We start from the raw sequence: 61,020 nt of genomic DNA on the forward strand, positions 1-61,020 counted from the left end.
CCAGGATGGTTCAGGACTGGTGACACGTCAGTTTAACCGGCGATACCGGATCCCAAGCGGAGTGGACATCATGGCACTGGAATCAGCCATGTCACCAGAAGGCATGCTAGTAATTTCAGCACCTCTGACACAAGCAGACACTTCCAGACTGTTAAATCACACCGGACCATGATGTGCGCACACACACACACACATGCAGAGTTTCCTCCACACTCTTGTTTAGATTTTTCTTTGCTCTTCTTTACTGTTTTAGTTCTTAACATGTAAAAGCAAGGAGCTTAAAGCTTCCATCTTTTGGGTTTCTAACATAAGGCAATTATAAAGACCAAAACAGACTCGCTTCCTCTCACCCCCCCTTGTGGCGGTGTACTATTCAACTCAAATGCCAATTCCAAACATACTTGATTTCAAGCCAACAAGAAGATGGTATCACAATTTCTTCACACTTGCTGTCAGTTTAGCACACAGCCTTTAAGAGCAACAAATTTGTCCTCACGTTAACAGGGTTCCCTCATCCGAACCCACAGTTATACTGAATTTAGTATGGGAACCATTCAGTAATGACTTATTTTTGTGTTTGCTTGTTCACAAAATTGCAGGCTATGTTGAGATTGTACATATTTTTAAGAAATGAACTATGTAAGTATTATTTAGTTGATCTACTATTTGTGTGATGTACAGTATGAATATCAATAAATATATTGTAACACCCTTGTTTATTTGCAAAGGTCTTTATTTAGAAATGCATTCATACATAACAGAATAAATAGTATCAAAATAAACATGATAATGTGAAACATTGCATCACTAAACAGGTGCTTCAGAGCTGCTGGAGCATCTTATCAACCTCACTGCAAAATAAAAAATGAAAAATTGATCAAGCAAAATGTCTAACTTGCATAGAGTAATTCACTAGTGCAGATTTGTATGAAATATATATGTTGTTAACAGATAAACTGTAGATATTCTCACCAAAGTTGCTCCTTCACCCATTTCCTCTGCTGTCTGAGGACTTGCAACAAAGGATCGTCTTCAAATTCCTGCCCATCTGAGTCTGTATGTAATATTGTGACATTGGGATAAGGGGGAAAAAACTTCTTGCCTCACTTTCTTTCACAGAAACAAATTACATTTTAAATTATATTCAAACAGTAAAGTTATTATGAAAATAATATTTCAGAATATTACTGTTTTTACTGTATTTTTTGGCCAAATAAATGCAGCCTTGGTGAGCAAAACCCAAACTTTTTAACAGTGGTGTATTTTTTAAATGTTGCCTTATAATAATAATAACAATAATAAACAAGTTTAGAATAAAACAAACAATTAAAAAAATTCTATATAGATAGATATATACGATACGATATATACAATTTGTATAGGTTCCATCTACATTAATGGTAAACATGCATTCTGTTGTTCTAAGCACACTCTGAAGGGTCAGTTCTGCTATTTATAACAGGTTCAGGCTAAAACGCTCAACCTTTATGTGACCTGTTAAACACACGTTGTCATAAAGTTTTACAGCTAGTTTAAAAGGCCTTCTTACCTTCCGCATCCTGCATGAGTTGACCTATGACCTCCAAGGGCTGCTGCATACCAGAAGAGGCAACAGGGGATTGTGGGGGTGGAGGCGGGGTATATACCGGGCAATCTGAAGAACTTGGAGTCTTGCACTGGCTTGGAGAGTCTGTACCGGCAAAAAGCACCTCAGAGACAACCTGTCAATGTCAAGGACAGTGTTTACTTTCTTTTTTTCTGATCCACAAAATGTTTTTGAAAAGTCTCTTACGCTCATCAAGGCTGCAGTACAATTTTTAATGTTTTTAAATGAAACTTCAGAAATCATTCTAATATTCTCATTCGCTGCTCAAAAACATTTATTATTATTATTGTTGAAAACAGCAGAGTAGAATTTTTTCATGTTTCTTTGGTGATTAGAAAGTTCAGAGGATTTATCTGAAATTGATCTGAAATAGAAATCTTTTGTAACATTATGAATATCTTTATCATCACTTTTGTGTAATTCAAAGCATCCTTGCTAAATAAAAGTATTACTTTCTATAATTTCTTTCCACAAAAAAAAAAAACGTATACTGCTTCCAAGTTTTGAATAATATAGTGTATAATGTTACAAAATAAATCATTCTAATATTCTCAGCATTTATTTCAGATAAATGCTGATCTTTCTATGCATCAAAGAATCCTGAATAAAATGTACTCAACTGTTTTAAATACTGATAATAATAAAAATAAAATAATGTTTCTTGAAGATAAATCAGCATATTAGAATGATTTCTGAAAACACTGCAGACTGGAGTAAAGGAATAAATAACATTTTAAAATACATTCAAATAGTTATTTTTAAACAGTTATTTTAAATAGTAACATATTTCAAAATTTGTACTGTTTTTGCTGTACTTTGGATCAAATAAATGCAGGCTTGGTGAGCAGAAGAGACTTCTTAAAAACATAAAATCTTATTGTTCAAAAACCTTTGACTGGTAATATAATAAAATATAATATAGGTGCAAATGAATAATTAAATTCATTTAATAACTTAAGTGTTCAACAGTTTCAGAAACTTGTAATGCATCATAAAACAAACTCACAAACCTGTCCCAGAGCATTATGTATAGGTGAAGGAGGTGGTGCTCGATTTCCAGACCGTCCTCCTCGTGTCGACCTTTGACCCTCTTCCTGCCACCTGCTTTTTCCACTCGGCTCCTCCGGTTTGCAACTGACCCCTTCATGACCCCTAGCATGTCTGACCCTCATTGCACTGTTGCCTCGGTCGCCACCATGTCTACACGGACATGGAAAAAGAATGTGCAAATGTTTCATATTAAACATTAATATTACAATTACCTGTCATTATCTGTCATGTTTTGCTTAGTTCGGTCACAGACTAATTTGGACAATTATATTAAAAAAAAAAATACCGTTCAGATTTTTTCTTTCGACATGAAGGTGCAAACTTCTCACGTCTCTCATTTTCAGACTTTCCTTTGACTGCTGTGTCTTTGTTCTCGTGAGGAACCGGCCACCGCTCCTCTGTGCTATCAGAAGTCTGTGGAGATGGAGAAGATGACTTCTGCCTTCTGTGGTGATCTGCTGTGGTCTCTGGGATGTTGACTTGTGTTCTGATTGGCTTGTGATGTTGTGGTTGCTTTGTGACAGCTTTCCTTGAGGACAGTCTTTGCTGGGGAAGGGGTTTGGGTTGGATATCATGGTCTGGCTGCTCCCGGGTGACTTCAGGCTGGAGTCTGGAGATGCTGGGGCTTGACATAGGGAGAGCAGACTCAGGGACTGGAGGATCAAGGTTAGCGAGGGTGACCGGTGTGAATGAGAGGTGTGCTCTCTGATGAGGCATGCTGTTTAAATTGCCACAGTGTGCCTTCTAAAAGGAAACAAAGTGGAAGAATGTATTAGAAATATTCACAAAAAATAAATATTTACAAATGTTCCATAAAGTAAATGTGAAAATCTAAAACTGGTGGGTCAAAAACTGGTGGGTCACAGGTTCTAATAGTTTTTTATGAGAAAAAACTATGTTAAATGCAAAATACACAATGCTACTTACATTGTAACCATGCATTTATGACAGCAAAACAAACAATTTGCAGGTTTTATTTCTGATGTCATTCCAGTGAATTCAATGAAATATTATTATGGAACAAATGTATCTGATGGATGTAATTGAAAATATATTTTTTCAATATGAATTACATGATATTATATCATACATAATATTTTCAAGATATTAATTATTAGAAAATACCACCTGCAGAATTTTGTATTATAGTTCAAAGGTTGGGGCCAATACGTTTTTATTAAAAAAAATAAATACTTTTAATAAGAAAGGAAACATACAATTTATCAAAAGTAACAGTAAAGCCATTAACAATATTAAAAAAGATATAATATATATTAAATAAATGCTGTTCTTTTTAACTTTTAACCACTTTCACTAATAATCACTAATAATGTACCACAGTTTACACAAAAATATTAAACATAACTGTTTTCAACCCTGATAATAATATGAAATGTTTCTTGAGCAACAAATCAGCATATGAGATTTCTGAAGAATCATGGTGACACTGAAGACTGAAGTAATGAAGCTAAAAATTCAGCTTTGCATCACATGAATAAATTATATATTAAAAATATTATAATAGAAAATAGTTCATTTAGATTACAATAATATTTCATAATATTGCTGTTTTTACAGAATTTTTGATCAAATAAATGCAGCCTTGCTGAACATAAATGATTTCAAAAACATGAACAAATCTCAGCGAGCCCAAACCTTTAAATATTATATTAAATGACATTATATTATATATTCTGAAACATGTAACTTTTAGGCACATATTAATCAAAAAGAAATAACCCTGATGTCCACTGCAGTGTTGGTTCACCTGGTTTGGTCCAACACTGTGAGATAGAGGTATATGGAGAACAGAATTGTGGGAAGGGGCCTCCTGACTCCATTGTCTGGCCTGTTCCATCTTCCTCCTTAGTCGCCACTGAAACAATATGTCATCTTCACGACGGACACCTGATCTCTCAGAACCAACTGCAGGAGGAAAAGACGTTCCCTTGCACAAACTGGGCTCTATAATCACATAAAAAGACAGAAACAAACAAACAAAATGCTCTAATGCGCTTTTATTGCACTGATACAAATACTTAGCAGGCCTAAATTATATTTATGTCCTTTTTTGTTTTTCGTTAACTGAGAGTGTTTACGCACCCATTTCTGCTTTTAACTGCACTTGTGGTCAGAGGTGTGGATACATTTTAATCTGATAAGGATGTGTTTTTGAAATCGGAAACACAAAGATGTTCAGGAAATGATAACATAGTGTTTGTGTGGCTCACTAAATATATGTATTTATTTGTGTGTTACACCTGTTACTTACTGTTGGTTGAGCCTGTTAAGGTGGGCACGAATGGTCTTCGGACCGGCTCATCAGTGCTTACGGAGGAGGAGAAATCAGAGCAGCCCAGACCCTCAGAGCTGATAGGCACGGAGCCACTGCTGAGTGAATGCTCACTGTAAAACATAAAAAATGATTTCAAATCTAATGATTTCAAATCCCATGGTGAAATATGCAGTCATAATGCAAAAACAAACATAATTCATTAACACCTAGGAACCCGTATTAAACAATCAGGAATTTAAGCCTGCTATAAAGCGATTTAAATTCATTCTAAAATTAATTTTAAGTTAGGACTTTTTTAGTTAAAAGAGTCATTTAATTAAGCAACAAATATATATTTTTTTATTATTTATTTTTGATTAATATGTACCCAAAAGTCAACTGTTTGAACATTTTGAGATACTAGATATAATATAATATAATATAATATATTTATTAAACTTATTTAATAAAGTAACATGTTTTTATATATTTAATTATGTACCCAAAAGTCAACTGTCTGAGAACATTTTGAGATACTAGATAATATAATATAATATAATGTAATATAATAATATATTTTAAAACATTTAATAAAGCAACATATTTTTTACATTTATTTTTGATTATGTACCCAAAAGTCAATTGTTTGAGAACATTTTGAGATACTAGATAATATAAAATAAAATAAAATAAAATAAAATAAAATAAAATAATATAATATAATATAATATAATATAATATAAAATAATATAATATAATAATATATTTTTAAAACACGTTTAATAATGCAACATATTTTTAGTTAAAAGAGTCATTTAATTAAACAACAAATATATATATATTTTTTTTATTATTTATTTTTGATTAATATGTACCCAAAAGTCAACTGTTTGACCATTTTGAGATACTAGATACAATATAATATAATATAATATAATAATATATTTTAAAACACATTTAATAAAGCAACATATTTTTTACATTTATTCTTGATTATGTACCCAAAAGTCAATAGTTTGAGAACATTTTGAGATACTACATAATATAAAATAAAATAATATAATATAATATAATATAATATAATATAATAATTAACGTATTATTTTTTAAATAATAAAATAATATAATGTAATATAATATAATATATTAACGTATTATTTTTTACATTTACTTCTGATTATTATGTACCCAAAAGTCAATTGTTTGAGAACATTTTGATACCAGATAATATAATACAATACAATAGAATTTATTAAACTTATTTAATAAAGTAACGCTTTTATTTATTTGATTATGTACCCAAAAGTCAATTGTTTGAGAACATTTTGAGATATTAGATATAATATAATATAATACTATTTAAATGTTTGCCGTCAGTAAGATTTATCTTATGCTCACGAAGGCATAATTCTTCAGAAATCGTTCTAATATGCTGATCTGCTGATAGATAAATATTTCTTATTAATATCAGTGTGGAAAACAGTTGCCCTGCTCAATATTTTTGTAGAAACTGTAATAGATTTTTTTTTCAGGATTCTTTGATGAATAAAAAGTTCAAAAGAACAGCATTTATTTGAAAAATAAAGCTTTTGTAACACTATAAATGTCTTTTCTGTCACCAATTTAATGTGTCCTTGCTGAATAAAAGTAATAAATCTTGTTTGATTGTGAAACTACCGTATAGACTTTCAGACTTGAACATTCAGTCCTGACATTCAGTCAGCATGCTGACTATGTTGGTGGTCAATTATTATTGTGAAATGACTTTTCCCCCCTTGAGTGAGTGTGTGTTTACAGTATGTCTCACCTCCTCTGCAGTAAACGGCTGGCCCGCTCCTGTAGCTGCAGTATCTCTGGTTCTTCTTGATCACAGTGGAACGATTCAGTTAATGTCTGAAAGGAAATTTCCATCCATGAGATTAGGAACAACAATAATACTGACACTAGCAAAAAGGCCACTATATATGCAGTGTTGACATGCATTGACATTTAAGGACAGTCTGAGATATTTTCCACCAGGCACGTAAAATCATCCTGAGGAGAGGACCACGAGTGACATTCTGCAATTCAAAACAGGGCATCTGGCCCAAGGGTTGCATAACAGCTCTCTGTTATGGGGAATTTATAAATACATAACATTTGATGCTCAACAGAGACTGCTTTAAATCAGGTGGTGTGATTATGTTGGAGTGAGTTCTTCTTCCTTTAATGCTGAGGCATTCTAGAACCTTTTCCATCAACGTGGAAGACAGAAAGTCAAGCAAAACATTACAATGTTGCCCCTCCTGATCTGTGCAACATGGTAATGTGATAAATTAGAGGTCAAATAAAGTTTATTTCATTGCGTTTATTATTAGGTATTTAGTGAATTTATCAATTTATTACGTAATACATGAATTATAAATTTTACACACACACCAGTTCAAATGTTTGGGGTTGATGTATAAAACATTTTTGTGTCTCCTAAAGAAGTCTCTTATGCTCACCAATGCTGCATTTACTTAATCAAAAATACAGTAAATACAGTAATATTATGAAATAATGTTACAGTTTAAAATAACTGTTTTGTATTTGTATTTTAATGTCATTTATTCTTGTGATTCAAAGCAGAATTTTTAGCAGCTATTACTTCAGTCTTCAGTGTCACGTGATCCTTCAGAGGTTATTCAAAAATGTTGATTTGGTAATAAAGAACACTTAAAACAAACAAACAAAAAATTACCATTATCAATTAAGTACATTATCAGTCAAAAGTTTTTGAACAGTAAGATTTTAATGTTTTTTGAATAAGTCTCTTCTGCTCACCAGGCCTGCAGTTGTTTGATACAACGTACAGCAAAAACAGTAAAATTTTGAAATATTTTTACCATTTAAAATATTTAAAATTAATATATTTTAAAAAGTAATTTATTCCTGTGATTTCAAAGCTGAATTTTTAGTGTCATTACTCATTCTAATATTCTGATTTGCTGCACAAAAAAACATTTATTATTATTATTATTATTATAATTATGTTGAAAACAGCTTAGTAAACGTTTGTCAGGTTTCTTTGATAAATATAAAGTTCAGAAGAACTGCATTTATCTAAAATAGAATTTTTTGTAACATTATAAATGTCTTTATTATCACTTTTGATTAATTTAAAGCATCCTTGCTAAATAAAAATATAATTTTTTATAATGGCTCCAAGTCTGAATGGTATAGTGTATAATATTACAATATATATATATATATATATTTTTTTTTTTTAATTTATTTTTCTTTCTATTAATCAAAAAATCCTGAAAAAATGTATACAACGGTTTTAAATATTAATAAAATAAATAAAATAAATAATAATAATAAATGTTTCTTGCACAGCACATTAGAATAATCATGTGACACTGAAGACTGGAGTAATGATGCTGAAAATTTAGCTTTGATCACAGGAATAAATGAAATTTTAAAATATATTCAAATAGAAAGCAGTTATTTTATATAGTAAAAATATTTCAAGTTACTGCTTTTGCTGTATTTTGGATCAAATAAATGCAGGCTTGTTGAGCAGAAAATTAATCTTGAACCAAAAATTAAACAACTTACTGTTCAAAAAAAATTGACTGGTAGTGTATGTACAGTAAATACTCCTACTATAAATAAAAAACCTAATGGAGGAAGATGTTCCAGCTACCACCACCAGATGGCGACAGTCATCCACTACTACATTACAACAACTAGTAACATGTGAAAATATACTACATCTCCGTTTTTTTTCCTGAACACAATTCAGCTGCATCTGCAACATATATATGACCTACAGCAATATACCAAACTGTACATTATTTGTTATCCTCTTTAACATATGATCAAAATGCCTTCAGCTCTTTTAGGCAAATCAGCTGTTCACTTTCATGCAAAACTCACCAGCATACTAAGATCAAGCATGTGTCTAGCTGGAGACAGCGTGGTGTCACCATGCCGTGGCTTTGAGATGGGGCTCTCGGTGCTGGCGGGGCCATCGTTCATGAGGTCAAGTGGTTCTATAAACAGGATATTATGAAACAGGATTTAAGAACTGAAATACATTACATTACCAATCCAGCAAAAACATATTATTACTGACAGATGTATTCTGTAAAGCACACCTCTGATATATTTCTGTGATGGTTGTGTTGGTGTTGAACTGGATGGAGGAGATGTGGACATCCACCAAAACGGCTGGTCATCTTCGCAGTCAGCTGCCTGAAGGCGTCTTTCTTCTTGACTCTGTGGCTTTCCGAAACGGAAGTTTTCGATGTACCTTAAAGGATTTAATTGCAATTGTCATATTTAATTAACAAGCAGCAACATACCCTTTCAAGTTAAGCATAAAGGTCACATTAAACACCCAGACCTGCTCATTTGAGAATAATATGTCACCACATGTGGCAAAAAACAACTACTGTGGGTATTTCAAATTAAGAGTTTATTGCGTAACAAATGATGTGTGAAACTGCTGTACTTTTGACAACAAGTTACACTTCCGCTGATTGGTTGCTCAGGAAACATTTATTATTTTTAACAACATTGAGTGTTGTTCAAAAGAACAGCATTAATCTGAAACAGGAATATTTCTGACATTTTTTAACTGTCAATTTTTAATGCAGTTTTGATAAATAAAAGTAATAATTTTCTTAAAATAATCTTACTAACCACAAAATGTATATTTTAATATTTTGCAGCGTTTACGTTTAATATAGTCAGTGGTTTATATGTGACCCTGGACCGCAAAACCAGTCATAAGGGTCAATTTCTAGAATCTGAGGGTGCAAAAAATGTAAATATTGAGAAAACCACCTTTTAAAATTGTCTAAATTAAGTTCAATCAAATTATTAATCAAAAATTAAGGTTTGATATATTTACAGTGGTAAATTACAAAATATTTTCATGGAACATGATCTTTACTTAATATCCTAATGATTTTTGGCATAAAAGAAAAATATATACCATATATTTTGGGCTATTGCTACAAATATACCAGTGCTACCTAAGACTGGTTTTGTGGTCCAGGATCACATATAAAAGATGAAATAGAATTTTGTTTTCCAATTTTAAAATATTTCTTTGCTTCAAATTAAAAGGTTTAATTATCATCAAAAGTGATATTGCCATTACAGTGCAATAATTTCCCTTACTTTGAAAGAACTGAGGGTTCCTTTGTCTCAATTGTCGCTGGTGCAACCATGTTTCTCACGGCTTGCATCTGAGCTTCAGAGCAGGCAGAAGTGTTAGTGTTGTCTGTAGAGCAACTCAGGTCAGTAGAAGGCCAAGACTCGGAGTAGCTCAGTTGGCGTTCAGTAGTGGGAGGGCAGAGCAGGACACTATGTAATCTCTCATGGCAGACCCCGTCCTCTGTCTTCAAAGGTGGCTCCTGAGTAGGAGGATCTGAAGGTCTGGGTGCCTCAGTAAACCGGACAGGACTCAAGGCCTGCAATGTGCAATCCAGAAGACATCATCTTGACAACATCACCGTGAGTTTTATTTTTTTGCAAGCTTTAGCTTTGTTTTTCTAATCTCAGCACTTGCAGTTGCAAGTTATCACTGCATTGACACACCAATCATTACTGAATAGTGCACAGTGCATACTGCAGAAAATAAAATGCACTATTATTATTATTACTATCATTAATATTTAAAAGAGTTAAGTGAATTTTTTCAGGATTCTTTGAAGAATAGAAAGATCCAAAGACCAGCATTTATCTGAAATAAAAAGCTTTTGTAACATTAAACACTATACCATTTAAAAGCTTGGAGTCAGTATATATTTTTAATACTTTTATTTAGCATGCATGCTTGAAATTGATCAAAAGTGATTATAAAGACATTTATAATATTACAAAAGATTTCTATTTCAGATAAATGCTGTTCTTCTGAACATTCTATTCATCCAAGAAACCTGAAAAAAATTCTACTCAGCTGATTTCAACATAATAATACTAATGTTTTTGAGCAGCCAATCAGAATATTAGAAGGACTTCTGAAGGATCAGGACTGGAGTAATGATGCTAAAAATTCAGCTTTGAAATCACAGGAAATGACATTTTAAAATATATTCAAATAGAAAACATTTGTATTATATGGTAACAAATATTTAGAATTTTACTTTATTTTGCAGCGTTTTGGATAAAAATACGCAGGCTTGGTGAGCAAAAGACACTTCTTTAAAAAACATACTAGTCTAAAACTTTTGACTGGTAGTGTAAAACATTAAATCTAATGCAAAGTCAGTTTTCTCACCAGTCTTTTTTGTTGCTTTGGGATTTTTCTGGATCTAGATGGACTGTAATGTCTCCTGGACAAAGGGGGATCCGGAGGAAATGGATTTTGTCTTGTGAAAACAGCTGCACCGCTATGAAAAGTGACAAAAGTTTTTTTACATCAGCCTGATGTAATCAAGTTTAATCAGACAAGATTTGACATCCAACCCACCTTGATCTCATAGCGTTCCTGCAAATCTGTACTTCTTAATAAAAACACAGGACGCAAGTGAAGTTTCGTCATACTGTAGCACCCATAAATGTCTAAATAAAGACAATAGTTTAACTATGTGATCCGAATGACAGGGTTTCTATGTTGCATGAGCGTTTCTTAACCGTCGCGTCATTACGTTACTATGGGATTAAACGGTCTTTTAGCTCACTATTTAACAAGCTATACGCTATTTAAACTCTGAAAAACAAACTACATCTGAATATAACCACCAGCTCATTGCAAATTCGTCGTATAGTTTGATGTTTCTCAAAAAACGAGCTCCGCTTACTTTTCGAATTGTGTGGCTGTGTTGCATCCTGGGATATGTAGTCAGACAACGGTTGTTTACATTGTTGTCGTAGACAGTTGACCAGCCAATAGAGTTTCGCATTTTGTGATCGACAGCAATTTGAACCAATAAGAGCGCAGCGCTCTCATCTGCTGCAGCCAATGACGAGCCAGTAATCTCATTGCGCGCGGAAGAGGAATGTCGGATTGTGACAGAAGCAGCTCGTCGTCAGTTTCTCAGCTAAGGATTATAAGGTAAATAGCGTGTTGTTTTGTCTTTATAAATTGTTTTTATGCTCCCAAATTATGTTATTTAAAATATTATGTTATTGTTAAGGGATTTATGAATTCGGCGAAGAGTTTAAATACCGGTAATCAGGATTTAAATTGAGTTCTAGCTAGCTAACGTCAGCTGTTTATATCATTGTAGCTGGTTAGCAAAATAATGCTGTCATTGTTTTTACTTGTTTATACTTCCTGTGCTTTCTCTTTTGCAAACGTTTGTGTACTGGTTTACAGAATATATATATATATATATATATATATATATATGTGTGTATATGTATATGTGTGTGTGTGTGTGTGTGTGTGTGTGTGTGTGTGTGTGTGTGTGTGTACTTGTTTTTGCTACACTGTGGGGACCAAATGGATCCCCACAAGGATAGTAAAACCTGAAATTTTTGACATTGTGGGGACCGCAAAAAATCATTAAAAATAGTAAATGATGTTTATCTGAAAGTGTAACGATGCAAACATGTTTTCTGTGAGGGCTGGGTTTAGGGTTGGGGTTGGGGTTGGTTAGGGCAGAGGTGCTCAACCCTGGTCCTGGAGAAAGACTTTCCTGCAGAGTGCAGCTCTAACCCTGACCAAAGACACCTGAACCAGCTAATTAGGATCTCAAGGAGCACTTGATAATTACAGACAGGTGTGTTTGATTGGGTTGAAACTAAACTCTGCAGGAAAGTCGATCTCTAGGAACAGGGTTGGGTACCTTTGGGTTAGGGGATAGACAATATTGTTTAGTCAGTATAAAAACTATAGAAGTCTATGGAAAGTCCCCACAATTCACAAAAACAAACGTGTGTGTGTGTGTGTGTGTGTGTGTGTGTGTGTGTGTGTGTGTGTATGTATGTATGTATGTATGTGTGTGTGTGTATGTATATGTATGTGCATGTGCGTGTGTGTGTGACCCTGGACCACAAAACCAGTCATAAGAGTCTATTTTTGTTGTTTGAAAAAAACAAAAAAAAAACAAACAAACAAAAAAAAAAAAAACATCTGCTGAAAGCTGAATAAATAAGCGTTCCATTGATGTATGGTTTGTTTGTTTGGACAATATTTGTCTGAGATACAGCTATTTGAAAATCTGGAATCTGAAGGGGCAAAAAAATCAAAACATTGAGAAAATTGCCTTTAAAGTTGACCAAGTTCTTAGAAAGGCATATAACTAATCAAAAATTAAGTTTTGATATATATTGGGTAGGAAATGTACAAATTATCTTAATGGAATATAATCTTTACGTAATATCCTAAGGATTTTTGCAATAAAAGAGAAATCATTTTCATCCATACAATGTATTGTTGGCTATTGCTACAAATATAGCCATGCTACTTATGACAGATTTTGTGGTCCAAGGTCACATATATATTAATATACATCACTAAATCCTCATCTAAATAAAATTACAGGATAAAAATCAGGAGGTACAATGCTTCACTGTAAAATCAAGACTGAGAAAACAGGTGAGGTTGCAAACATAAGCTTCTTTTTACATTTATGTTTTAGTATGTGAAGTGTTTTGTGTGCTGAAAAATGTTATTTTGTAGATGCTGGGGCTCGAAACCGCCTTGATGCAGTATTGCAAGGTCTGGTTGAGAGGAGTGACAGTGAGAGGTTAGTGTGTTAGTGTGTCTTCAGCTTTGAAAGCTTCAGATTGTAAAAGCGAAGCTGCATATGGACCTCGCATAATTAGAGCTCATTAGTGATGGGTCCATTTTAGAAGTTTGACAGTACGTCTCAGTGTAATATAATAATAATACTGCGATAATTTGTCACTGAAAGTGAAAGTTCTGCAAGATGTAAAATAACAGTCTATCAGAACAAGATTGATGTGATATAAAGTGTTACTGACACTGGTTTACTTAAACATATTGCAGAATATAAACTACATTATCGCCCGGCTGAATATATAAAGTTGGATATATAAGTGTATTTTAACTTTACCTACATACATACAGTATACTTACGTAAAACAATATATACTATATAGTAAATCTCAACTGCTACATTATTTGTACATCATCACAAAATGTAAACTGTTATTTTCTAGCTGTGCCAATATAGTTTTACTTAGCAATGAATCACCTATAAATAGCATATTTTAATCTTCTTCTGTGTCCTGGGAAAACGTATGAGGAATGTCACGTCCGCCGCCTGCATTCCTAAAGTGTTTGGAATCTGATGTTTTTTGGATTTTCCACAGAATTGGAGAGCCAGACATCTAGGACAACATAGAGTCATTAGGAAAGCTTAAGAACTGGATTCTTTGAACATAATGACCATTTATGGCATCTCAAAATTTTGTTTCCTCTGAGCTCAGACAAATATTTAGTATAGTATTGATTTATAGCTTTCTTTGTTACAATCCATTCAAACAGATCAGCTGTCTGAATAATTGCCACCCTAATGGTCCGAGACTGTTTACTGCTATAATTACATTTCTGGAAATGCTCTTTTGTTTTTTGTGTTTTCCTTTTTTAAGGGACAATCAAATTAGTGATTATCAGCAGTGATGCTGTAATTTGTTTTCTGAAAACCTTTCTAATTATCCAGATAAATAATTTAGGAAAAGAATATTGCAATATTGGAGCATTTGTGTAATCCTATGTGCTCCTTCTCCCTTGTTCAGAGAGCAGAATGAAGAGGATTCTGGGAAAATGGTGGCAGACTCTTTGAGCAAGTATGCACATACACCATTTTTGTGTGACTGATATAAACATTTTCTGTCTTGAAAGTGTTTAGGATGTAAAATGTAATGCACATGAAATGTTGTATTCCTTTCTATTTTGCAGGGATTTGTCACCTTCTTCTGCAGGGAAAAGGCAAGCTGAATCTTATCTGTTAGTTCACGCAAAAATAAACAGTTGCTGGAAACTGTACTGACCCTCAGGCCACCCAAGATGTAGATGTGTTTGTTTATTTATCAGAACAAATTTGGAGAATTTTGCATTACATAACTTGCTCACCAATGGATCATCTGCAGTGAATAGGTGCCGTCAGAATAAGAGCCCAAACAGCTGATAAAAGCACCACAAGTAACTGACACGATCCATTAATTAACGTCACGTGACATGAAATTCTGCATGTTTGTGAGAAACAAATTCATCATTAAGACATTTTTTATCTTTAAAAAGTCCTATCTTTAATATAGTTTCTCCAGAGAAAGTCTGAATTAGGTGGAAAAATATGCACATATCAACACTAAACAAATATACTGGTGGATTTTGATGGATTATCTTTATTATGGATTATGGACTTGTGTTTTGCCCAGAAGCGATGCTTGAAAGTCCTTCTTAATGATAGATTTGTTTATTATAAATGTACAGCTTTTCACTTCACAAGACATTAACTGATGGACTGGATTCATGCGGATTACTTGTGGATTATTGTGATGTTTTTATCAGCTGTTCTGACTCTAATTCTGATGGCACCTATTTACTGCAGAGCATCCATTAGTGATGTAATGCAAATTTTTCCAAATCTGAAAAGTCATTGCAAATATATCATAAATATTCAATACGTCAACAACCTTAATAGCCAGCTATGTGTACATTTCCTGAGGCTCTTCAACATTTGATGTGTGCTTTGTAAATATTTACAATAGTAAAAAATAACTAAACAGCCAGTAATAATTACTAAATGCTTTGGTAGAGTTTGATTTAAGAGCCTCTTTTTGCCTTTCACAGACCATCATCACGATTCCCACAACACAGAAGGAAGAAGCGTAAAGAGATGGATGACGGTCTGGCAGAAACCAACCAGCACAAACAAAGTAAGAGCTATAGATCCCAGAAGCGTCTGTTTTGTACACCTTGTCTGTCTTCTCATTTCGGAAATTAACACCCAACCAAACATTTTGAAATAAATGTTAGGGCATAATTACAAAAAAATAAAAATCCACTTACATTTTGCTTTCGTAAGATTATTATGATTTTTGTCATAATCGTGCAGCCCTAATAAATGTCAGTAAGTGCAGACTTTAAATTCTCCCTATTTATAGAAGCAATTTTGTATCCTAAAGATAAGTAAAATGTTTTCATCATTTCTGAGAAACATCATTAGGTTTCTGTATCAGTCAACATGTGTGGTGGTTGAATTAAATGGAAGTCTTGATCTCCTAAGACCCATTTCCTGTTTTCTTACATGCTCCACATCTCATCTTCTCCATCAGATGCTTATATTATCAAGTTATTCGACCGCAGTGTGGACTTGGCTCAGTTCAGCACCACCACGCCACTCTATCCCATTTGTCGGGCGTGGATGAGAAACAACCCATCTATGCGGGAGAGAACGGCACCCAGCCCCCCTCACAGCTCAGGGGAGGATGAGGTCACACTCAGCATTCACTTTGCAGTCATTTTAAATGATCATCCCATTCAGATAATTGAACTACTCAGAATAAGAGTTGTTTTGCAGTCTGTGTAACTGCACTTGGAAATCAAGTGTTGATTTTCGAAGATGGATTTGTTCCAGGTTAAATACAAGCTAAGCACTCTCTCACATTGCCATTTGCCACAAATAATGACAAACACAAACATACTCAAGAGGGCCACTATTCTGTTCTGTTAAACCGCACACATTGTGCACTAGTGGGACTATTTATGATGGTGGATGAACATCTGTTATATAATTTTGGTATTCCTTGTAACAGAGTTCCCACAGTTTTAGAAATACCAGGGGATTTCAAATGTGTGATTTACAGACCTGGAATAGTCATTAAAATTTCTAGTGAATTTCAGTGAATTTGCATTTTGGTAGATAAGCTCAATATTTTTGAGGTAGATCTGTATAGAATCATTTTTAACAAATTCTCATTGGATCAAATGACTTGAAAAGTCAAATGTGGAACCCGTGATGTAAATAGATAATTATGTCAAGAATTCTTACATATTTGTTTATTTTTATTTTTATTCAAGTGCTTGTTGCACTATAGACCAGGGTTATTAATGTTAACTAAAACAACAAAAATTAAATTAAAACCATAAAAGAACATGAGCTTAAAAAAATAATAAAAGTGTAAATTATACACTGCCCTCCAAAAGTTCGGAAACGCCCTAGAAAAGTGGGGTTTTGGACAATATTGGCATGAATCCTTTTTAATTTGTGATAATTTTGCACTGATAAGGGACAACACAAACTACGAAAACATATTTAAGAAAAAACTTACAGCTCTGCATAATCTGGGCCTAAATTCATTGTATTCTAAACTTAATTGCCAATCAATTGTTAAAGCTATTAAGGTGTGATGACCTAAAAATCCTTTAAAAACCTGGGCCAAGTTTAAACCAGTAACCAGGCATGTGTAATCAAAAAATCAAAATGACAATTATTATTGCTGGTCTTCAATGATAATGTCAATTTACTTTAATATATTTGCACCATAAAATTATAAGGATTTATGCTGTTATCGTCCAGGGTTGTTTCCAAACTTTTGGAGGGCAGTGTAAATGTACAAAAATTTAATTTAAAATGCTTGATATACTAAATAACTAAACCTGAAAAAAAAAAAAAAAAAAAAAACATATATGTGCATATACAGACTATAAGTCAAAAGTTTTTCATTTAAGTTTTTTTTTTGTTTGTTTAAGATTTTTTAAGTTTTTTCAAAGAAGTCACTTATGCTGATTTACTGTTAAAGACACATTTTTTTTTTAAATTATTTTTATTATCAATATTTAAAACATTTGAGTACATTTTTTGTAAAGACACAAAATACTTCTATTTCAGATAAAATTTCTGATAAATGCTGCTCTTCTGAATTTTCTATTCATCAAAGAAACATGAAAAAGTCTACTGTGTTTTCAGCATTATAATAATAATATTAATAAATGTTTTTTGAGCAGCCAATCAGAATATAAGAATGATTTCTGAAGGATCATGTGACTGGAGTAATGATGCTAAATCAGCTTTAAAATCACAGGAATAATATACATTTTAAAATATTCAAGTAGAAAAACATTATTTTAAATAGTAAAAATATTTCAAAATTTTACCGTTTTAAATTAGTTTAACTTGATATGTTAAATAACAAACTAAAATACAAATTAATTAATAAAAAAAAAAACTAATTCAAAATATTATAGAAAACTATAATAGTATCTCAGTGATACTAAAATAACACTGCTATGGCCCTGCTTTGCAAATCATTTCCTGCTAAGCAAATCATGATCTTTGTATCATGTCAGGCAGCTTATTTAACTTGGCATGCTCATTTAAGTTCTGGTTGGCTCACCTTATTTTCTCTAGTCGTAGTTTGACCTTGAATCAAAAGAAGAATAAAAACTCATGTCTTGGCTCACTGCAGCATATGTTATGTAACTGTCCCTTTTAATAGTATTATCATTTGCTGCTGTTCATAATGCTGCTACATCCGGCTTCAATTTCCCATCTGAATTCAGTTACCCAGTGGAGAAATAAATTTATCTCTTTCCTATAAATTTGCCTAGAAGGCTCCTTTCCCTACTAAGAATTGTCCTTGGCTTCACTTGTTCGAAATAAGCTGTAATTTATGCCAAAGCAAGCATTACAATTAGGGGAAATGGCTCTTTGATTCATATCTTTTCAGATGACTGACATGTTGAACGGGAAAGGACAGAATGTGTACAGGCTTCCTCCACCTGTTTCCTGTCCAGTAGGTTCAGCTGGTGAACCTGTCAATCTCAGAATTCCACCTGTAGAGAAACCTACAGAGAGCCAGGTGAGCTGTGGCATCTGTTGTGCCACACACGGTCTACAGGAAGCACTTATCTTTCTTTAAAGATCTGCATTTAAGCAAACTGCGAAATGATAGATGTTCCTCTGATTAACTCTTAACCAATCAATGTTAGGAACATGATAAGTAAACCTGTTCGCATACTGAGTTGATTAATCTTGTCATCCTTTAAATTAAGTTTGCAATACTAAAGTTGCACATTGTGTGCTTCATGTGGACATATCCAATTAGTTTTAGCAAGGTCTTTTTCTTTTTCAGTCCGTAGATGCTGCAGCAGGCACCTCACCTCTTATCTTCAGTCACATCAAACGCTGGAAGAAAATTAGACAGAAGTATAATTTTTCCTCATTCTGTCATTTCTACTATAAATTGCAGGGGGAGGATGATATTTATAAATTAAATATGTGTTTCTAATTTTTTTTTCCTTTTTTTTTATAGGTGGAAGGAGGCCTCCAGTAAGAACCAGCTGAGATACAGTGAGAGCATAAAAATCCTTAAGGAAATGTATGAACGTTAGTTCACTTATATCACTAGTGCATCTGAAGGAGATCTGCTAATGCAATGAAACAAAGATGAAGCCTTCAAGGAGAGTGAAAAACGAGAATTTTGAATGAGAGCTGAACTGAATGATTTTGTAATGTCTTTATTTTTCTTTAAATACAGACTCTCAAGAGCTTCAAATAAATCTACAGTAGTGAAAATGATTTTGATGTGTTCATTGAATAAACTGAATAAAGTATCTGTTAAATGCATGTAATTCCAAGCCACACTTTGACAGCAACTGACCATATTCAAGCTTTTTGGCATTTTTATTTAAAATGAAGGTCAGACAAAATGAGCAAAATAGTAGTACACAGAGTTGAATTATAAGCAAATATGATCTCAAAGTCTTGTTTCGTCCTTGCATCTATTAGGTTTGGAGGAGCAAGTGTTTTTTTGTCTCCTGTTTGATTCTGGAGGTTATGATCTTCAGTGAACGCTGTTTCCAGCACCAGGAGCAGGAACTGTTTAAGCTTTTGCTTGTAGTCCTCACACATGAGCATATAGAGAATGGGGTTCAGACAGATGTTCGACAAAATCAGGAATTAAGCTTTTGCTCTGTTGGCCAAATTTACACTTTCAACTCCTTTATCTTGGTTGCAATTACCACATAAAAGTCACAAACATGCAATGGAAGCCAACATACAAAAAAGGCCAGGATCACAGCAATGATCCGAAATTGGCCTATTTAAAGAGACTTTGTTTGTTTTAGAACACAATTTACACACAGTCTTGTCTCAAACATACATTTTGAAATTGCTGTTTTATAAAAGCATTTTTTGGCAAAGTACTGTAAGGACTATAAAGGTACTAGATTAGACCCAGGTTGTTGCAGTGATGATAATAATATAGTAATGATGTTCACAATCATTTAGAGACCAGTTTTCTACAATTTAAGCTCGGCTTTATTGTGCTGCTTGCCGCTTTCCAGCTGCGTTGAAGTCCAGATGATCTTCAGCAAAAGCTGTCTCCAGTACCAGCACAAGAGACTGTTTAAGCTTCTTCTTATACTCATCACACGTGAACACATAGAGAAAGGGGTTCAAGCAGCGGTTTAGAAGACCGAAGTATGCACTGACAATAAATGCTTTCTGAAATACATCACTCCATCTATTTTCTAATGCAGTTATAAAATAAAAACAACAAACATGGCATGGAAACCAACCTATGAAAAAAGCCAGGATTACGGTTATAATGACCCGGTACGACCTGAACTGTTTTCCCCTTTTGAAGCGTTTGATTCGTACTGCAATAGCTATATATGAAGATGCAATGATCAGAAAGGGCATGAGGAAGGACACTGTAAATGTAAATGTAGTCAGAAATCTTAAGTTTAACATATTGCCTGTAAAGATAGGAATGCTGCAGCCGATGGATGAAACCCACACAATCATGCAGGTGATCCTGGCTTTGAGTACAGTTCTTTTATTTTTAGCCCAAACAACCATCCATGTGCACAGGCATCGGTCCAGACTGATAACAACTAGAAAAAAAATACTAGCAAACACATTTACCGAAATTAAGAAAACGGGAATTTTGAAATGACTGTATGTGACTATGTGGCCCAAACCCAAGACTATGCATGGGATTGAAATGGAGATGAAGTCTGCGATCGCCAAGTTTAGAAACCAAATGGAGTTGACAGTCATCTTCATTCTGCAGCAAGTCAAAAATATGACAAGCCCATTTCCAATGAGACCCACAACAATGGTGGCGAAGCAAATGCATAACATAGGGATATATAAACTTGTTATTCCCTCATGCTGCATAGTGGTGTTATTTGCTGTGTCTCTAGTCATGTTTTCAGGTCCAAAACTGATGTTTTCTACACAGAGAAAAAAGAGAGAGAAAACACAGAGAGGGGTGGATATTGACCAGATTTTTAATTAAAAAATATGGTGAAATGTGTTTTCATGAGTGAAATATGAATCAAACTAATGATGCACAGTAAGATCCACAGAAATTGCTGACTGTTTGAGTTTTGAAAAAATGCGAAATATTAAAAAACACACTTATTAGCTGTACCAGATCAAGCCTTCTTAATGTGTTTGCAGTGTAAATGTGGTTAGGTGCAAAAAATTCAGACCAATCACAATTCATAATGCAAACAGATTTTAGAAAGAAGTCCAAAGAGCTGACTGCATTGACTTAAAAACAACAACAACAACAACAAAACATAAAATATTAATGCTACACATATTCAGTTCTTACCCATTTTTTGAGCTGTTGATGCACTGGGATAAGTCAAGTCTTGATCTTGGTCTGTCTTTTCAGTCCTGTTAACAGATTGTGGTTTTGTACCAGACAGCAGACCCTGCTGCTACATCCCTATAGGCTGATTTGTTGTTTTTACTGATAAGGGCTAAAATGTGTCACCATATCGCAGATAAGAGTTTCACTTATCCAAAAATGGTCTGAGAGCAGAAAGGAAAATGACTGGTTCACAGATTACGTTGAGGAGTACTCAACGTAATTTCATTGTTATTTTTAGTAAACTACTCTGCTCCCAGGGCAGGAGTACTCAACGTAATTCATTTTGTTGTTATTTTAGTGAACTACGCGCTGTTCTCAGGGCAGGAGTACTCAACGTAATTCATTTCATTGTTATTTTAGTGAACTACGCGCTGCTCTCAGGGCAGGAGTACTCAGTTGGTCTGTATTACATTACCATTATATTTATAAAACAGTAGACAATTTCTGTATGATTGATTGATCTTTTATTTTATTCTTCAGTTACCTGGAGGGGTTCCAAATTTGGAAATAAAAATATAAACCAAGCAGCCTTGTCATTATAGTCCCTCATGTCCGCTGCATTCTCAAAACTTTGAAAATACCCAAAATATCAAAATCAACTGTGGCGGCAGATAATTTTCTTATTTAGCGCCCACACTCTGGAACAATCTACCCAACACTGTTCAGGAGGCAGACACACTCTGTCAGTTTAAATCTAGATTAAAGACCCATCTCTTTAACCCGGCCAACACAACACATTAACACATTTCTATAATTCAAGTCCTGAGATCTGCTAATGGAGTAAAACAAAGATGAAGCCTTCAAGGAGAGTGAAAAACGAGAATTTTGAATGAGAGCTGAACTGAATGATTTTGTAATGTCTTTATTTTTCTTTAAATACAGACTCTCAAGAGCTTCAAATAAATCTACAGTAGTGAAAATGATTTTGATGTGTTCATTGAATAAACTGAATAAAGTATCTGTTAAATGCATGTAATTCCAAGCCACACTTTGACAGCAACTGACCATATTCAAGCTTTTTGGCATTTTTATTTAAAATGAAGGTCAGACAAAATGAGCAAAATAGTAGTACACAGAGTTGAATTATAAGCAAATATGATCTCAAAGTCTTGTTTCGTCCTTGCATCTATTAGGTTTGGAGGAGCAAGTGTTTTTTTGTCTCCTGTTTGATTCTGAAGGTTATGATCTTCAGTGAACGCTGTTTCCAGCACCAGGAGCAGGAACTGTTTAAGCTTTTGCTTGTAGTCCTCACACATGAACATGTAGAGAATGGGGTTCACACAGATGTTCGACAAAATCAGGAATTAAGCTATTGCTCTGCTGGCCAAATTTACACTTTCAACTCCTTTATCTTGGTTGCAATTACCACATAAAAGTCACAAACATGCAATGGAAGCCAACATACAAAAAAGGCCAGGATCACAGCAATGATCTGAAATTGGCCTATTTAAAGAGACTTTGTTTGGTTTTAGAACACAATTTACACACAGTCTTGTCTCAAACATACATTTTGAAATTGCTGTTTTATAAAAGCATTTTTTGGCAAAGTACTGTAAGGACTATAAAGGTGCTGGATTAGACCCAGGTTGTTGCAATGATGATAATAATATAGTAATGATGTTCACAATCATTTAGAGACTAGTTTTCTACAATTTAAGCTTGGCTTTATTGTGCTGCTTGCCGCTTTCCAGCTGCCTTGAAGTCCAGATGATCTTCAGCAAAAGCCGTCTCCAGCACCAGCTGCAGAGACTGTTTAAGCTTCTTCTTATACTCATCACACATAAACACATAGAGAAAGGGGTTCAAGCAGCTGTTTAGATGAACCAAGTATGTACTGACAATCACTGCTATAACAGATACATCACTGATACTCCAGTCATTTTCTAATGCAGTTATAAAATAAAAACAACAAGCATGGTATGGAGACCAACATATGAAAAAAGCCAGGATTACGGTTATAATGACCCGGTACGACCTGAACTGTTTTCTTTTAAAACGTTTCATTCGTACTCCAATAGCTATATATGAAGATGCAATGATCAGAAAGGGAATGAGGAAGGCCACTGTAAATTCATATGTGATCAGAAACCTAAAGTTAAATATATTGACTTTAAAGATAGGAATGCTGCAGCCGATGGATGAAACCCACACAATCATGCAGGTGATCCTGGCTTTGAGTACAGTTCTTTTATTTTTAGCCCAAACAACCATCCATGTGCACAGGCATCGGTCCAGACTGATAACAACTAGAAAAAAAATACTAGCAAACACATTTAACGACATTAAGAAAATGCGAATTAAGAAATGACTGTGCAACTGGTCCAAACCCGAGACTATGCATGAGATTGAAATGGAGATGAAGTCTGCGATCGCCAAGTTTAGAAACCAAATGGAGTTGACAGTCGTCTTCATTCTGCAGCAAGTCAAAAATATGACAAGCCCATTTCCAATGAGACCCACAACAGACGTGGCGAAGAAAATGCATAACACAAGGATATATAAACTTGTTATTCCCTCATGCTGCATAGTGGTGTTATTTGCTGTGTCTCTAGTCATGTTTTCAGGTCCAAAACTGATGTTTTCTACACAGAGAAAAAAGAGAGAGAAAACACAGAGAGGGGTGGATATTGACCAAATTTTTAATTAAAAAATATGGTGAAATGTGTTTTCATGAGTGAAATATGAATCAAACTAATGATGCACAGTAAGAGCCACAGAAATTGCTGACTGTTTGAGTTTTGAAAAAATGCGAAATATTAAAAAATGCACTTATTAGCTGTACCAGATCAAGCCTTCTTAATGTGTTTGCAGTGTAAATGTGGTTAGGTGCAAAAGATTCAGACCAATCAGAATGCATAATGCAAACAGATTTCAGAAAGAAGTCCAAAGAGCTGACTGCATTGACTTAAAAACAACAACAACAACAAACACAAAATATTAATGCTACATATATTCAGTTCTTACCCATTTTTTGAGCTGTTGATGCACTGGGATAAGTCAAGTCTTGATCTTGGTCTGTCTTCTCAGTCCTGTTAACAGATTGTGGGTTTTGTACCAGACAGCAGACCCTGGTGCTGTGTCCCTATAGGCTGATTTGCACCATATCACACTTGACAAGATGATTGAATCTGGTATCGCAGTGGGCATGTACCTACAACAGAGTATTTCCTACCACACTAAAATGTTCCTGTAGCTCAGATACTAAAGCATGGTGCTAGGATTCAGTGTGAATGCATTAACTAATTATTATGTAAGTTGTTTTGGATAAAAGTTTCTGTCAGATCCACACCTGTAAAATGAATAATTTTGTTATGTTTCTTTGATTAAACTGAAAGTCACAAAAGGTGGTATGTTTTGAAGCATTGGTTTTGTGAAGTAAAGCATTTAGGGTGTTTTACCCATCTACCTGTGTAACAGCCTGACCCAAGCCACACCAAAACAAACAACCCATTCAAGCTTTTTGATAATTTTATTTAAAATGAAGATTAGCCACAATAAACAAAATAGCAGTATAGAGGTGAATTATAAGCGATATGTTGAATAGCAAAACTTGAGTTTGATTTTATGAAAGTCTTGTTTTGTCCTGGCATCTGTTAGTTGTGGAGGAGCGGGTGTTTTTACTCTGCTTTTTGACTTTAAAGATTAGATGATAAAAATGTCGTGTCATGGGAAAACTTGACGCGATTGCCATAGTTGCTAAGTCCTCATATTTTACTTGACTTTAGTCGATTAAAACAAAAAAATCACAGGTCGCAAGTTACTTATTTAAAAAAAATATGCTTGTTAGGAAAACCTGACAAGCAGCTTTGTTTTTTTACATTTCTGGTTGCTTTTTTTCCTCCAATATATTGTTGACACCGCTCACAGCTAATGTGCAGTATCGTACGAATCGTTCCCTCCTCCCCTCATTGGTGATAAATAGACAAACAAGGCCACAAACAGAGATGTACAGAGATGCAGGAAACATGGGAGAAGGTGAACGGTGCAGGGGCGTAAAGAGACCTAATTTAATTTGTAGAATGTTTTTATAATGCATTAATCATTAAATTAATAAACAATAGATTAATAATTGAGCAGTAATACTAATAGTAGATGCATATGATTCGAGTTTACACAAAAAGACACAAATAAAATCTGATGAAATCTGTGTTGGGAAATCTTTCATTTTTACACGAAATTTCGCCCCCCCAAAAAATTAACAAAAACTGCAACCACACCTTGAGAGTTACAGTTTTTAAAACTGTATGGCATTAAAGGGGTCCTATTATGCTCTTTTTCAAAGTCTTGATTTTGTTTTGGGGGTATATTAGAACATGCTCTCATGCTTGATGGTTCGAAAAACACATTATTTTTCACATAATTTACATTATTATAGTTATTATAGTTAAGGCAATGGTTCCCAACCACGTTCCTGAAGGCCCACCAACACTACATGTTTTCCATGTCATGTTAATCAAACACACCTGATTCAGATGATCAGCTCATTAGCAGACACTCCAAGACCTGAAATGGATGTGTCGGACAAAGGAGAGATGCAAAATATGCAGTGTTGGGAGGCCTCCAGGAATGTGATTAGGAACCACTGAGTAAAGGCAAAAGTCATTAATATACAAAAATATGTTCTAAGAACATTTGGTTAATGTTTCATTATGTTATAAAAACATTATTTCCAAATGTTTTCTGCACGGTCAAAAGATTTAGTATTTTAAAATAGTTTAAAAACCTTTATTTCTTGGATATACTAATGTTAAAAACATACAAAGATTATGAGAATGCTTTGAGTTTGAAGTTTTGAAACAACAACAACAACAACAAAAAAGCCTTAGATGAACATCCAACTATAGTGTTTCAGTAATAAAATATTCAACTTCTTTGCTAGGTTTGGAAGACATTAAAGACCTGAAAAAAAAAAAAAAAACAAAAACGTGTATTACATTTATAGAACTTTTTGTTCACATAATTTGCCAGAACAAGAATTTTCCTTGTTAGCTGGGTAATGTCAAACATCTGGGCATACCTAGACTAGTAGTTAATGCTAATCATCAAAGAAACAGACCATTGTGGAAATGATGATTATTAGATATCAAATAATCTAATATTAATTCTGATTAAAAGGTTTATAATCAAAACTCATCAAGCATGTCCCGATTTTTTGACTGGTACTGCACAATTCCAAATAAATCTGTCTGAACTTAAAAGGTGGCAGCCCTGGAAGTTTAAAGAGGTCATCGGATGAAAAACTCACTTTTACATGTGGTTTGAAAATAAATGTGCATTGACAGTGTGTGTACACAACCGCCCTATTATGATAAAAATCCACCCAGTGGTATTTTTGTAATCTTTATAAGAAATATTCCCTTTTTCAAATCAAGACATTCTCAGCTTCTTGTCAGTGTGACGTCACACCGACAAAGGCCGCTCCCACGATAGTTGATTGACATGACCGTCTTAACTAAAACCTGCCCTGACTGAGCTGTGGACAGTCAGACTCCGACTGCCATTGTGTCATCTCCGGTGCAGGGGAAGACAAAAATGTCTCCGATTAAGCGATTGAGGTGTTCTGTTGTTGGATGTTATAATGATCATAGCAGTCAACATTTTTCTCCCGACATCTACGTTGCTGAAGACACAGAAGATTAACGTTACTTAAGTTTTAGAAGGAAATGCACCCGGCGATCTACATAAATGCATCTATGTTTGCGTGAATCATTCGCAGCTTCAGCTACAGCAGCAGTGAGTATAAGGGTTGTTATGCATCTTTGCAAATCGCCTTTTTTTAATAATGTGGTAGTAAGAAAGTTTCACAGCTAAATGCAGCTAAAGTAAACAGACTGGCTTGTCACCACACAGTAGAGAGGGGCGGGGTAAGCAGAGCTCATTAGCATTTAAAGGAACATGCAATAGAACGGCTCGCTCTGAACAGGGCGACAAGGTAAAAAAAAAAAAGGTGTTTTTTTCAAGGGGTTATCGGTTGCCCATTTTCCACAAGTTGATATGATTCTTTAGGGTCTTAATGAAGTCTATAACATGCTTTGGTTAAATTTTTTCAATGGTAGTGTAAAAAAAATCAGCTCTGCAAAAATCATCCTGTTCTGGTCGATGTTGCTTTAAATGTTAATGAGCTCTGTTAGCCCCACCCCTCTCTTCTCTCTGGGGAGTGACAAGCCTGTTTACTTAAGCTGCGATTAGCCATGAAACTTGCTAACTAGCACGTTATTAGGAAAAGCGATTACAACGTTTCATAAAAACCCTTATACTCACTTCTGTTGTAAATGAAGCTGGATTATGAATGATTCGTGCAAACATAGATGTATTTGTTTAAATAACTTGGTGAATAAATGACATCCAACAACAGAACATGCTTTGCTTTGAAGCCATTCTTGTCTACGTCCCTTTTCCGGCAACGAAACAATGGTGATCGGACTGCTCATTCAAGGTGGGTCTAAGGTAAGACGGCTGTGTCAATCAACTATTGTGGGAGCGGCCTCTGTCGATGTGTTTTCAAGAATGGCTTGATTTGAAAAATGGAGGACTTTGCATTCGAAGACCACTTTAAACTACCACTGAGAAATTTTAACCAAAGTATGTTATAGACTTCTCATTAAGACCCTAAAGAATCATATCATATCATATCATATCTTGTGGAAAATGGGCATCAGATGAGCACTTTAACTACTATTCTACAGATGATATTGTTATGTTTATTCTAAGTGAGTGTCAAATGAAGCACGGATTACATAGAAGTCACCTTCAAACCAAGCAGCTTTGTTTTCATGTGGAGCTTTTGAAATGACTGTACTTTGCCCACAAAAATCTAAAAGTAAGTGTTACCGCACCTGTAGAGTTAGCTATTGAAACTTTATGGCATTAATTTAAACTTGTTCTAATATTGGGGCTCTACCATCCACCAAGGACTTCTATTGGCTTGGTGTGTCAGGCCATTTACAAACACAACTGTCACCAACTTTTGTCTCAGTTAGTGATTGTGGTGCAAAGGAAAAGGGGAGTTCAGTGGCTGTAAACATGCACTTACACTGTCAGACATAGGGCTTGTACAAATACCCACACTTGCGGTCTTGGCCACTTGAGAGCATGTGCACACAGGATGTAAGCACACAAAACTGTCTCAGATCTCAACAATGCCAAGGTTAATATATTGTGAGACTTTTTGTGAGAGGTTGCGGTATCTTTCCAGTGTAACTTAAATGTCACTAAGAATTAGATATTACAGTAGTAAAACATGAAGTGTCGTTTATTTTATTGGTGCAAAGATGATTACCAAATTGCGTCATCTAGACACTATACAGCATTTTTTTTCCATCGGGTAAGGAAAAGTTCTACATGTACTTGTGGTCTTCACACCTACTTGAAGATTTGGGTCAAATACAGGAAATAAGTCATGTATGTAGGCATGTGGTCAAGTGTAAAGACCGCAAGTGAGTATTAGGACAAGCTCATGCACTCTCAGACACCTGCACTCCCACAAGTGAAGTACATTTTTTTTATTGAGTCGCTCAAAATTTAACAACAGTAGAGGTTGAAGACAAAAGGAAGCAAAATTACAATGTCACGTTAGACCGGTGTTCTACATATCTAACAATTCTGTTTGGTTTTCTTGTCCTGCTTGTCTGCCTTAAAGTCCAGATGATCTTCAGCAAAAGCCATCTCCAGCACCAGCAGCAGAGACTGTTTAAGCTTCTTCTTATACTCATCACACATAAACACATAGAGAATGGGGTTTAGACAGCTGTTTAGATAAACTAGGTAGGCACAGAAAGCAGACGCTGTCTGAAATACTTCCTGAGTAAGCACTTCTGCACTCACTGTTAGTGAATAAAAACGGCACACATAGTATGGAAACCAACATATGAAAAAACCAAAGATTACAGTTATAATGACCCTGTATGACCTGGGCTGCTTCCCGCTTTTGAAGCGTTTGATTCGTACTCCAATAGCTATATATGAAGACACAATGATCAGGAAAGGTATAAAAAAGCCAACTGTAAATTCATATATGATCAGAAATGTATGAGGAAAGTCAGCAATGATGAAGAAAGGAATGCTGCAGCTGATGGATAAAATCCACACAACGATGCAGATGATCCTGGTTACAAATAAAGTTCTTTTATTTTGAATCCAAATGACCGTCCATGTGCACAGGCATCGGTCCAGACTAATAACAACAAGAAAGAAAATACTAGAAAAGAGATTTAGTCTAAACGTGACAAAGAAAATGAAGCAACTGTGCTTTATGGCAAGCAATAATAGAAGTTGTATGGTTCTAGATAACATGTAGATGAAGTCTGCAATTGCCAAGTTGAGAAACCAAATGGAGTTTACAGTTGTCTTCATTCTGCAGCCAGTCAGAAATATGACAAGCCCATTTCCAATGAGACCCACAAGAAAGGTGGGAATGTAAATGCATATAAGAAAGATCGTAAGCTCCTTATACTCCATAGTGGTGTTATGTGCAATGGATCTTGTCTTGTTTTCAGCTCCAAAACTAGTGTTTTCTACACAAAGAAAGAAAAAAGAAGTGAGGTAAGGGCTGATTTTGGATCTGTTTCTGAAGCATCTGTAATCTGTCTAGTTTTATTCATTTGAATATATATATATATATAGATAGATAAAATTTGAAATATGAATAATACACACACACATTTTTTGAGCTGTTGATGGACTGGGACAAGGCGAGTCTTGATCTTGCTCTGTCTTCCTGTGACAGACTGTTGGTTAGACAGCAAGGCCGATTTGTCGTTTTTACTGATAAAGGTCTACAATATGGTGTCATTAGCAAACTTGAAGTAACTATCAGACATCATTACAATGGGTAGAGCATCAGTGTTGAGAAACCAGTTTTGTGTTGTGCTTTCTGTCCATTACGCAAATTTTTAAGAAGAGACTGAAAAGAATTTTCTGGAAATATGGTTTCAACATTTTTATGTTTTACATTCTGATCAGTCAATTGCAGCATCCAGTGGTTATACATTTCCTAATTTCTATGTCGTGTATCAGTCCGCTAATTCTAAGTAAATGCCCGTTTACACTATAATGATAAGCGGCTACCAGCTGTCATGAATTTATAGTAAAACTCATGCAGTTGATTTTTTCTCACACCAGACATCCATTTTCTCATGCAGTTAAAAAAACATTGTTGCACAAAGAGGACACTCTATGAAACTTTATCATTTTTAATTTATTTGTTAGTTTTGCTGCATTGCAGCTGTTATTTTACAATATTTTATAATAAAAACACAGTACCATTCAACTGACGTTTTGCTAAGTTTGCCATTGAGTTCCCAATAAAATGTTACTTCTGAATATTGTTTTTTATGTTTTAAAATGTTTGTTGTTTTTTTATGTGAACTTTAAGGAAATATCCTCAGGGAACATGCATTTTGAATGTTTTGAACTTAACATGTAGTATCCTTTAAAAAAATGTCTGACTAAAACAATTTAGGAATAAAACATTCCATAAACGTTCCAAGTAGTATTTTTTTTTGTCCTATATGTAATCAGCTAAACTGATTCAATTGTTAACCAATATCTTTACAATTTTGTATTTGTGCCAGAAATCATATTTTATTATCTTATTATTTGTTATTTTTATTTATTTTGTTGTTTTTTTAGGAAAACCCTTCAATAAAAAATTGCTACTGCGTGAGCGAAAATCTATTAAATGCAGGTAATATGACTTTTGGACACAATTTAGTTTTACTCAGAATAAAGTTCAAACAGAAATCAGCATAACAAAATGAGCTTTTACATATTTGGATTCATGAAAAGTTTCACAAACATATATAATGTTCATTAGCCTATACTTGAAGAGACTTCCTCTGTTTGGTTTCACAACACCAATTACACACAGTCATGCATTAGGCATGAATTTTGTAGTTGCTGCTTTTTACAAATTGCTAGATAAGGACTGTAAACATACTGGATTAGATCCAGGTTCTCTATTTAGGGACCACTTTTCTACAGATCTAACAGTTCCGTTTGGTTTTCTTGTCCTGTTCGTCCACTTCCATCTGCACTAAAGCTCAGATGATCTTCAGCAAAAGCTGTCTCCAGCACCAGCTGCAGAGACTGTTTAAGCTTCTTCTTATACTCATCACACATGAACACATAGAGAAAGGGGTTCAGACAGCTGTTTAGATCAACCAGGTAGAAACTGACAACTTTAAACACGTCTTGGTCATTTTCTTCTGCAGTTATTGAATAAAAACTCCAAACATGGTATGGAAACCAACATATGAAAAAAGCTAAGATTACCGTTATAATGACCCGGTATGACCTGAGCTGCTTTCTGCTTTTGAAGTGTTTGATTCGTACTCCAATAGCTATATATGAAGATGCAATGATCAGAAAGGGCATGAGGAAGCCCACTGTAAATTCATATGTTATCAGATATAAATTATTATGAATAAATATATAGTAAGGAATGCTGCAGCAGATGGATGAAACCCACACAATTATGCAGATGATCCTGGCTCCAAGTAAAGTTCTTTTGTTTTGCGCCCAAACAACCATCCATGTGCACAGGCATCGGTCCAGACTGATAACTACAAGAAAGAAAATACTAGCAAACAGATTCATCGATGATATCATGATGAAATTCATCAGCAATTCACTTTTCCACTGGCCTAAAACTGAAAGATGCTCTGTGCATGAGTATAACAAGTAGATGAAGTCTGCAACTGCCAAGTTGAGAAACCACATGACATTGACAGTCATCTTCATCCTGCAGCCAGTCAGAAATATGACAATCCCATTTCCAATGAGACCCACAACAATGGTGGCAAGTGAAATGCAAGCTGAAAAGATCGCCAAGTTTGTCAATTCCTTCTGCTGCATAGTGTTGTTTTGCACTGTGCTTCCGGTCATTTTTCAGCTTCAAAACTGGTGCTTTCTACACAAAGAAGAAAGAGAGAGAAAACAGTGAGGGCTGATTTTGGATCTGTTTCAGAAGCTTCAGCTTATCATCTTGATGTGTTTTTAAAAATCGAACTGTGACATTTATCTTTGAGTTCTAACTTTGTAATATGCAATTGCGAGTTATTAAGTCAGAATTGTTAGACATAAACTTGCAATTCTGAGAATAAACTTGCAATTCTGACCCTCAGACTTGGACATTGTAACTCACAATTGCAAGTTACCTATGCACTTAACACTCCCACCCTAATCCATCAACCCCCAAACACCCACCTCCAGCATACCCACAGAATACACTTACTTTTGATCATTTAAAGACTTAACAGACAAGGGAATAAAAGAATATTTATACCTATTGTACCTGCACAATGGAACCTTGATCCTCCTCTCTGAATTCATTAACCTATATTCAGGATACAGCACATGTGTATTGTTAGATAAAATACTTCTAGCTTGTCTGCTTATGACCTGCTCAAACAGCTCCTGTGGATTAAGGAGTCTTTTTATACTAGTGAATAAGAAACTTTTGGCACTGGCCTTTGTATGGCCATTACTGGCAATTATTGTAGATGTACCGGATATTGACCAGAGTTTGAACAAACAGATTCGATTGTATCACTTGATAACGTGTTTGCTGTGTAAATGTGGTTATATTCAGTAAAATCAAATTAGAAAAAGTAATTTCAACGTTGGTTCCAGAAGTTTATTTAATACCTTTTCTGTAATCTGTTTATTTTATTTTTATTTATCTATTTTTATTTATTTTTTGCCAGTTTGAATCTTGAATAACTTAACAATTAAGCTGAAATGTATTTGTTTATTTATTTATTTATTTATTTGTGTGTTATTTAATGAATGAATGAATGAATGAATTATTATTGTTATTAATATATGTTTTAATTCTTTCTTTCATTGAGATTTTAAAAATTGAAAAACATGTTTTGCCCTGACTTAATTATATCATTTTAATTATATCATTTTTTACAATCATTACAATCTTTACTATGTGTGCATTGATTGTATCTTTCACAGTTTTGCATTTACTGCAAAAAAACACACATACAATTTGAATATATAATATAAATAATACACATACCCATTTTTTCAGCTGTTGGTGCACTGGTACAAGTTGAGTCTTGATCTGGCTCTGTCTTCTCGGTCCTGGTGACAGACTGTTGGTTTTATATCAGACAGCAAAGACTGCTATTACATCACTAAAGGCTGGTCACACATCACATTGGGCATCTGACTGCAGCAGGTTGAGAAACCAGTTTTGTGGAGACTGAATTTTTAATTTTTTTTTTTTTTTTTTTTTTTTTTACTGGTGGTTTAGTGGTGTAGGCCAGTGGATCTCAACTAGTTTGGCCATGGGACCCATTTTTTTAGTGTGTATACATTGTTTTGTTTTTAAACACACAAAACAACACAGTGCAAAAATAACGTGACATTTTTGGGTTATGGAAACAACAGTTACCATGGTGAATACACAATACTAACAAGAAGTGTTACTGAAAAAAAAATCACATATTGAACAGAAAACACCACAAAATAGTTTCTCAACACTGATGCCCACTACCTGTTGTGATGTTATGTAGCAGCAGTTACAACATCAAGTTTGCAAATGACACCACAATTTATAGATAAAGCCTAAAATGTGGTGTCACAGCAAACTTGATGTTACTGCTGCTATCAGACATCACATTTTATTTTTTTACAATCTGATCAGTCAATTGTAGCATCCAGTGGTTTTACATTTTCTAATTTCTATGTTGTGTATATCAGTCTGCAAAGTGGACACTGATTGGGGGAGATACACAACTCTATAAAACTTTTTTATTTTTGATAAATAAATAGACTTATTTTACAATATTTTATGATGAAAACACAGTATCAGTCAACTATGGAAGCCTGTTTCCGACACTCTTTTTCCTCTGAATTGTGAGATATAAACTGGCAATTGTAAGTTATTAAGTCAGAGTTGCGTGAAATAAACTTGCAATTCTAAGAAACAAAGTTGCAATTGCATGATATAAACTGGCAATTGTGAGTTAAAAAGTCAGAATTCCAAGAAATAAAGTCACAATTCTGAGAAATAAAGTCACAAGTGTGTGATATAAACTTGCAATTCTGAGAAATGATTTAGAATTGTGTGATATAAACTGGCAATTGTGAGTTATTAAGTCAGAGTTGCGTGATATAAACTCGCAATTCTGAGAAACAAAGTTGCAATTGCATGATATTGCAACGGGACTTGTCAGAAGCGTGGATCGATCCAAGTGCGAGCTTTATTGTACAGATCGTGGTCAAGACAGGCAGGGTCAGACACCAGCAAACAGTAACATCCAGGGCAAGACAAAAGCATAATCCAAAAAATATGTGAAAGGTTAAAATCCAAGAGAGCAGTCCAAAGTAACAAATAAACAAGGCAATGGAACAAGACAAAAACTATGACTATTAAATAAAACAAGAACCATGGAAAAAAAATAACAAGGCATGAAACAGAGAAACCGATTGGTAGAGTCCACACAGACAAAGCAATACTTCGCAACCTCCTGTTTGGCATGGCCCTCCTTAAATAGCTGCCAAACAGGAAGTTACCAAAGAAGCAGCAGAGGGAGCGGTAACAGACAGTCCATGAGCAAGGCCTTCCTCTGCTGGCGTGGCGTTACAGAAATAAACTCGCAATTGCGAGTTATAAAGTCAGAATTCCGAGAAATAAAGTCACAATTCTGAGAAATAAAGTCACATTTGTGTGATATAAACTTGCAGTTCTGAGAAATGATTTAGAAATATTGTTTTAACAAGCGGATCCATTTGCGAGCCAACGAGACAGATACATGGTCAGTACAGGCAGGGTCAAACCAACAGTAACAGGAGTGTCAGAGGCGAGACGAGAGAATAGTCCTTTTTTCGAGCTCGAAGGCAATTGTGAACAGATATAAACAGGGAGCCAGGCGAGGGAATCAAAAACACAAGGAACTAGAAACCAGAGAACGCTAAACAATGGGAGAAACACTATCAACAATCCGTGACTTGCAAGGGGAAAGTCCGGGGCTTTTATGGTGCTGCTGATTGGTCACATGTGCTGACGCAATCAGCGTGATGCATGACGGGAGATGTAGTCCAGGGTGTGGTACAACAGTCAGAGTGTGATGATGGGGAGAGAGTGACATCTGGTGGTGAGCGGACAGCGGGACACCGTCCAGATTCGTGACAGATATAAACTGGCAATTGCAAGTTATTAAGTCAGAATTGTGAGATAAAAAGTCGCAATTACCTTTTTTATTTTTTATTCAGTGGCAGAAATGGGCTTCCATAGTCAAATGACATTTTGCTATGGTTTCCATTAAGTTCCCATTAAAATGTTACTTCTGAATGTTCTCTGCACAATGTTTACATTTTGTTGTTGTTGTTGTTGTTGTTGTTTTACTTTAAGGAAACATTCCATTTTATAATTTTGCAAACACTATGGGAACATGAATTTTGAATGTTTTTAACTGAAACAAGTAGTAACAGTTACAAAATGTTAGATTAACAAAATTTGTAACACTTTGACCTGGTATTTGGGCCATTTATTTTTATTTATTTATTTTTGTCCTATGTAATCAGCTAAACTGATTCAATTGTTAACCAATATCTTTACAATTTTGTATTTGTGATTGGAAATCATATTTTATTATCTTATTATTTGTTATTTTTATTTATTTTGTTGTTTTTTAGGGAAACCTTCAAAAGAAAATTGCTACTGAGAACAAAAATCCATTAAATGCAGGTAACATGAATTTTTGATACACTGTGGTTTTATTCAGAATAAAGTTGAAACAGAAATCAGCATAACAAAATTAGCTTTTGCATATTTGGATTCATGAAATGATTCATAAACATATATAATGTTCATTAACCTATACTTGAGATTTTCTCTGTTTGGTTTTACAACTCAAATTACATACAGTCATACATCAAACATGAATTTTGTAGTTGCTGCTAGATAAGTACATACTGGATTAGGTCCAGCTTTATCATTAAGGGACCAGTTTTCTACATATCTAACAGTTCAGTTTGGTTTTCTTGTTCTGCTCGTGCCTTTTTCATCTGCCTTAATGTCCAGATGATTTTCAGCAAAAGCCGTCTCCAGCACCAGCTGCAGAGACTGTTTAAGCTTCTTCTTATACTCATCACACATGAACACATAGAGAATGGGGTTCAGACAGCTGTTTAGGCAAACCAGATAGATACTAACAATCTTAAATACGGTTTTGTTTTTACTGCCTCTCCAGATATGTTTTACTGCACTTAATGAATAAAAATGTAAAACATAGTATGGAAACCAACATATGAAAAATACAAGGGTTATAGTTATAATGACCCGATATGACCTGAGCTGCTTTCCCCTTTTGAGGCGTCTGATTCAAACTCCAATAACTATATATGAAGATGTAATAATCAGAAAGGGAATGAGGAAGCCCACTGTAAATTCATATGTGATCAGAGATGCATAAGTGAACCTAAAGAAAGGACCCATAAAGAAAGGAATGCTGCAGCCAATGGATGAAACCCACACAATTATGCAGATGATCCTGGCTTTGAGTAAAGTTCGTTTATTTTTAGCCCAAACAACCATCCATGTGCACAGGTATCGGTCCAGACTTATAATGACAAGAAAAAATATAGCTGCAAGCAGCAATTGCGGGGCCAAGCACAAAAGAGGCAGAATGAGGAGTTAAGCACGGCAAGTAGCAGCAGACCGACTACAACAATGAGTAACTTAAGCCATTTTAGGATAATATCAGTTGAAATGGCTGAAAATCATAAATACAACCAATCGTAATAAAATTTAATGGCTTATCACTTTTGACCAACAGGTGGTGCTGTTTTCAAATTGATGTGACGTGTTCTGTGTGAAATGACAATGACACACACAAAGTTTGCCGTCATTATGTCAAAGCTTTGCAGAGATACAGCCTCAGATGTAGTTTGGCATCTTTCCAGCAAATTTGTTGATGCGCTAAACGAAAACGGTTTCGTATATCGACACGAAATTCATAACTTTTTGCCAGCATAGTCTGAAGATGATCTGAGTCAAATTTGGTGAAGATCGGACTAACAGTCTGGGAGGAGTTTGAAAAAGTAGGTTTTGTACATTAATCAAAATGGCGGACAGGAAGTTTGGCCAATTTCGGCATAATGGGTATCAATGTTCTCGACTTGACCCAAGGAATCTATTGGCATCAGTTTCATTCCAAAAGGCTAATGTAAACAGAAGTTATTAGCATTTTTGTAAATTTCATTATTAATGTTTAGTGAATGGCGTATTACTTCTGACCCATAGGTGGCACTGTTACCAAATTACTGTGGCTTGGTCAGAGTGTGGTAACAACAGCACATATAAAATTTGGTGTCAATATGTCAAAGCTTTGCAGAGATACAGACTCCGATGCAATTTGGCATCTTTCCAGTAAATTCGTTGATGCGCTAAACGAAAACGGTTTCGTGTATCGACACAAAATCCATAACTTTTTGTCAGCATGGTCTGAAGATGATCTGAGTCAAATTTGGTGAAAATTGGACTAACGGTCTAGGAGGAGTTTGAAAAAGTAGGTTTTCAACATGAATCAAAATGGCGGACAGGAAGTTCAGCCAAAATTGGCAAAATTGGTATTGGTGTTCTCAGCATGACCGAAGGAATCTATCAAAATCAGTTTCATTTCAATAGGCTAATGTACGCAAAAGTTATTAGCATTTTTTTAAATTTCGTTAGAAATTTTGACCACAAGGTGGCGCTGGCCCCAAAATTTTTATGTACATTCCGGGCATGGTGCCGAACATTTTTGTAATTAATGTCGAAACGATACGCTAATCCGTTCTCAAGATACAGCATTTTAAAGCTAAATTCAAAATGGCCGACACCCAAAATGGCTGACATGGGAAAATTGGATATGGTTCGACTCGGTATGACACACCGAATCTAAAGAGACCAGTTTTGTGATTTTTGGACAAATCATTCAGAGGTTATAAAGAAAAATAGCCATTTTTCGTATCTCCTGACCACTAGGGGGCACTGCACCGAAACACTGCAGGTAGGCTCAGGTCATGCTTGTTATAACACACACCAAGTTTGGTGTCAATATGACAAACTATTACGGAGATATAGCCTCACATTGATTTTTGCTAGCTTTAGTAGTGGCAAACTTACTTATAGTTAGTAGAATGTCTAAAGTGGACTATCAAAATAACGTGTAACCAACTAGTTTCTCAACACTGATGCCCACTATCTATATTGTGATGTTGTGTAGCAGCAATTACATAAGTTTGGAAATGACACCACATTTTATAGATAAAGGTCTGATAAATGCCTAAAATGTGATGTCATAGCAAACTTGATGTAACTGCTGCTGTCAGACATCACATTTTATTTTTTTACATTTTGATCAGTCAATTGTAGCATCCAGTAGTTTTACATTTTCTAATTTCTATGTTGTGTATATCAGTCTGCACATTCTAAGTTAAGGTCCGTTCACACTATAATGATAAGGGGCTGCCAAATCTCAATAATTTACTGTGAGACTCATGCAATTGATTTTTCTCACACCACACAAAACGTTGCGGACAAGACAGAGCAGCACCGTGCAGAGTTATTCAGACTGATTAGGGGGAGATACACAACTCCATACAATTTTTTATTTTTTAATTTATTTGTTAGTCTTGCTGCATTGCAGCTGTTATTTTACAATATTTTATGATAAAAACACAGTATCAGTCAACTGACTGATTTTGCTAAGGTTGCCATTAAAGGAGAAGTCCACTTCCAGAATGACAATTTGCAAATAATTTACTCACCCCCTTGTCATCCAAGATGTTCATATTTTCTGTCTTCAGTCGTAAAGAAATTATAGTCTTTGAGGAAAGCATTTCAGGATTTTTCTCCATATAATGGACTTCATTGGTGCCCCGATTTTTGAACTTACAAAATGCAGTTTAAAAGCAGCTTCAAAGGACTCGAAACAATCCCAGCCAAGGAAGAAGGGTCTTACCTAGCGAATGAAAAATAAAAAATTGTACACTTTTTAAGCACAAAAGCTCATGTAGCACAGGCTCTGGGATGCACGTCCAGGATGCTACGAATTAGTGATGGGTTGTTCGACTCAGGAGGAACAAGTCGTTTTGGGGAGTGATTCGTTCAGTCGCGCAACATCCTGTTAGGTTCTGTTTTGAGTCGTTCATCTTATGGGGCTGTCACGTGATGAACGAACGACTCGAACTCGAAGACTTGAGAGATGAACTAATCAGTTTTTTTTCTGGCTCACACTGCATTGGTTAAGCTTATGGGGCTGTCACGTGATGAACGAACGACTCAAACTCGAAAACTTGTCAGAGAAGAGGTGAGGTGAGCTAATCATAGACTAAAGACCCAGGTAAACAATTAATTTATCTTTTCTGTTTCTTATAGCATTATACTTTTGTCTTGTTTGTAGGTGTGATTAACGTTTGTGTAAGCAGTAAATGTGTTAGGGAAGTAACACGTAACATTTTTTAATTACATTTTACTAAAATTAATGAAATGAATATTTGTTCATTTTGCTGAGCGAGACTCAAAGGTCCGAGTCGGTAAAATGATCCAAACTTCCCATTAAGTTCTACATATATATATATTTGGTTGTGGGTGTTACATATTCTCATTTCCACGTCATGTATATCAGTTTGCGCATTCAAAGTAAACCCCCGTTCACACCATGAAAGATAAGTTATAATGATAAGGGGCTGAAAACTTAAGAGGACACTAAAAAAACTGGCAAAAGGCAAGACAGAGCAGCACACTTATTATTTAGTTCCAAAAAATCTCCAAACAAAAATATCAACTAACTAGAACTGAACTAAAATATAGTACAATTATTTAATTGATTAAAGGTTGCATTTAAGCGTTTTGATCACATTTGACCACCAAGGGGAACATATTGTCTCTTTATCACTCCCCAGAATAAAATAATCAGCTATTAGTTATCAATGCACAATCAATGCACATTATGTGTTATTAATTAGCAGTAATTGCTGAAAATATAGTGAAACTGTCAGAGTATAGTGAAAAACTTGTCAGAGAAGAGGTGAGGCGAGCTAATCATAGACTAAATCTTTGTCTTGTTTGTAGGTGTGATTAACGTTCGTGTAAGCAGTAAATGTGTTAGGGAAGTAACACGTAACATTTTTTAATTACATTTTGCTAAAATTAATGAAATGACTCTACTAAAAAAATATTTGTTCATTTTGCTGAGCGAGACTCAAAGGTCCGAGTCAGTAAAATGATCCAAACTTCCCATTAAGTTCTATATATGAACCACGTGACCGTGTGGCAGCGAGATCAAAGCATGTCGCAACTCTGTTTCTTAACAGCTCTGTTTTCAATGTTCTGAAACATACAGTAACATTTAAAATTTTTAGATTAATGCCCAACTAACAATTCAAAAATAACATGTTCCATAAACGTTTTTGTGCTAACATTTTGTAATAATGACCAACTGGTATTTTTTTCCTTTTTTTATCCTTTTAAATTGTTAACTATTATCTTTACAAGTTTATATTCATGCCAGAAATCAGATTTTATTATCTTATTATTTGTTATTTTGATTTATTTTGTTGCTTTTTACACTGTAAAAAGTGATACATTAAATTTACTCAATAAAATTGTGTACAGATTACAAGCAATATTATTAATTAAATGTAACACATAAGAATTAATCAATGAATTAGAATTAATCAATGAGATGCTTACAAATTAGCCATTCAAAATGAGTAAAATTGCACAAAAAGATAAGTACAATTTTAACAAAAATATTGGTTTCACTGGAAACAAAAAAGCACTATACTAATGAATACTGTTATGCATGCCAGGCCAGTAGTTGGCGATCAAGAAACACCCTTCATAAACATAATAAACATGCACATGACGTCATCTTTTTTTCACAAATTCACCTTTTTTTGTTGTTTATATGGAGATGATACAGGCATCATGTTCAAAAGCTTGTGTTTTCAGGTCTCTAAAACAGAGTTGTTGAAGACACCTGATGTTAACAAAGAGAATCATTGAAAGTGAAAATAACTTTTTGGTTACCATTACAGTGGTCAGTGATTGCTTTAGTTGGGCTTTCCACACTTGACTTTTTAACATTACACAGTAAAATCAGCAGTGTTATCAAGCAGTGTTATTCTATCTTTATTCTTAAAGAGTTAACCCAACACCAAATAGTGAAAGATACTCTTTACTGTTGGTGAAAATTATCAGAGTTAAATGTTATGTTGTTAACTTTAATTTTAATCTGTTAAGCTGCGCACCTCAATCTACCCCCCCACGAAGAACTGAACAGGACAGGAGTTTTCCGGTCACCATTTTCGTTTAGCTCCAACCGACAGGTAAGCTCTTTTTAGTAACGTACTAAAACACAGTTTTAATATTTGATGTTAATAAATGTGCTAACATTACTGCATATGTTGTATTTTGATGCAATTTGTGCACACTGTAAAGAATAAACACAATTTGTTGAGTCATCTTAAAATAATTTGCTACCCTGCTGCCTTGAAATTTTAAATTCAGTCAACTAAAATAAGTTTAGTCAACTTGAAATGTTAAGTTGTACTAAGTAACAACTTAGATATTTGTGTTTGCAAACTTAACAGAGGGGTAAGTAACCCAGCTGCCTTTTTAATTTTAAGTTGATTCAACTCAAATATCTAAGTTGTCACTTAGTATAATTTAACATTTCAAGTTGAATAAACTATTTTTGAGTTGACTGAAAAACTTGTCAGAGAAGAAGTGAGGCGAGCTAATCATAGACTACATCTTTGTCTTGTTTGTAGGTGTGATTAACGTTTGTGTAAGCAGTAAATGTGTTAGGGAAGTAACACGTAATATTTTTTAATTACATTTTGCTAAAATTAATGAAATGACTCTACTAAAAAAATATTTGTTCATTTTGCTGAGCGAGACTCAAAGGTCCGAGTCGGTAAAATGATCCGAACTTTCCATTAAGTTCTATATATATATATATATATATATATATATATATATATATATATATATATATTTGGTTGTGGGTGTTACATATTCTCATTTCCACGTCATGTATATCAGTTCGCGCATTCAAAGTAAACGCCCGTTCACACCATGAAAGAAAAGTATAATGATAAGGGGCTGAAAACTCGTACGCATTTAGCATGAGACTCAAGAGGACACTGAAAACTGGCAACAGGCAAGACAGAGCAGCACACTTATTATTTAGTTCCAAGAATCTCTAAACAAAAATATCAACTAACTGGAACTGAACTAAAATATAGTACAATTATTTAATTGATTAAAGGTTACACTTAAGCGTTTTGAACACATTTGACAGCCAAGGAGAACATATTGTCTCTTTATCACTCCCCAGAATAAAATAATCAGCTATTAGTTATCAATGCACAATCAATGCACATTATGTGTTATTAATTAGAAGTAATTTCTAAAAATATAGTGAAACTGCTGTCTGTCCTACTTAAACTCATTCAAAGAGATTGACAGCTCAGAGTTGTTTGGAACTATTGAGAGCCCCACGAACCACGTGACCGTGTGGTGGCGAGATCAAAGCATGTCGCAACTCTGTTTCTTAACAGCTCTGTTTTCAATGTTCTGAAACATACAGTAACATTTAAAATTTTTAGATGAATGCCCAACTAACAATTTGAAAATAGCATGTTCCATAAACGTTTTTGTGCTAACATTTTGTAATAATGACCAACTGGTATTTTTTTCCTTTTTTTATCCTTTTAAATTGTTAACTATTATCTTTACAAGTTTATATTCATGCCAGAAATCAGATTTTATTATCTTATTATTTGTTATTTTGATTTATTTTGTTGCTTTTTACACTGTAAAAAGTGATACATTAAATTTACTCAATAAAATTGTGTACAGATTACAAGCAATATTATTAATTAAATGTAACACATAAGAATTAATCAATGAATTAGAATTAATCAATGAGATGCTTACAAATTAGCCATTCAAAATGAGTAAAATTGCACAAAAAGATAAGTACAATTTTAACAAAAATATTGGTTTCACTGGAAACAAAAAAGCACTATACTAATGAATACTGTTATGCATGCCAGGCCAGTAGTTGGCGATCAAGAAACACCCTTCATAAACATAATAAACATGCACATGACGTCATCTTTTTTTCACAAATTCACCTTTTTTTGTTGTTTATATGGAGATGATACAGGCATCATGTTCAAAAGCTTGTGTTTTCAGGTCTCTAAAACAGAGTTGTTGAAGACACCTGATGTTAACAAAGAGAATCATTGAAAGTGAAAATAACTTTTTGGTTACCATTACAGTGGTCAGTGATTGCTTTAGTTGGGCTTTCCACACTTGACTTTTTAACATTACACAGTAAAATCAGCAGTGTTATCAAGCAGTGTTATTCTATCTTTATTCTTAAAGAGTTAACCCAACACCAAATAGTGAAAGATACTCTTTACTGTTGGTGAAAATTATCAGAGTTAAATGTTATGTTGTTAACTTTAATTTTAATCTGTTAAGATGCGCACCTCAATCTACTCCCCCCCCACGAAGAACTGAACAGGACAGGAGTTTTCTGGTCACCTTTTTCGTTTAGCTCCAACCGACAGGTAAGCTCTTTTTAGTAACGTACTAAAACACAGTTTTAATATTTGATGTTAATAAATGTGCTAACATTACTGCATATGTTGTATTTTGATGCAATTTGTGCACACTGTAAAGAATAAACACAATTTGTTGAGTCATCTTAAAATAATTTGCTACCCTGCTGCCTTGAAATTTTAAATTCAGTCAACTAAAATAAGTTTAGTCAACTTGAAATGTTAAGTTGTACTAAGTAACAACTTAGATATTTGTGTTTGCAAACCTAACAGAGGGGTAAGTAACCCAGCTGCCTTAAAATTTTAAGTTGATTCAACTCAAATATCTAAGTTGTCACTTCGTATAATTTAACATTTCAAGTTGAATAAACTATTTTTGAGTTGACTGAAAAACTTGTCAGAGAAGAAGTGAGGCGAGCTAATCATAGACTACATCTTTGTCTTGTTTGTAGGTGTGATTAACGTTTGTGTAAGCAGTAAATGTGTTAGGGAAGTAACACGTAATATTTTTTAATTACATTTTGCTAAAATTAATGAAATGACTCTACTAAAAAAAATATTTGTTCATTTTGCTGAGCGAGACTCAAAGGTCCGAGTCGGTAAAATGATCCGAACTTTCCATTAAGTTCTATATATATATATATATATATATATATATATATATATATATATATTTGGTTGTGGGTGTTACATATTCTCATTTCCACGTCATGTATATCAGTTCGCGCATTCAAAGTAAACGCCCGTTCACACCATGAAAGAAAAGTATAATGATAAGGGGCTGAAAACTCGTACGCATTTAGCATGAGACTCAAGAGGACACTGAAAACTGGCAACAGGCAAGACAGAGCAGCACACTTATTATTTAGTTCCAAGAATCTCTAAACAAAAATATCAACTAACTGGAACTGAACTAAAATATAGTACAATTATTTAATTGATTAAAGGTTACACTTAAGCGTTTTGAACACATTTGACAGCCAAGGAGAACATATTGTCTCTTTATCACTCCCCAGAATAAAATAATCAGCTATTAGTTATCAATGCACAATCAATGCACATTATGTGTTATTAATTAGAAGTAATTTCTAAAAATATAGTGAAACTGCTGTCTGTCCTACTTAAACTCATTCAAAGAGATTGACAGCTCAGAGTTGTTTGGAACTATTGAGAGCCCCACGAACCACGTGACCATGTGGTGGCGAGATCAAAGCATGTCGCAACTCTGTTTCTTAACAGCTCTGTTTTCAATGTTCTGAAACATACAGTAACATTTAAAATTTTTAGATGAATGCCCAACTAACAATTCGAAAATAGCATGTTCCATAAACGTTTTTGTGCTAACATTTTGTAATAATGACCAACTGGTATTTTTTTCCTTTTTTTATCCTTTTAAATTGTTAACTATTATCTTTACAAGTTTATATTCATGCCAGAAATCAGATTTTATTATCTTATTATTTGTTATTTTGATTTATTTTGTTGCTTTTTACACTGTAAAAAGTGATACATTAAATTTACTCAATAAAATTGTGTACAGATTACAATCAATATTATTAATTAAATGTAATACATAAGAATTAATCAATGAATTAGAATTAATCAATGAGATGCTTACAAATTAGCCATTCAAAATGAGTAAAACTGCACAAAAAGATAAGTACAATTTAAACAAAAATATTGGTTTCACTGGAAACAAAAAAGCACTATACTAATGAATACTTTTTTTGCATGCCAGGCCAGTAGTTGGCGATCAAGAAACACCCTTCATAAACATAATAAACATGCACATGACGTCATCTTTTTTTTCACAAATTCACCTTTTTTTGTTGTTTATATGGAGATGATACAGGCATCATGTTCAAAAGCTTGTGTTTTCAGGTCTCTAAAACAGAGTTGTTGAAGACACCTGATGTTAACAAAGAGAATCACTGAAAGTGAAAATAACTTTACAGTGGTCAGTGATTGCTTTAGTTGGGCTTTCCACACTTGACTTTTTAACATTACACAGTAAAATCAGCAGTGTTATCAAGCAGTGTTATTCTATCTTTATTCTTAAAGAGTTAACCCAACACCAAATAGTGAAAGATACTCTTTACTGTTGGTGAAAATTATCAGAGTTAAATGTTATGTTGTTAACTTTAATTTTAATCTGTTAGACTGCGCACCTCAATCTATCCCCCCTACGAAGAACTGAACAGGACAGGAGTTTTCTGGTCACCATTTTCGTTTAGCTCCAACCGACAGGTAAGCTCTTTTTAGTAACGTACTAAAACACAGTTTTAATATTTGATGTTAATAAATGTGCTAACAATTCTGCATATGTTGTATTTTAATGCAATTTTTGCACACTGTAAAGAATAAACACAATTTGTTGAGTCAGTTTAAAATAATTTGTTACCCTGCTGCCTTGAAACTTTAAGTTCAGTCAACTAAAATAAGTTTAGTCAACTTGAAATGTTAAGTTGTACTAAGTAACAACTTAGATATTTGTGTTTGCAAACTTAACAGAGGGGTAAGTAACCCAGCTGCCTTAAAATTTTAAGTTGATTCAACTCAAATATCTAAGTTGTCACTTAGTATAATTTAACATTTCAAGTTGAATAAACTATTTTTGAGTTGACTGAAAAACTTGTCAGAGAAGAAGTGAGGCGAGCTAATCATAGACTACATCTTTGTCTTGTTTGTAGGTGTGATTAACGTTTGTGTAAGCAGTAAATGTGTTAGGGAAGTAACACGTAACATTTTTTAATTACATTTTGCTAAAATTAATGAAATGACTCTACTAAAAAAATATTTGTTCATTTTGCTGAGCGAGACTCAAAGGTCCGAGTCGGTAAAATGATCCGAACTTTCCATTAAGTTCTATATATATATATATCTATATTTGGTTGTGGGTGTTACATATTCTCATTTCCACGTCATGTATATCAGTTTGCGCATTCAAAGTAAACCCCCCGTTCACACCATGAAAGATAAGTTATAATGATAAGGGGCTGAAAACTCAAGAGGACACTGAAAACTGGCAACAGGCAAGACAGAGCAGCACACTTATTATTTAGTTCCAAGAATCTCTAAACAAAAATATCAACTAACTAGAACTGAACTAAAATTGTAACGAATCTGGTCGGTGTTCTGCGGACCGCTCACCACCAGATGTCACCCTCACTCTACTTACACACACACAGTCTGTTGCATCCCACCCCGGACTTCATTACCCATCAGCCACCACTCGTGTCACCCGCATCCAATCAGAGACTGTATAAAAGCCCCGGACCTCCCCAGTGCACTTCATGGATTGTTGTGATTGTTAGCGTTTCCTTGTTTCCTTGTATCCCTGTATCCTAGTTCCCTGTGTTTACGTTCCTGCCTGGTCATCTCATTTACGTTTGTCTGCCGCCTGCCTTTTCGGACTATCGCTCGCATTGTTGGACTATTCTCTTGGATTGCCCCGTTTCGGATACCGTTCGCCCCTGGTTTTACTCTCGCCTGTTTTACGGACTCCCACTGTGCTTAGCCTGCGTTGTTCCTGTTTGCTTGTTCGTCTGACCCTGCCTGCATTGACCATGTATCTGTCTTATCCCATTAATAAAAGCGTGCATATGGATCCGCTCGCCTCTCATCTCATTCACTCCGTTACAGAACAATCCATCAACACAGGATCCAGCAGCTTTCACCCCGGACATTCATTCGATATGGACACTGACAGAATTCTTTTCCGGATCAAACAAGGACCACACACGCTAGAGCAGTATATCCGTGAGTTTCTGGCCATTGCCAATTTTTCCACCCTACCGGACTGTACTATCATGGAGATTTTTTGTGATGGTGTCAACGAGCCACTGAAGGCGAGATTAAGACGCGAGGGTCCGCGTTCATTACTCGCGGATTTTCTGAACTTTGCACTGTTGTGTGTGGGTTCGCCGTGCACCGTGGGGGTCGCGCAGAGGGAGCGCGACAACGCGGCTATGGCGACCGCACGTCCCACTCGCAAATTGGCGGTCATGCCTGAGCACGATGCCGCGAACGCGCTAGCCGCCTGGATCGCTCGTGAAATGGCGGCCGTGACGGAGCGCGCTCGAGCAATGGCGGCGACAGCGGTGCCCGTTCACAAGATGACGGCGCCGGCGGCGCCGGCGCGCGCTCACAAGATGGCGGCGACGGCGGAGCCCGTTCACAAGATGGCGGCGAGGACAGAGCTCCGTCACGTCACAGCCGCCATACCAGAGCCATATAAAGTTGCAGCTGCATTTCCTGAGTCAAGGCAAGTTTCCAAGTCAAGTCAAGCTGCAGCTGTATTTCCTGAGTCAAGGCAAGTTTCCAAGTCAAGTCAAGTTGCAGCTGTATTTCCTGAGTCAAGTCAAGTTTCCGAGTCAAGGCAAGTTGCTACTGTGTTTCCTGAGTTAAGTCAAGTTTCCAAGTCAAGTCAAGCTGTGGCTATTGTTCCTGTGTCAAGTCAAATTACAGCTGTCGCCCCTGTCCCAAGTCAAGTTACAGCCATCTTTCCAGAGCCACTGCACAAGATGGCTGCCACGCCAGAGCCACTGCACAAGATGGCTGCCATTCCAGAACCTGTGGTCCGGACCCGGACGCCACCTGTGGTCATGATGGCCCACGTGCTGGACACACCCCTAATGACGGTATGGGCAGCTAAAGTGGTGCTCCATGTCGCGGCGGCTACCCCTGAGTCAAGTCAAGCCAAAGCTGTCGTTCTCCATGAGTCAAGCCAAGTCACAGCTGTTCCCCACGAGTCAAGTCACGTTACAGCTGTTGTTCCTGAGTCAAGCCATGTTGTTCCTGAGTCAAGTCACGCTACAGCTGTTGTTTCTGAGTCAAGCCATGTTGTTCCTGAGTCAAGTCATGTGACAGCTGTTGCTCCTGAGCCAAGCCATGTTGTTCATGAGTCAAGTCCCAGTACAGCGGATCTCCATGAGTCAAGCCAGGTTGTAGCAGATCCTCATGAGCCAGGTCAAGCTGCTGCTGTTATTCCAGAGCCAAGTCAAGCTTCAGCCGCTGCTCCGGAGTCAAGTCAGGCTACAGCTGTAGCCTCCAAGTCCAGTCAAGCTTCCAAGTCCAGTCAAGCTTCCAAGTCCAGCAACGTCAAGGCTGTCGTTCCTGCGTCAAGCAACCTCAAGGCTGTCGTTCCTGCGTCAAGCAACCTCAAGGCTGTCGTTCCTGAGCCAAGTAAAGTCATTGTTAACCTTCACAAGCCAAGTGAAGTCAGGGCCGCTCTTCCTAAGTCAAGCAACGTTACAGCCGTGGTTCCTGAGTCAAGTAAAGTCATTGATCTTCACAAGCCAGTTCAAGTCACCGCTGGTCTTCACGTGTCAGATCAAGTCACTGCTGATCTCCATGAGCCAAGTCAAGTCACCGCTAATCTCCATGAGTCAAATCAGGTCACTACTGATCTTCACGCATCAAGTCAAGTCACAGCCGATCTCCACGAACCAAGTCAAACCACAGCTGATCTTCATGAGTCAAATGAAGTTATTGCTGCTGTTCCAGAGCCAAGTCACGTCTCGTCTGACCCCCCAGAGCCTTACCATGCCCCGTCCGACGGCCCAAAGTCAGGTCATGCCCCGTCCGATGGCCCAGAGTCTGGTCATGCCCCGTCCGACGACCCAGGGTCAAGTCACCTCTTATCAGACATCCCACGATCACGGCCTATCATGATAGCCAGCGTACTGGACCCACCACAACCTCCCGCTGCTGCTCTTCCTTTAATGGCGGTTGCCATCTGGTGTGTGTGGGCTGCACACTGTGCCCCTGAGGTCACGTCTGTTCCCAAGTCAATCCCTGAGGCCATGTCTGTTCACAAATCAACCCCTGAGGCCACGTCTGTTCGCCAGTCTGCTCCAGAGCTCCCGTCTGATCTCAAGCCTGCTCCAGAGCTCCCATCTGATCTCAAGCCTGCTCCAGAGTTCCTCTCTGATCTCAAGCCTGCTGCAGAGCTCCCGTCTGGTCTCAAGCCTGCTCCAGAGCTCCCGTCTGATCACAAGCCTGCTTCAGAGCCCCGTCTGGTCTCAAGTCTGCTCCTGAGGCCTTCCCCATCGGAGAAGCTGCGCCAATGCCTCCAGAGGTGTCGGCGCCTGCCGTAGAACCTCTTATGGAGGGGGCGTTAACCGCTAAACTCTCTGCTTCTCCCTTTTTTCTGTCTGCATCCTCTGTCACTGTTCTCCCCAGGTCCCAGTTTATGACGCAGCCTCCTGTTCCGCCCCGGAGGGCTGCGGCGCCTCCTGTTCCGCCCCGGAGGGCTGCTGCGCCTCCTGTTCCGCCCCGGATGGCTGCTGCGCCTCCTGCTCCGCCTCCTGTTCTGCCCCGGAGGGCTGCGGCGCCTCCTGCTCCGCCTCCTGTTCCGCCCCGGAGGGCTGCTACGCCTTCTCCCCCTATTCTGTCTGCCTCCTCTGTCCCTGCTTTCCCCAGGTCCCAGACCGTGACGCAGATTCCTGTTTCGCCCTGGAGGGCTGCTCCGCCTCCTGCTCCGCCTCCTGTTCCGCCCTGGAGGACCGCTCCGCCTCCTGTTCCACCTCGGAGGGCTCCTGCGCCTCCTGCTCCACCCTGGAGGGCGCCCGCGCCTCATGCTCTGCCTCCGGCTCCGCCCTGGAGGGCTCTGGCGTCGCCTATCCCGCCTCCGGCTCCGCCCTGGAGGGCTCCTGCGCCTCCTGCTCCCCCCTGGAGGGCCCCTGCTCCGCCTCCACCCTGGAGGGTTCCTGCTCTGCCGGTCCTGCCTCAATCACCGGGTCCTCCACAGGGACCTGGTCCTCCAGCCCTCGCCCTGTCTGGCTCCCGCCCCACCGCTCCCCTGGACTGTTATTCTGTTGGAGCGTCTGGAAGCCGCTCCTTGGGGGGGGGCTATGTAACGAATCTGGTCGGTGTTCTGCGGACCGCTCGCCACCAGATGTCACCCTCACTCTACTTACACACACACAGTCTGTTGCATCCCACCCCGGACTTCATTACCCATCAGCCACCACTCGTGTCACCCGCATCCAATCAGAGACTGTATAAAAGCCCCGGACCTCCCCAGTGCACTTCATGGATTGTTGTGATTGTTAGCGTTTCCTTGTTTCCTTGTATCCCTGTATCCTAGTTCCCTGTGTTTACGTTCCTGCCTGGTCATCTCATTTACATTTGTCTGCCGCCTGCCTTTTCGGACTATCGCTCGCATTGTTGGACTATTCTCTTGGATTGCCCCGTTTCGGATACCGTTCGCCCCTGGTTTTACTCTTGCCTGTTTTACGGACTCCCACTGTGCTTAGCCTGCGTTGTTCCTGTTTGCTTGTTCGTCTGACCCTGCCTGCATTGACCATGTATCTGTCTTATCCCATTAATAAAAGCGTGCATATGGATCCGCTCGCCTCTCGTCTCATTCACTCCGTTACAAAAATATAGTACAATTATTTAATTGATTAAAGGTTACACTTAAGCGTTTTGATCACATTTGACCACCAAGGAGAACATATTGTCTCTTTATCACTCCCCAGAATAAAATAATCAGCTATTAGTTATCAATGCACAATCAATGCACATTATGTGTTATTAATTAGAAGTAATTTCTAAAAATATAGTGAAACTGCTGTCTGTCCTACTTAAACTCATTCAAAGAGATTGACAGCTCAGAGTTGTTTGGAACTATTGAGAGCCCCACGAACCACGTGACCGTGTGGCGGTGAGATCAAAGCATGTCGCAACTCTGTTTCTTAACAGCTCTGTTTTCAATGTTCTGAAACATACAGTAACATTTAAAATTTTTAGATGAATGCCCAACTAACAATTCGAAAATAGCATGTTCCATAAACGTTTTTGTGCTAACATTTTGTAATAATGACCAACTGGTATTTTTTTCCTTTTTTTATCCTTTTAAATTGTTAACTATTATCTTTACAAGTTTATATTCATGCCAGAAATCAGATTTTATTATCTTATTATTTGTTATTTTGATTTATTTTGTTGCTTTTTACACTGTAAAAAGTGATACATTAAATTTACTCAATAAAATTGTGTACAGATTACAAGCAATATTATTAATTAAATGTAATACATAAGAATTAATCAATGAATTAGAATTAATCAATGAGATGCTTACAAATTAGCCATTCAAAATGAGTAAAACTGCACAAAAAGATAAGTACAATTTAAACAAAAATATTGGTTTCACTGGAAACAAAAAAGCACTATACTAATGAATACTTTTTTTGCATGCCAGGCCAGTAGTTGGCGATCAAGAAACACCCTTCATAAACATAATAAACATGCACATGATGTCATCTTTTTTTCACAAATTCACCTTTTTTTGTTGTTTATGTGGAGATGATACAGGCATCATGTTCAAAAGCTTGTGTTTTCAGGTCCCTAAAACAGAGTTGTTGAAGACACCTGATGTTAACAAACAGAATCACTGAAAGTGAAAATAACTTTTTGGTTACCATTACAGTGGTCAGTGATTGCTTTAGTTGGGCTTTCCACACTTGACTTTTTAACATTACACAGTAAAATCAGCAGTGTTATCAAGCAGTGTTATTCTATCTTTATTCTTAAAGAGTTAACCCAACACCAAATAGTGAAAGATACTTTTTACTGTTGGTGAAAATTATCAGAGTTAAATGTTATGTTGTTAACTTTACTCTGTTAAGCTGCGCACCTCAATCTACCCCCCCTGCGAAGATCTGAACAGGACAGGAGTTTTCCGGTCACCATTTTCGTTTAGCTCCAACCGACAGGTAAGCTCTTTTAAGTAACGTACTAAAACACAGTTTTAATATTTGATGTTAATAAATGTGCTAACAATTCTGCATATGTTGTATTTTAATGCAATTTTTGCACACTGTAAAGAATTAACACAATTTGTTGAGTAAGCTTAAAATAATTTGTTACCCTGCTGCCTTGAAATTTTAAGTTCAGTCAACTAAACTAAGTTTAGTCAACTTGAAATGTTAAGATGTACTAAGTAACAACTTAGATATTTGTGTTTGCAAACTTAACAGAGGGGTAAGTAACCCAGCTGCCTTTTTAATTTTAAGTTGATTCAACTCAAATATCTAAGTTGTCACTTAGTATAATTTAACATTTCAAGCTGAATAAACTATTTTTGAGTTGACTGAACTTAAAATTTTAAGGCAGCCAGGTTACAGATTATTTTAAGTTGACTCAACAACTTAATTGTTTTTTACAGTGTACTTTCTTTGTTTAGTTTCAGAAATTCTAAATAGGTAACGTTAACTTTGTGGCAAGTTCGTACATTAGAGAGTTGCTTTTTGTCACGTTTCGTCATGTAATGTAATGCTAAAGTTTAAATTATGCCAATAATCTAACTTTTTTTTATAATTTTTTTTTATAAATATATCATTATTATATATTATATTATATTTATTATATTATATTATACCATATTAATGTTCTAGTTATTTTAATGTTGAATTATCTACAAGGCTGAATCCAGCTTCTTATTCGCAGCTTCTTATTGACGCTATCCGTTCCAACTTAAAAATGTGACGCTTCCGTCTTTCTTAGCTTCTTATTCACGCTCGACTTAGGGACCGTCTCTTTTTCAAAAACAATAAAATATTGTTAAATGTAAATAATACTGAGATAAGAGCGAAAACGTGCTGTCAACATGAAATTACATTCTAATTACATTATTCATTAGTTATTGAACGTATCATCCTTTGAACGTGTCAAACTACTTTGATTACTAAGTTTGACTACTATGTCAAACTTATGAAGACTTAATATGGCCCAGCACCTGTGAATAGATGACACCTACTCCTGCGATGACTCCAGATACAAAATGATGGCATTTTCATTATTTTAAAATGCACTCAACGTTTGCTTAATGCATAAATGATATTTGTAAATATTATATATATTTTTTTACTAGATTCTGTAAGTACTATAATTTGTACTAGATTTCAACAATTCTTTCTCATACCTACTCTTATAAATACTATTCCAGTTCATTTGTATAATGCATTTCAGCAGCTTGACAGAAAATGCATGTTTTTTTCTGTTACGAAACCAGAATAGTATTTATAGGAGTAGGTATCAGACATTGAGCCCTGAACTTAACAAATTGCAGCTCATCTGAAAAACTTTATAATCCAACTACACCTGTAGTTACATCCTCAAAAGAATCTCAGCTTTTGAATAGTTCCAGAAATCTGATGTGTCCTAACATCTCACATCTCACTAGCTAGATGTGACACCAGTAAGGTGTTGAATCAAAATCTTCAAAAATATTTGCAAAGACTGGTGTAATAGCGGTTACATTGTTAAACCCAAAAAATAGCTAGTAGCATTGACTAATGCCTATTAGCAATATCAATTACTAAAAACCATTATTGTCCTAGAAAATGACCAGTTTCACTTGTCATCGAACTTTCTAAAAATAACCTGATGAAATCACTCTTTCTCAGAGTCTGAGACAAGATAATTTCTCATTCAGCTGTTGTATTTCAAGATGATAAAAATACGGGCATGCAAGATTTAAGTTCCCCCAAATTGTTAATAGATATAAATATAGCATATAAATATGTATATAATCACTCCAGGTTTTCTTGGAGGGTTTTAGACTGCAAATCAAGATTCACACCGGCTTTGAGGCTGGCACTCTCTGCTCATGCTATATCTTTGCAGCTATCATAATAATAATTTAACAGTGAGATTAGTGTCTGAATCACATCTAAACCCATAAAGTTTCAGCATTTCAAAGTTATTTACCCTACTGTTAGTGATGTGCTTTCCAAAAAACAAAAAACAAACACAAACACAAACTTAGTCCCTTTTTTACCTGATTCTCCTTAGCGTCTATTTAATCTGACAAATATCTTTAAAAACTTTTAAAACATTTTCAGCATTTTTAAAAAAAACGCTGTTTAACCCCTTCAGTTTTCCTGTTGTTCTTACGTTAAAATGAGAACACATTGCGGCACTCTGATTGTACATTTAGCAACTATTAATCATGTGTTACTGCTTCTGTTTACTGATCTTAAAATGCTCTTCCAATTGATGTTAAAGTCAGTTATCTAGCTTAACATCTGACCACTCCATAACTGTAGAAATTATATCATCTGACCCAGTAGCTTAGCTACCCATACAGTACGCACCGAATTTCCATGAAGTGCCAAACAGAACACACTCACTCTGCATTGCAGTAGTTAAGACAGCAGAAGACGTCTGCGAGAGTCGTCCCCATCCTCACTCGTGGTCCGGAGTCAGAAGCCCAGTGGTCTGGGACATTCCACCATCTGGTCATGCGAGAAACAACCCCGACTCCGCTTTTACGGAGATAACCACTCCGTGTTATTCCATCCTGCCGACAACGCCAAAATGTTAGATTGCTGTCTCCATGCTTAGACAATTAAGATCCAGCCCCGGACGCCAGATACAGTCAGAAAATATCAGTTTGTCCAGTAACAGAACAACTCAACAGCAGAGTAGTTTATTACTCAAACCCTGTTAACAGCAGGTCTTGTCTGATACACAAAATACCCAAAACAGTAAAACAGTTTTCTGTCAGCCAAGAAGTTGACTGAGGAAAAGGCCAGTAAAAGTGAAGAGCAGAAGCAATGGATGGTAAAAAGAAGCAGAGTTTATTGAATAGTTTTAGTTGTGTATGTCTCAATGCTAAGACTTCATCTGAAGAGCACAAATCCAACAAGTATTGTTATACCAAACTGATTCACAACAACATCCCATAAACCTTGAGTTTCTATAAACATTCCCTTATACCCTTATATCTCTTATTCATATTATTCAATGTATGGTTGCTCTCAAGGCAAAACACACACAGTTTGCATTTGGGGATCGTCCGATCCTTCATAGGGAAACCCCTTAAGAATTTGCTACTGTGAGAGCAAAAATCCTTAAGGAAATTACCAGTGAATGCAGGCAACATTTTTGATACAGTGTGGTTTTACTCAGAGAAAAGTTGAAACAGAGATCAGCATAACATAATGAGCATTCGCATATTTCGGATATTTGGATATTTGGAAAGGTCTCACAAACATATAATATTCATTAGCCTACTTGAAGAGACTTTCTCTGGTTTTACAACACAAATTACACACAGTCATGCATCAAGCAATTTTGTAGTTGCTGTTTTTTACAAGTTGCTAGACAAGGATTATAAACATACTGGGTTAGATCCAGGTTTATTATCTAGGGACCAGTTTTCTACATTTCTAAGACTTCAGTTTGGTTTTCTTGTCCTGTTCGTCCACTTCCATCTGCACTAAAGCTCAGATGATCTTCAGCAAAAGCCGTCTCCATCACCAGCTGCAGAGAATGTTTAAGCTTCTTCTTATACTCATCACACATGAACACATAGAGAAAGGGGTTCAGACAGCTGTTTAGATCAACCAGGTAGATACTGACAATTTCAAACACATCTTGGTCCTTTTTTTCTGCAGCTATTGAATAAAAACTCCAAACATGGTATGGAAACCAACATATGAAAAAAGCTAAGATTACAGTTATAATGACCCGGTACGACCTGAGCTGCTTTCTGCTTTTGAAGTGTTTGATTCGAACTCCAATAGCGATATATGAAGATGCAATGATCAGAAAGGGCATGAGGAAGCCCACTGTAAATTCATATGTGATCAGACATAAATTATTATGAACCATTATATAGTAAGGAATGCTGCAGCCGATGGATAAAACCCACACAATTATGCAGATGATCCTGGCTCCAAGTAAAGTTCGTTTGTTTTGAGCCCAAACAACCATCCATGTGCACAGGCATCGGTCCAGACTGATAACTACAAGAAAGAAAATACTAGCAAACAGATTCATCGATGACATCTTGATGAAATTCTTCAGCAATTCACTTCTCCGCTGGCCTAAAACTGAGAGATGGTCTGTGCATGAGTATAACAAGTAGATGAAGTCTGCAACTGCCAAGTTGAGAAACCACATGACGTTGACAGTCATCTTCATTCTGCAGCCAGTCAGAAATATGACAATCCCATTTCCAATGAGACCCACAACAATGGTTGCAAGTGAAATGCAAGCTGAAAAGATCTCCAAGTTTGTCAATTCCTTCTGCTGCATAGTGTTGTTTTGCGCTGTGCTTCCGGTCATGTTTTCAGCTTCAAAACTGGTGTTTTCTACACAAAGAAGAAAGAGAGAGAAAACAGTGAGGGCTGATTTTAGATCTGTTTCAAAAGCATCAGCTTATCATCTTGATGTGTTTTTAAAAATCGAATTGTGACATTTATCTTTGAGTTCTAACTTTGTAACTGTCACAGCGTGGTGTGCACTGTAAAAAATAAAAAACACAATTTGTTGAGTCAGCTTAAAATATTTGTTACCCTGCTGCCTTAAAATTTTAAGTTCAGTCAACTAAAATACGTTTAGTCAACTTGAAATGTTAAGTTGTACTAAGTAACAAATTAGATATTTGTGTTTGCTAAACTTAACAGATGGGTAACCCAGCTGCCTTAAAATTTTAAGTTGGTTCAACTCAAATATCTAAGTTGTCACTTAGTATAATTTAACATTTCAAGTTGAATAAACTTTTTTTGAGTTGACTGAACCTAAAATTTTAAGGTAGCCAGGTTACAAATTATTTTAAGTTGACAAATTGTTTTTTACAGTGTGCGGGGAATGAGGAGTACGACTGTTACGAATCTGGTCGGTGTTCCGCGGTCCGCTCACCACCAGATGTCACTCTCACCCTATCATCACACACTGACTGTTTCATTACACCCCGGACTACATCTCCCAGTTTCCATCGCGCTGATTGCATCAGCACCCGTGACCAATCAGCAGCGCTATAAAAGCCCGGTCTTTCCCCTCGCAAGCCATGGAGTATTGTTGTGTTATTATTATTGTTCGCGTTCCCTAGTTTCCTTGTTCCCTAGTTTCCTTGTTCCCTAGTTCCCGAGTTCCCGAGTTCCTAGATCCCTGTGTTTAGTTCCCTCGCCTGGCCATCTCGTCTCGACTGTCTCGCCGCCTGCCCATTGGACTCTTGCTCGTTTATTGGATTATTCTCTACGTCTTGCCCGTGATATACCTGTTTGCTACCGTTTGACCCTGCCTGTACGACCATGTTTTTGTCTCTGCATCTGCTGTAGAACCTCCTAGGGAGGCGGCATTCATCCTCAAACTCTCTGCTTCTCCCCTCATTCTGTCTGACTCCTCTGTCCCTGTTCTCCCCAGGTCCCAGTCTGTGATGCGGGTTCCTGCTCTGCCCTGAAGGGCCCCTGCGCCTCCTGCTGGGCCATCACACACTGACTGTTTACACCCCGGACTACATCTCCCAGTTTCCATCGCGCTGATTGCGTCAGCACCCGTGACCAATCAGCAGTGCTATAAAAGCCCCGGTCTTTCCCCTCGCAAGCCACAGAGTATTGTTGTGTTATTATTATTGTTCGCGTTCCCTAGTTTCCTTGTTCCCTAGTTCCCGAGTTCCTAGTTCCCTGTGTTTAGTTCCCTCGCCTGGCCATCTCGTCTCGACTGTCTCGCCGCCTGCCCATTGGACTCTTGCTCGTTTATAGGATTATTCTCTACGTCTTGCCTGTGATATACCTGTTTGCTACCGTTTGACTCTGCCTGTACGACCATGTTCCTGCTAATAAAAGCTCGCAGATGGATCCACTCGCCTCTCACCTCTCACTCCCCATTACAATGACGAGGAGGATACGGAACATGCACATTTATTAAATAATCAACACATCGAGCAGGAACGGACAGGAACAGCGGGGAATCCAATGTAAACAGACACGACAAGACTTAGAATAAACGGGAGTGACATAAACAGACTGAGCATGACAATAATAATAACAACCAACCAACAAACTGTGAAAAACAACCAAACTTATATACAAGGACCAATCAGGGGGAGACAGGTGTAATCGATTAAACAGTGACGTAATAATTAGAGAGGGAACAGGAAGACCAAATAAGGGCATACACAGGGAAAAACACACAAAACAGTCCACAGGGTGAGTTATTAATTGTTAGACATAAACTTGCAATTCTGAGAATAAACTTGCAATTCTGACCCTCAGAGTTGGACATTATAACTCACAATTGCAAGTTTATATCCGGCAATTCTGACTTTATAACTCGTAACTGCGACTTGAGGCTATGTCACGCAGTTCTGAGAAAAAAAGTCAGAAATGCGAGATGTAAACTCTCAATTGTGAGAAAAAAAGCAGAATTGTGAGATGAAAAAAATCGCAATTACCTTTTTAATGGCCTTCCGTTATATTTTGAAGACTGTATATTTGTATTGTTTTTTTTTTTTTTTTAATATATCTTCAAAAACACTTATTAGATATTATATTATATTATAATTTATCGATGATGTCGATGCTATTATTTTTTTAAATCTACCTAGTTCAACTTAAAACCTTAAGGTCAGTTGCTGCCCTAAATGTTTGACAATAATCAAATTATTATTATTTTTTTTTAAATCTTAATTAAATTTTAAATAAATAATAGAGTTTAAATTGTTTACATTATGTTAAGTAATTGAAATACATGTTTTGCCATCATTTTTACAATTCACAAGACACCGTATGTGTGCATTGATTGTGTCTTACACAGTTTTCCATTTACTACACTGAGAGTTATAAGCATGTAATATAAATAATACACATAATTAGTTCTTACCCTTTTTTTAAGTTGTTGATGCACTGTATAAGTCAAATCTTGATCTTGGTCTGTCTTGTCTTCTCAATCCTGTTGACAGATTGTTGGTTTTACCCTGGTACTATATCTCTATAGGCTGATTTGTTGTTATTACTGATAATGGCCTACACTGTGGCATCATAAGCACAGTTAGTTAAAAGATCAGAGCTCTAACTGGTTTTACAGGGGGTGGTGGGCATGTACTGCACAGCAAAATCTTTCCGGCCACACTAGGAAGTTCTTGCTGACTGATTTTATCATCAGTTGGTGCTAAAAGTAAAAAGCAAACACGAATGGCTAGAAGCCAGCAAAAATGTTCATTTTGTATCTTGATATTTCATCAGAACACTGCTACCGGATATTTCAAAATGTACTGAAACTGCTGTCATTCTAGGGGTGGGCGATATGGCAAAAATATCATATCATGTTTGTTTTTTTTTTTTTTTTTAGAAATATCACGATTCTTTGTGATGTTGGTTTTGCTATTTTGCAAATTGTCTGAGCATTACAGACACACTATTTTCCCTATTTTGAAAACAAAGACTTTCAAGGTTAAAAAGTATTAAATAAAAAAAGAATAGCAAATATTTAGGCCAAAGTGAGTGAACATAAAAATCTTTGTCATTGTTTTATCTTTGTTATTAAAAAATAAAAACAAGGAATACAAACAGTGCTTTATTTTTCAGGTATAGTAGGTGTATTTAGCAGTAGCATTCAAGAAATTGAAATAACAAATATAAAAAATGAAACACTGTATGCTTATACACTATATACATCAATTGTACATTGATTCTTGTTAAAGCAACTGTATTAAATTTCTTCAGTCAAGAGCAGTGAGTGATTCTTACTCTCAATTAAAAGAATAGTTCACCCCAAAATTAAAAAAAAATCTGTCATCTGTCTGTCAATTCTGGCATAGTGTTTATTATTTTAATACCATCATTTACTCACTCTCAGGTTGTTTCAAGCCTGAATGAGTTTCTTTTTTCTGTTGAACGTAGTCTATTTGATCATTTCTATTATTAAATTCAATGGGGACCAGCTACTGGTTCCCAGCTGGCATTCGACCGACCTTAAACATTTAAATGTGGTTGAAATAATGTCAGTTTATGAAAAAACATTCATTCAACGTCAAAACAACGTTGAATACCAAATGGTTGAAATGGTGTTGTTAACTCACTACGGATTCAACATAGAAAAGAATGAGGTGATATATCATACAGACAGAAGTGTAAGATCTAGTGTTTGTGTGAATAGATGAGCATTTTTTAACAATTTGAGGCCATTTACCATAGAAATCTTGTTTTTA

At 36.0% G+C, this 61,020-nt stretch overlaps 7 protein-coding genes and 1 pseudogene across 8 annotated transcripts; 1 reads left to right on the plus strand and 7 right to left on the minus strand.

The window, feature by feature from the left end:
- Positions 1-629: 629 nt before the first annotated feature.
- Positions 630-11,834, minus strand: proser3 (proline and serine rich 3). Of its 2 annotated transcripts, XM_051103455.1 has the most exons (14): positions 11,711-11,834; positions 11,380-11,471; positions 11,188-11,299; positions 10,086-10,378; positions 9,056-9,210; positions 8,835-8,950; positions 6,739-6,824; positions 4,929-5,062; positions 4,425-4,621; positions 2,943-3,400; positions 2,617-2,806; positions 1,550-1,721; positions 973-1,054; positions 630-851 (listed from the first exon to the last, which is right to left on the minus strand). In XM_051103455.1, the coding sequence occupies exons 2-14, from the start codon at positions 11,388-11,390 to the stop codon at positions 821-823; spliced, it is 2,037 nt and encodes a 678-aa protein (XP_050959412.1). In that variant the 5' UTR covers positions 11,391-11,471; positions 11,711-11,834; the 3' UTR covers positions 630-820. The 2 variants fall into 2 exon arrangements, with proteins under 2 accessions (XP_050959412.1, XP_050959411.1); XM_051103454.1 differs by having other exon boundaries at positions 11,380-11,834.
- Positions 11,827-19,405, plus strand: lin37 (lin-37 DREAM MuvB core complex component). The gene is made up of 10 exons (XM_051103458.1): positions 11,827-11,964; positions 13,399-13,452; positions 13,537-13,603; positions 14,619-14,669; positions 14,782-14,811; positions 15,676-15,761; positions 16,161-16,318; positions 18,555-18,686; positions 18,960-19,033; positions 19,140-19,405. The coding sequence occupies exons 2-10, from the start codon at positions 13,419-13,421 to the stop codon at positions 19,216-19,218; spliced, it is 711 nt and encodes a 236-aa protein (XP_050959415.1). The 5' UTR covers positions 11,827-11,964; positions 13,399-13,418; the 3' UTR covers positions 19,219-19,405.
- A 26-nt stretch (positions 19,406-19,431) lies between these two features.
- Positions 19,432-21,580, minus strand: LOC127160790 (C3a anaphylatoxin chemotactic receptor-like). The gene is made up of 2 exons (XM_051103456.1): positions 21,453-21,580; positions 19,432-21,066 (listed from the first exon to the last, which is right to left on the minus strand). Exons 1-2 carry the CDS (start codon positions 21,454-21,456, stop codon positions 20,147-20,149), a joined length of 924 nt encoding a protein of 307 aa, XP_050959413.1. The 5' UTR covers positions 21,457-21,580; the 3' UTR covers positions 19,432-20,146.
- Positions 21,581-22,303: 723 nt separating this feature from the next.
- Positions 22,304-24,509, minus strand: LOC127160791 (C3a anaphylatoxin chemotactic receptor-like). Its single transcript, XM_051103457.1, has 2 exons — positions 24,459-24,509; positions 22,304-24,076 (listed from the first exon to the last, which is right to left on the minus strand). Exons 1-2 carry the CDS (start codon positions 24,460-24,462, stop codon positions 23,160-23,162), a joined length of 921 nt encoding a protein of 306 aa, XP_050959414.1. The 5' UTR covers positions 24,463-24,509; the 3' UTR covers positions 22,304-23,159.
- A 4,578-nt stretch (positions 24,510-29,087) lies between these two features.
- LOC127160788 (C3a anaphylatoxin chemotactic receptor-like) lies at positions 29,088-30,273 on the minus strand. The gene is made up of 2 exons (XM_051103453.1): positions 30,154-30,273; positions 29,088-30,007 (listed from the first exon to the last, which is right to left on the minus strand). The coding sequence occupies exon 2, from the start codon at positions 29,949-29,951 to the stop codon at positions 29,088-29,090; it is 864 nt and encodes a 287-aa protein (XP_050959410.1). The 5' UTR covers positions 29,952-30,007; positions 30,154-30,273.
- Positions 30,274-30,763: 490 nt separating this feature from the next.
- Positions 30,764-55,367, minus strand: LOC127160787 (C3a anaphylatoxin chemotactic receptor-like). Its single transcript, XM_051103452.1, has 5 exons — positions 55,214-55,367; positions 52,363-52,427; positions 33,523-33,598; positions 32,779-32,829; positions 30,764-32,403 (listed from the first exon to the last, which is right to left on the minus strand). The coding sequence occupies exon 5, from the start codon at positions 32,376-32,378 to the stop codon at positions 31,470-31,472; it is 909 nt and encodes a 302-aa protein (XP_050959409.1). The 5' UTR covers positions 32,379-32,403; positions 32,779-32,829; positions 33,523-33,598; positions 52,363-52,427; positions 55,214-55,367; the 3' UTR covers positions 30,764-31,469.
- On the minus strand, positions 36,183-48,081 carry LOC127160793 (C3a anaphylatoxin chemotactic receptor-like; annotated as a pseudogene).
- Positions 55,368-55,690: 323 nt separating the features above from the next.
- On the minus strand, positions 55,691-59,944 carry LOC127160786 (C3a anaphylatoxin chemotactic receptor). The gene is made up of 2 exons (XM_051103450.1): positions 59,694-59,944; positions 55,691-57,181 (listed from the first exon to the last, which is right to left on the minus strand). Exon 2 carries the CDS (start codon positions 57,153-57,155, stop codon positions 56,247-56,249), a length of 909 nt encoding a protein of 302 aa, XP_050959407.1. The 5' UTR covers positions 57,156-57,181; positions 59,694-59,944; the 3' UTR covers positions 55,691-56,246.
- Positions 59,945-61,020: the final 1,076 nt, after the last annotated feature.

The sequence above is a fragment of the Labeo rohita genome, unplaced genomic scaffold, assembly GCF_022985175.1.
Source record: "Labeo rohita strain BAU-BD-2019 unplaced genomic scaffold, IGBB_LRoh.1.0 scaffold_456, whole genome shotgun sequence".
Classification (NCBI taxonomy): domain Eukaryota; kingdom Metazoa; phylum Chordata; class Actinopteri; order Cypriniformes; family Cyprinidae; genus Labeo; species Labeo rohita.

Bases quoted from the DNA above. Each gene is read 5' to 3' on its own strand.
- LOC127160787 (XM_051103452.1), bottom strand. From the start codon at position 32,378: ATGACCGGAAGCACAGTGCAAAACAACACTATGCAGCAGAAGGAATTG.
- lin37 (XM_051103458.1), top strand. From the start codon at position 13,419: ATGCTTCACTGTAAAATCAAGACTGAGAAAACAG. The intron at 13,604-14,618 runs GTTAGTGTGTTA...TCCCTTGTTCAG, and splicing joins GAGAGGAGTGACAGTGAGAG to AGAGCAGAATGAAGAGGATT. The intron at 19,034-19,139 runs GTATAATTTTTC...TTTTTTTTATAG, and splicing joins TGGAAGAAAATTAGACAGAA to GTGGAAGGAGGCCTCCAGTA.
- LOC127160786 (XM_051103450.1), bottom strand. From the start codon at position 57,155: ATGACCGGAAGCACAGCGCAAAACAACACTATGCAGCAGAAGGAATTG.
- LOC127160788 (XM_051103453.1), bottom strand. From the start codon at position 29,951: ATGGAGTATAAGGAGCTTACGATCTTTCTTATATGCATTTACATTCCC.
- proser3 (XM_051103455.1), bottom strand. The intron at 10,379-11,187 runs GTGAGAAAACTG...TGCACATTGCAG, and splicing joins CAAAGCAACAAAAAAGACTG to GCCTTGAGTCCTGTCCGGTT. The intron at 4,622-4,928 runs GTAAGTAACAGG...ATGTGATTATAG, and splicing joins CTTAACAGGCTCAACCAACA to AGCCCAGTTTGTGCAAGGGA.